This window comes from Peromyscus maniculatus, chromosome 1 (genome assembly GCF_049852395.1).
Source record: "Peromyscus maniculatus bairdii isolate BWxNUB_F1_BW_parent chromosome 1, HU_Pman_BW_mat_3.1, whole genome shotgun sequence".
NCBI classification, from domain to species: Eukaryota; Metazoa; Chordata; class Mammalia; order Rodentia; family Cricetidae; genus Peromyscus; species Peromyscus maniculatus.
This window is the reverse complement of record NC_134852.1, coordinates 110,395,687-110,467,775: the sequence shown is the minus strand read 5'-3', so window position 1 is coordinate 110,467,775 and position 72,089 is coordinate 110,395,687. Positions and strand designations below refer to the sequence as shown.

The 72,089-nt window shown below is 44.7% G+C and overlaps 2 protein-coding genes and 1 long non-coding RNA gene across 3 annotated transcripts in view; 1 reads left to right on the top strand and 2 right to left on the bottom strand.

Annotated features, from left to right (window-relative positions):
- LOC143267861 (uncharacterized) overlaps positions 1 to 10,007 on the top strand; it is a 20,627-nt gene extending 10,620 nt beyond the window's left edge. The window contains exon 4 of the long non-coding RNA XR_013043491.1: positions 9,489 to 10,007. This is a non-coding gene — a long non-coding RNA (uncharacterized LOC143267861). The remainder of the gene's footprint in view (positions 1 to 9,488) is intronic.
- A 1,710-nt stretch (positions 10,008 to 11,717) lies between these two features.
- Positions 11,718 to 12,710, bottom strand: LOC102927331 (olfactory receptor 2AT4-like). Its single transcript, XM_016000674.2, is given in 2 exon segments — positions 11,718 to 12,578; positions 12,581 to 12,710. Coding segments are annotated over 2 exon segments (963 nt in total). The 3' UTR covers positions 11,718 to 11,745.
- Positions 12,711 to 42,203: 29,493 nt separating this feature from the next.
- On the bottom strand, positions 42,204 to 52,270 carry Or2at4 (olfactory receptor family 2 subfamily AT member 4). The gene is made up of 2 exons (XM_016000675.3): positions 51,324 to 52,270; positions 42,204 to 42,228 (listed from the first exon to the last, which is right to left on the bottom strand). The coding sequence occupies exons 1-2, from the start codon at positions 52,268 to 52,270 to the stop codon at positions 42,204 to 42,206; spliced, it is 972 nt and encodes a 323-aa protein (XP_015856161.3).
- Between the last annotated feature and the right edge of the window lie 19,819 nt (positions 52,271 to 72,089).

The window sequence follows — 72,089 nt, the reverse complement described above, 5'->3', positions numbered from 1 at the left end:
GCAATTTGCATTATAGCTACACTATTTATAATAGCCAGGAACTGAACTAGGTGGATGTCCACCAGTGGATGAATGGGTAGAGAAAAGGAAGTGCATATACATGATGAAATTGTATGCAGCTGTAAGAGAAACAAAGTCATAACATGTTTCAGGAATGTGGTTGCAACTGGAAAATCAGTGTGCTAAGTGAAACAAGCCAGGCTTGGAAAGACACATGGTCTGTTTTCTGTCACGGGCAGAAATCTCTCTCTCTCTCTCTCTCTCTCTCTCTCTCTCTCTCTCTCTCTCTCCTCTCTCTCTCTCTCTCTCTCTCTCTCTCTCTCTCTCTCTCTCTCTTCCCTCCGTGTGTGTGTGTGTGTGTGTGTGTGTGTGTGTGTTTATATGTGCATTCTTTAGGTCATGAAACTGCAAAAGGGAACAGAAGGTAGGAAGAGAGAGCCTAAGGGTCCATGTGATGGGAAAGCAGAAGTGGGAGCTACTAACTAGGAGAAGAACAGGAACCTGCTGAAAGGGGGCGGGAGGGGGATGGCTGTGGGGGAGGGGACACATGAGAACAAAGCACGCAGGTTTTATCATTACTTTGTCTGCCAACCTAAAAAACAATAAAGATAAATGTGTCTTCCGCTCGAGAGATGTTAACTACTAAATGAAGCCAAGAGATAATAAAGGAAGAAAGACTATGGAAAACATTAATAGATAGGAACCACTATTTTTTAATTTCTCGTTTTCATTTTAAAGGATATTAACTTTGTGTACTTGTTCTTGCTATCCTTTGATCCTGAACAATATTAGTTGTATCATTAATTTTACTTTGTCAAAGTTTAGAACATTAATTTCTATTCCGTGACTATAATTCCCAGAGTGCTTCAGTCTTGGTTCTATATTTAAATGCTACTCATCATTGTCACTTTTATCACCGTTTCTTAATGCTAGCCATTCTTTATTTTGAGTCATCTACCTGCTGTCTGCATTTCTTTATGTAACAGGCTTCCAGAGTGGAGCCCACAGGTGCTGGGCTCCCCCATTTCTGTGTGCCTGGAAGTATTCGCCTGTTGCCTAATTTAGGCTTGAGTGAGCACCGTGCTTCATGTTCTGACACGGGTGTGCAAAGTGCAAACTGGTTTCTCTTTAAAGTTTGTTTACATCATCGAGGTATGCACAGGTAACCCACCTCCCGGTCTCATTTTTGCTTGAAATCTGCTGTATCATTTAATGCTGTAGAATTAGTTCTTTATCTCATGGACCTTTCTTGCTATGTATTTTGAAATACTTTCTCTGTTACATCCACTGATGCCTTCACTTCAAAGACATCAAACACCTTTATGAGAAATGTTTTCCTATTGCTCATCTTCCCACCATTTAGGCTCTGGGAAGGATAGTCTCTCTCTCTCTCTCTCTCTCTCTCTCTCTCTCTCTCTCTCTCTCTCTCTCTCTCTCTCTCTTTCTCTCTCTCTTTCTCTCTCTCTCTCTCTCTCTCTCTCTCTTTCTCCGTCCCTCCCTCCCTTTCCTCCCTACAACATCTACTATCTACCACAATACTTCTTGTTTTCATACTTTTTGTTTATTACATAATATTCCACTTACCTCTCATCAGTGATATTAAAAGTGAAAATTTGAAGATAGTCTTAATTTGTTAGCACACTCTTACACATCTTCAGTAATAGTTACAAGAATTTATAAATTTAAATAAAACATGCATTTCAGAATTGCTTCCACAATTTCATCAGAACATTGCCATTTATTTTCACGTTAGCTGTAGTAAAATATGATAAACATAAAAACTGAATTTCTTCATCACTTTTTGAACATACAGTTCGTTCAGTGGCAGTGAGCACAGCCCCATCGTTATGTCAGGCAATCATTATTGATCCACAGAATTCCTATGTTGGTTTTTTTAATATTTTTTGTATATACACCCCAACTGTGGTTTCCCCTCCCTCCTCTATCCCAGTCTCTCTTCCCCCCTTCTCCCCTCTATCCACTCCTCTTCCTCTGTTTCTCTTCAGCAAAGGACAGGCCTCCCGTGGATACCAGCCAGCCATGGCGTATCAGTTGCAGCACCACACCATTTCTTAACTCACAAGCCCTTGGCCAGGGAGTGGTATGTATAGAGATGTACACCCCAAACCCCAGCACTCAGGAGGCTGAGGCAGGAGGATTTTGAAGTCAGTCTTGCTGCATAGTAAGACCCTATCTCAAAAACAACAAAGAAGAATCCCACATAAAAAAAGCAAAATCCTTTAGAGTTTCCTGGCTTTGGCTGAGCTCTGGGAACTAAGACGGCTCCTAGCTGGTCTCTACCTTCCGTCAGGCATTGCTAGATGACAGGCGGGCACAGACAGACAGCTGGAGTGTAGTGGAAAGCAAGCAGGCTCGGAGACACAAGGACATCAAATGGGAACAGAGGAGGAATTTGTGTCTTCGGGATCCAAGGACCAGACCTGAAGAGAAAGGATTGAGAAGGTGGCTGTGAATGAGGTGATGGTGGCAGCTGTGACCGTGGACCAGATAGGCCACTATCTATATCTCTGAACTCCCGAGTCCTCCATCTTGTTCTCTGTGCACACCCCCTCAGGCTATACATTTCCTAGTCCCAAGCTTCTCTCCTCCATCAGCTGCTCGGCCTGGCATCTTTTCCTGCCCTAGTGTTCACCAACGCAGACAGCCTCTGAGGCAGTTCTCTCATTCTTCTCTGAGGGAGCTCATTGGAGCTGCTGTGCTGTTTGTGGAGGGAAACAGGAACAGACAGAATCATATTCCTGCGTCCCAATTCCTAAAGGTGGTGTCAGAAGGGGAGGATCTTGGGTAAAGAAGAGGAGAGGGCACCCAGGAGTCTTGAGACCACATCGACTATTTGATGTCTGCTACCGGTGGCATTCAGCCCGACCTTCCTCTCTCCAGAGACAAAGATGTGGGCGTGTCAGAAAGCTATTCCAGTGACTGGCTCTGAGTGTGACGTGGAGGCCAGTACGGTGTCAGAGGGCTCTGATGTGAACGAACCAAAACACTTTTCATTGCAAGGGACAGAAGCCACCAGTAACTCCCAGGGTCTTTGAAAAGAACGGAGAACACCTTCTGTTGATTTACCCAACCAACAATTTTACTAAAGGAACACTTTCAGAAGTAACAAATTCTCTGAATACTGGCCCACTGGCAACTGAAATGGAGGGGATCCCAGCCTGGGAGGGGGTCTCCAGTAAGACAGAAATACCAGGGCACCTCACTGGGCAGGTATCAGCTCTCGGCTTTTCCTAGACCCTGATACGTTTTGTTCCCCTGCCCTACTTTTATTTCTGTTGCTGTGAGGAGATAACTGGCAAAAAGGAAATTAAGGGGGGAAGAAGGGTTTATTCCACTTACAATTCTAAGTTACAGTCGATCGCCGAGAGGGAAGTCAAGGCAGGAACTCAAGAAGCAAGTCACATCACACCCACTGTCAAGAGCAGAGATAAATGAACGTGTGTAGGCTTGCTTGCTTACTCTCAACTACCTATCTCCTTTCTTACACTGATCAGGACCTCCCAGCCTAGGGAATGGTACTGCCCACAGTAGGCTGGGTTAAAAGTCAGGAAAATCCCATGCAGACATGGCCACAGGCCAACCTGATGTAGATAATTCTTCATTTAGACTCTCTTCCCAGGTGGCTCTTGTTTGTGCCAAGTTGACGGTTAAAATTAACAAGGACACACCCTGATACTTCCTTAATGCTATTCAGGTCTGATAGCCACCTCTCCAGAAAGAACATTAATTAAACACTTCATGGATGGAAAAGTTCCTCCAAACTTACCCAAGAAATTACCCAAGACAATCTACTGAAAAGAAAAAGTAACACAAAATAATAGCTATAAATTTTTCAAGTGCTCATTGTTTTGTTTGAAGTATATACCTTTGTAATCATGTCAATGAATATTATATATTTACTTGTATTCTATGTATAAGAAAGATTTGAGACTTCTGTAGAAAAGAATGTAAAATGGGGCAAAACATAACAAAAAATTATTTAGAGGGAAGAAGAGCCGTGGCTATTTTTGGGCTCTTGAAAAAGAAATGTGCAAAAGCTGAGAAACAGGATCGAGTTCCTGTCAGCCAAGGTGGAAAAGAATCTGGTGGAGTACAAAGCGTGTCATTCACCGGCAAGAGAAAGGTCCCTCAGTTTACTGTCAGAAAAAACAGTTTCTTCCATCAGGAGAAAGTTCCAGGGCAATGCTAGGTGATATTAGGGGCCCTGGTACTCAAGGCACCGTTCTGTAGGGTACTATCAAAAGCGAGTGCACACCTAGAACTCACTATTTGTGTTAGAATGCAAATCCTCAGGCTTCACTCAGTATCTGCTAGATCAAAACATGCAGGTAGGGGCCAGCATCCTGTGTTTTTATAAACCATCAGCATGATTTCCCTAGACACTGAAGTTTACACACTGCACACCGTGGTGGTGAGGCCTGGAGAATGAAGGGAAGCTTGGTGTTTGACGTCACCGCTAACCACCCCGGGGTCCTTGAGCCTTGTGAACAAAGTTGACCCTTGACCTGTTCTTGAGTACAAATCCATCATCTGTTCTTCCTGTGATAATAAGGGAGGGGCACTAAGGACAGGGATGGCGTGAAATAAAATGAGCCTCAAATAGAGGACTTGACGGTAGCTGTGGGTTTTTTCATTTCCTCCAAGATTTCAGAAGTGCATATTCTCTATCCTTGAGCCTATGCAATGAAGAGCCTGATGAGATGATTGTGTGTGTGTGTGTGTGTGTGTGTGTGTGTGTGTGTGTGTGTGTATGTTGTGTAAGGCACCAGATTAGGTGATTACTTATACTGTTCTATTATTAAATAAAACTCGGAAGTCAGATATTGGGGTAAAAACCTGATAGATCTGAAGAGCAACGGAGGAACAATCAGCTGACCCTGCTTCTCCATACTTCCAGATCGAAAAAGCCCTTGAGTCTTCCTAAGCTCATCCCTATTCCCAATCTGGGTCCACCAAAAACCCTATGGTTAATTCTGGCCAGCTAAATCTTGACTCCGCCCTCTGAGTCAAGATTTAACTTTGTTGGCAGTCTCGGGAGTGTCTGAGTGCAATCAAAATACCCCACAACAGATGTGCATGTGTGCAGGCATGGACATAAATGCTGAATGACACATTTCTTCTTAAATTGTATATTATTATTATTATTTTATTATTATTACATGTATGTGTATGCGAATGTGAATACATGCATGCCAAAGCATGTGGAGGACAAAGGACTTTTAGGAGCCAATTCTCTACTCCCACTATGGATTCTGGGAATGGGACTCAGGTCCTCAATCTCATTAGCTCTGAGATGTAGGGGAGACATAGACATGAAAAAATAGGCCCAGTCTCTGTCTTCACACGAATTTTCTAGTGAGGAATATCTGGAAGCAGAAACAAGGTAACCATCATTCATGGCAGGAGGGCTTAGTTTAGAAATAGGATACTAGCTAGAAATGTTTTTGTTTTCTTTACAGCACTAACTAGAAAAGATACTTTTAAGTGATTTAAACACAAACAAGGATAAGCAAATAGCTAAGTGAACTTTGAAATGTGTGGTAAGTGCAAAGGGCCATCCTTGTATCCAATAGGAAAACCCCACACACTTGAAAGCTGTAATAAAATGATTTGGTCTTTGAACCGCAACAGACCGTTGATAATAAAACAAAATAGGTAACCCAGAACAGGCATTCTATATGAGAATTTTATAGAACAACAAAGAACAGATTTTTATGAAAGATTTATTTTTACTTTTAATGATTATCTGTTTAGTCTGTGTGTGTGCCATGTGTATGCATTATCCACAGAGGCTAGAAGAAGACATCAGATTCCCTGAAGTTGGAGCTCCAGACAGGTGTGAGCTGCCTGAGGTAGGTGCTGGGAACTGAACTCGGGTCCTCTCGAAGAGCAGCAAGCACTCTTAACCAGTGAGCTATCTCTCTAGCTCCCAGGACAGACTGTTTTGTTTTTGAGACAGGGTCTCACAGTGTATCCCTGGCTGTTCTGGAACTCACTCTGTAGACCAGGCTGGCCTTGATCTCACAGAGATCACCTGCCTCTCCCTCCCAAGTCCTGGGATTAAGGGTGTCCTTCACCTTGCCTGGTCTCAGGACAGACTTCTTAAAGAGATGAATTTGAGAAAAAAAATAATGACTTTCAATATGGAGAGAAAGATTCCTTTCTTATGCCTTATATAGAAAGAAACCCCATGTGTACTCAAGCTATAAATGTAAGAACTAAAATGAAGATGCTCGTGAGAGCTGGGAATTCCTTTGTGGTACTGATGGCTGGACACCCTGAAAATACATGGATCATAAATGTGATAGATTAAACTCCATCAAACCAAGCATTTCTCCTTAACAGAGAACAAATCACAAAGTGGTCTGGCAGTGTGATACTTAAAATCCGTAATGAACAGACAGGCATCAGTCCCCCAACAAGGCAAAAGAAGAGGAAATATGAAAAGAAGGACTAAATTTCCCAATACGCAATTGCACAGAGAGATTTGCCAGCTGCTGAGAGCAAACAGAGATGTCCACATCCATTAGTAAGCAGGGAGATGTAAATCAACAGATCCGGGTGGCACATTAGCTTGGTGATGATGGCAAAGCTTCACACCAGGGGGATGACTCTACTCAGTCATCTTGCTGTGCAAACTTGAGGGTCTGATCACCACACCCATCTAGAAAGCCAGGAGCAATGTGTGCACCCCTGTAATCCTAGCATGGGAGAGGTAGAGATGGGTGGCTCCTCAGAGCTTGCTCTCCCAGCCAGGGTAGCCAATCAGTGAGCACCAGATTCAGTGAGAGACACTGCCTCGTGAAATAAGGTGAAGTGATTGAAGAAAACATTCATCATTAACATCTGGACTCCACATGCACCCAGACACATGTGTATATATGCAAACACACATGAGCACGTGTGTGCGCGCACACACACACACACACACACACACACACACACACACGGTGGGGGGGGATGGCAAAAACTTCAAGATGGGAACCATATGGTCAGTTACTTCCGGGAGTGTAGCTATGACGATTCTGCGAAGACATGATCTCAAAGCACACTCAATTTTATGTTGGCAAGAATTATGTTCTACAATGTTACACTGAGTTAGTGGACATGAATCATTGTGTAGGGAAATAGAGGGTTAAATTCCCACAAGTTTATAGTTAACGTTTTTGTCAGCCGAATAGCACACAGCCTTACTTCACACGGGTTTGTGTTCCGAGACACTTTATTCAGTGCAGACTGGACGTTCATAGGACTTGTGGCCAATGACACTTCTATTCAAGCCCACACGGAGCTTATGTAACACACACCCTGCCTCCGTAGGCACATCCCAGTCTTCTTGCACTTGGACACACTCAACAGGACAGCTACACTTGACTTGGGGGACATTTAAATCATCAAAAATTAGCATAAAACGTGGGGGGGGGAGAAGAATGGTTTTAAATACACCACACCAGCGCACTTTGCTTTTTAGTCATCTGTCGGTGGACAGTTGGGTACTTTCTACCTCTTGAGTATGGCAAACAGCGGCGCTATGGATACAGATAAACAAGTTCCACTGTGGGCTCTTGGGTTCCTTTGGTGATTTATCCAGAAGTAACGTTGCTAGAACCTGCAGTAAGTCGGTTTCACTTTTGGTTTGTTTGAGACAGGGTCTTACTACCTAGCCCTGGCTGGCCTGGAACTCCATATGTGAGCCAGGTTGGTCTCAGACTCACAGAGATCCACCTGCCTCAGCCTCCCGAGTGCTGGGATTAAAGGCATGTGCTTGGTTTAAATAGTTGAGGCACGTCATGGCATCTTCCAGAGCAGCTGTATCAAGTTACATTTCCTCCACCAGCACTCAGGCGTTCTGTCTTTCCACATCCCGTCACAGCGCACACGTGGAGGTCAGAGGACAACTTCAGGGGTCGGTTCTTTTCTTCCACCACGTGGGTCCTGAGGATGGAACCTGGTGGCAAGTATGTTTACTCACTGAGTCACTTTACTAGCCTCCAAGATGTATTCTTTTTTTCCTTTGAGACAAGTCTTTTAATATAGCCCTGGCTGTCCTGGGACTTGCTCTGTAGACCAGGCTGGCTCAAACTCAGAGATCCACCTGCCTCTGCTTCCTGGGTGCTGAGATTAAAGGTGTAGGCCATCATCCTGAGCTGTCAGATCTGACACCTTAAATTCTAAGGGGTCTTGAGGAGTCTCACTGACACTCAGGTTACGGCACTGAGAGGAGGAACAGAGAGGGTGGGGTGCTGAGATCCTCCCGGCACTAGACACCCTTCAGAAAATACTGGGGTTCTGATCTCCTAGAAAGCAGCTCCTCACAGCCTGTTTTGCCTCTGCCCCCACCAGGCTGGGCTAAGCTCACGTCCTTACCAGACTTCTCCCTACCTTCCTGAAGATGTACTTGTCCCTCCTCTTTTATTTTAAAGTAGCCATCTTGATGGATGTTTGGTGATGGCTCGAGATGGTTCTGATCTGCATTTTCCCAGGGGTGAGAGATGCTGATCTCTTCTTGTGCTTATTGGCTCCTTGGATGTCTTCTTCAAAGGATTGTCTGTTCGTCCTTCCCCTCTCCCTAAATTTCAAAGTCAGGATTAGGCATGCTGCAGAGTGAATAAGGTTTAAATGGAAGAATGTGAAATTATATGTGTAAATATGATAGTCATAGATGTGTGTGTATGTGTAAATATGATAGTCATAGATGTGTGTGTATGTGTAAACAGATTCATAGATAGATGGTGTGTGTGTAATAATGATAATCATAAGTGTGTGTGTATGTGTAAGTATGATAGATTCATAGGAAGAGGGTGCATTGCATTCGTGCGTGCGTGTGCACGTGCGTGCTTCTGGATATTAGACTTGGGACCTCGGGCATCACTGAACTACATCCACGACCCTCCTCACATTTTTATTGAGCAGTTTGCATTTTTGTTGCTGAGCAAGAATTCTTTATATATATTATTGATAGTAATTCCTTAATTTGTTATCAGATATGAACTTGACAAATATTTCCTCCCATTCTGTGAGAGTCTTTACTGATAGTATTCTTTAGTATAAAAGTTGAAAAACCATTTTTTAAATGTGAAATATGCCAATCAGCAGTTGTGGCTATGGTGAAAAGTATTGTTGCTGTTTTTGTGGTTACTGTTTCACCTCTACTTGTGATAAATATTTAAAAAGAAGCCCCACGAAGGTAGTAAGTGGAGGTAAAGCTATCCTGAACTCCATTACCACACCAATCCACTTTCCATGTGAATGGTTCTTTGTCTTGTCCTGAAGGAGGTTTGAAGACGCAAATATGTCCAGGGGCAGTACAGGCAAAAGCTTTCACTAAAAACTGACAGTGATACCCAAAGAGACGTTCTGAACACAGAGTTCCAAAACGGAATGCAAGCTAACAAGGGGTGTAGTTAGAATTGTTCGCTGGTTGGTAATGGAGCAGAGAGAGCGAAACTTGCCCTCCCCCTCCGTAGGTTAAATTTGGAACTCAGGGGCTAGGCTCCAAATTAACCTGTCCCTTTTGAACTTGAAGACTGTGGTCCCAACCAAGTCTAGACATCAGTGCCGCAGAGTGAAGACTAGGCATGCCGAGGCAGAAGGGGTGAGTCCCGATGCCTGTTTTCCGGAGTCAGTAAACAAGGACACTCTGAGTCTATTTCCCTGGCTCAGCTCCAAGGGGCTTTTTGTTGTTGTTAACTCTCCCACAGTGATTCTCAGCCTTCCTAATGCTACGACCCTTTAATATTACAGTTCCTCATTTGTGGTGACCCCCAACCATAAAATTACTTTTGCTACTATTTCATAACTGTAATTTTGCTACTTTTTTTTTTTTTTTTTTTTTTTTGGTTTTTTTCGAGACAGGGTTTCTCTGTGTAGCTTTGCGCCTTTCCTGGGACTCACTTGGTAGCCCAGGCTGGCCTCGAACTCACAGAGATCCGCCTGGCTCTGCCTCCCGAGTGCTGGGATTAAAGGCGTGCGCCACCACCGCCCGGCCTAATTTTGCTACTTTTATGAAGTATTATGTAAGTATTTTTCATGACAGAGGTTTGATGAGGGGGTTGCGACCCACAGGTTGAGAACAAACCAGAGTCCGGCAGGCTCTGGGATGGCTGAAGGTGGAGTCCCAGGACTAACCATACCCTCTGCTGAGCTGCAGCGTTATTTGAGCTCTGTCCTAGTTACTTTTGTTGTTGTGATAAAACTCCACAACCAAAAGCAACGTGCGGAGGAGAGGGTTTATTTGGCTTACGGTTTACAGTCCACCTTTGAGAGAAGCCAAGGCAGGGACTTGAGGAAGGGACGCAGAGGCAGGAACTGAAGCAGAGGTCATAAGGGAATGAGGATTACTGGCTCGCTTCTCCTGCCTCGCTGAGCCACTTTTACAGCCTAGGTCCACCTGCCCAGGAGTGGTATTCCTCACAGAGGGCTGGGCTCTCCCACTCCAATCAGCAATTAAGAAAATGCCCTACAGACACGCCTGCAAGCAGTCGAATGGAGGCAAGTCCGCAATTGAGATTCCCTCCTCACAGGTGTGCTGGGGTTTGTGTCAAGCTATAATGAGCTCCCATCCATACTGAGTCTTCCCTGCTGGAAAAATGTTTAGAGATGCGATGGGCAGAAACCCCGGATAGTGGAATGAGACTGTATGTGAAAAGCCAGAAAAGAATATCTAGCACCTAGCTTCCCCCACCTCTTACCGCCCAAATACTTGTACACTTCTTTTGGTCCCTAGATAAACAGAACTGGCAGATACTTAGAATGAAACTTCCAGGGGTTGGAGAGATGGCTCAGTGGTTGAGAACACTGGCTGCTCTTCCGTGGGATTAATTCCAAGCACCCACATGGCAGCTCACAATGGTCTGTAGCTCCATTTCCAGAGGATCTGGCACCTTCACAGACATATATGCAGGCAAAACACATTCAAAAAAGAAAGAAGGAAACTTCCCATAAGGGCATAGAGAGCCTGAATTGGCCTCTAAGTGCAGAGAGAGAAATAACTCAGACTATAATTTGAAGAAGAATGTTAGCTGTGGAAACTGTAGACTGCTTTGAGAAGCATCTCTCCCTAGCCACCAAAGGTCATGGGTGAGGAAACTGCAGTATAGTGAGAATTCAGACATGCAGTGTTTCTTGCCGGAGCAGGTGTGGGGAGGCTCCTTCACTGAGCCTCCATGGACTGGGGATGTGCTCTGCTCCTACGACTCCACAAGGTCTAACAAGCAGAGGCGTGTCTCCTATGGGACTGGCATTAGAATACTGGAGGTGATGGTAATGCTAGGTCAGCTAAAATAGTTAGCGGTTTCCATTGTTCCCTCAAGAGGTGTTTTCAAGTGGTTAGTTCTGCAAAGAGGGCAAGTGTGAGTCACAGCTACGTATCAGAAACACCGGGGATTTTCAGAGAATCTCAGAGTGGGTCCCAGAGAAAAGAATGAACTACTTGGCAGCCAAATATTGAAATTGTCTCTGAAATCAACACTTTTGGAATTCGTGGAACTGTAGCCCCCCAAGTTACATTCACTGTCTTGTAAAACTTAAGAATGTGGCAACTTAAAAACCCAACAAGAATCCTATCCATTTAGTCTCTAGAGTAAGAAAAAAATGACAACAGAGGAAACATATTTTGAGAATTAGTGTTCTGATTATTTAGCTGAGTGAATTTCCCTGCATTTTCCTCTCTACAGTTGTTGGTGCTTATGAGAAAAAGTCCAGTTTGTGCCATGAGGTGTAGATTTAGGGTTTTCCATCATTCTTTGGATCCTGGTGACATGCCATTTTAGTGATGGCTGCCTTGACATCCTTGTTCCTCAGGGTGTAGATGAGAGGGTTGAGAACAGGGGTCAGAATAGCATACACCACATTGCCCATGATGTGGAAGTCCAGGGGCAGGTCAGCCCTGTAGGCCACATAGGCTACAGCAATGGATGAGTAGTAGGTGCCCACCACCAGGAGGTGGGAGCTGCAGGTGGAGAAGGCTTTGGAACGCCCTTCCCTGGAGTTGATATGGAGCACTGAGGCCAGGATGTGGACATAGGAGAGAAGCACCAGGAGGAGAGGGAGAAAGGACACCACCATGGCAATGCAGAAGCCCATGAGGGTCTGGGGAGTGGTGTCTGAGCAGGAGGCCTGGACCACAGCCAGGTGGTCACAGAAGCAGTGGTAGATATAGGTGATGCTGTTAAATGCCATCTGGGAGGTCTGTACCACTGCTGGGATGGGCAGGAGGAGGGCGGTGATCCAGGCACTGGCTGCCAGTGCAGTGTTCATCTGTGGGGTCATGTGGACGGGGTAGTGCAGAGGGCGGCAGATAGCCACATAGCGGTCATAGGCCATGACCACCAGGATAAAGGCTTCTGAGCAGGAGAAGCTGTGGAAGAGGTACATCTGCAGGAAGCAGGCAGGGAAACTGAGGAATCTGTCCTCAAGCAGGAACAGCGACAGCATCTTAGGGACAGTGGTTGTGGTGAAAAGGATGTCCAGGGCTGAGAGGTTGACTAGGAAGAAGTACATGGGCTTGTGGAGGCTGGGCTCTGTCACCACGGCCACCAGGATCAGGGTGTTCCCACCATGATGAGCAGGTAGAAGAGGAGGAAGAGGAAGAAGACAGGGAGGAAGAGGGATTTTTGCAGAGAGGGGATGCCTGTAAGGTAGAAGATGGTCTGAGAGTCCCCTGACCCATTACAGGCTACGTTCTCCATGGCGAGTTAAAGCTGGATGCTCAGGAGGTTCCCACGCCCATCTGTAAACAGAAGAACCCAAGGTTCTGGGATGAGAATTACATAATGGTCATTGTCTAATCCAGATAACCAATTCATTTACTGTCAATTCTAGAGGAAGTACAGCAGGTTCTGTCTTGTACCAGAGTCTTCAACCTAGACCAGGTCTCCCTCTTCCTTAAATCAAGGGTGGTTGAAGCATTTGCAGTATAAACATCATAGAAAAACCACAGTGCACCACAGAAGGACCCTGGGATATAAAACACTAAGTGTCATGTACAGGGTAGACGCAGATTTGTTGATTCGGATAGAGGTTTAAGCCTCGAAGGAGTGAAAGTCTCATGGTAAAGAAAGGCATGAAGCAAACAATGACAGGATTACATAACTATAGTTGTGTTAAGTGCTTTGTATGAACGTGGCTTCTCTTTTCCATGTCCAATATCATCTTTTTGGGAATCTCTTCAGTCAATTAACTCATTTACTTTTTTTTTCAAGATTTGTCTCAAGGTTTTGGTTTTGGTCCTTGGTACCTCTGTGGGCCTGCAGTGTGTGTGGGGGTGTCTCAAGCTTTCTGGAAACACACTGCCTTCCCACTGTAACTGTTACCCCACTACTGCCTCCCTGCTTGTTTGCTTGGCCCTGCTATCTCCTTCTAAGTTGAGACATTTGTCCCCTTTCTGTGTGTGAGGGGTCTCTGTCATTTTAAGGAAAAGGGGGTCACCCTGAGAATGCTTTAAGTGCTCTGTCAAGTCAGGGATCCTGAGGATGATTTCTCGTCAATTCTGCTACAAGACAGAATCCACGACAGTCTCTGCAGGCCCATTGACTGCCTCTCCCTAGTGAATGCAGCAGCCCAGGAGGTGCCCTAATTGATCCCTGGATGGCCATCACCCAGAAGGCCTCTTTGATCTCTGCTCAGAAGGTGTCATGATGTCCTGGGATGGGTGGGGAGTGATTTGTACAGAACTTGAGCTATGCTTGCAGTATTGGTTCCCACAGAAAGAACTCTCAGAAGAATCAAAATGGAACGCTCAACCCACAGATGTAGGAACTAAAGCTACAGGACACTAGTGATTTATTCCCAGCCTTAGGCTTGTCCCTTGGACGTTGGAGGCAAGTGTCTGCGGACATTGGTAATACTGTATCTTTAATCTCAATGACCCCATGACTTCTGTTTTCCCATTTTCTAACAAAGCATTTCTCATGACAAACCATTATGTAATAGTGAGTTCTTTTGCAGCCACCCAGCTCTCCCAAGACCAGAGACTTTGCACAGGAGGATGGGGCTTTCCCAGGAGCCACACCAGCTGACTGAAATGACAGGAAGGCTGTGCTGGGTCTCTCTAATTCCTGGGGCATGGCTCTTTCTCCTTTCCATCTTTCCTGAGGAATCCAGATATCAAGTATCCAAGCCAAAAATATTTGGGCAGAGGTTTCTATTTCCTGTGCTTTTTCAGTTGATAACAATCTGAAAAGACTAAATTTCAAATATTTCTCTGAGGCTCTATATGGTAGAACTTAAATTGGTGTCTGGCGATCAAATCTTTCCTTGACAATATGTCCTTGACTAGACAAAAAGAGTGAGCCAACTTTGTTCCAAACTGAGGCTCCTTGAAGCAGACCCCCACATGCCCATAGATGGAGCAGTTGGGTCATTTCACACCCTCAGGGACACCAACTGCCCTACCTGGACATTGCTGCACTCAGTCAGTCATGGGCTGTCTGTCCTTCCAGGATCAGACTGAGCTGGGGGGAGGGGGATGTAGGAGGAACTAAAGCCAAGAGGATACAGCCAGAGGGGTCCCAGCTTCCCCTGCAGCTCCCTGCTCTGCCCACTGCAGCTCCCTGCTCTGCCACTCTGCTGACAGAGATGTGATGCTGAGCTCCTGGTGCAGAGATCGCCTGTAGATTTTGACTGCTATGTGGTGCTGGGTTGTCTAATAGGCAGTCCAGGCTTGGGCCACCATCAAAGCAGGGCACCAAAGCTCCTCAGTTTCTTAAAGAGTGTGATATCTGGCACCAACCAGTTCATCATAGGAAATGCCAACATCTCCTTAGGCCTTACTCCACCTTCTAAGTTGGGATTGTTTTATCCTGAATTATAGACTGTGTCTAAGTAATGCAGTCCCGTGCTGAGGACCGAAAGGCCCAGCCCCAGGGGATCTTCTAGCACCAGTTCTGCTGTTGGGAGGGAGAGGACAGATGCATGAGTCACCTGAATGTCCAACCTGCCCTTGATGTTCCTCATCCCCCATCACAGAGCCCTCCCTGCTGGTTAGGCTTCTTAAAAGTGAGAAAACTGGGCTAACCCGACGGAGTAAGGCAGTGGTTCTCAACCTTCCTAACCCCCAGGACCCCTTAATACAGTTTTTCATGGTGTGTGCCCCCCAACCATGAAATTATTTGGGTTGCTACTTCATAACTGTAATTTTTTGCTACTGTTACAAATTATAATGTAGATATCTGATATACACGATATCTGATATGTGACCCACAGGTCGAGAACCGCTGCTGTAGAGGGTGAAAGCTCTTGCCACACAAGCCTGGGAACCTGAATTTGATCCCCAGAATCCACAGTGGAAGCAAAGAACTATGTCTCAAAAGTTGTCCTCTCATGTTTACACTTGTGCTGGGCACAGGTGCACATGAATCATAAGTTCAGCTCTCACCTCTCTCTCTCTCTCTCTCTCTCTCTCTCTCTCTCTCTCTCTCTCTCACACACACACACACACACACACACACACACACACACATCAAATAAAAATAGGAGCATAGAAACAAAAGAGGAAATGAAATAATTAAAGTTAAGAGAAGGACAGGCTCTCGTCCAAGGCCACAGGGTGCGGAGTGAGAGGAGAGGGTGCTCCTGGAGCCAGCCTACCTGAAAGGTCTAAACCCTACCTGTCAATCAAGAACTCGGCTGCTGAACCAGCCTTTACACTTTCTTGCTGTGACCTTCATCGTTGTTTATTTCATCTGTACAGCGAAGGCTTTGATGCGTAGATCGCTGAAGGATTTACAGTTCAATGAACTACCTTCTGAGTGTCCCCATTGTGTTTGGCAGAGTGGGGGGATGAAAAGACATATGTCACGTGATCCATGCTCTAAGGGAGACAGAGACTCTTCACAACAAAGCCAGACTCTGTGTCTTCGCTGTGCCACCCCCACGGTGGCAGACAAGTATGTGGTCTTGGGAGTTAGGACAAGATACAAATGCCTGTTCACGACTAGCTCTGTGACCTTCAGTGAGTCTCTTCTCTGGAGCCCCATTTCCCCATCTGTGACCTTGTAAGCTTTCCTTTATGTAGACGGTGCTTACCCAGTGCTCACAAAGGCTGGACCTCATAAGAACCCAGTTTGCTGGTGTTTCCAATGGCTCCTGCTTTCTTCCACCTTGTCTTTCTGTGGGAAGACCCAGGCCCAGATGGTCTGAATTCCACTCCTGACACACCTCCTTGCCCTCACGGAGTAGTTGTATCTAACCCAAGGTCTAAGAGCTACTGTGTGCCCAGTCATTCTAGAGCCCGAGGCCCTGCCTCTGTTTACATCCAACAGGTCTATAACCCGAGAGCCCCGGCCTTCTCTTCACCTTAGCCATCTCTGCCTCTGTCTGGCTCCTCCACCCCAGCAACACTCACCTGTTGGGGCTGCTTCACACTGGTGTCTTCAGTGGTTCTCCACACCAGGCTTTGGTGGAGACAGCAGGCTGGGCCGAGCTGTGGCCCATTAAACCCTCAGCCCTCTCCTTCCAAACAGGTATCTTGGGTACTCTTCTTTAAGACGCGTCTCCCCTAGTTCCACCCAGCATCCTCAGGGATCACTTCCTGGTGTCTCCTGCAGCATGTATATGATGGAGGTAGGATTTATCCCTAGACTTTGTTGCTAATGAGAAGATCATCATTAACAGCACCCAAGGGACCAGAATTTTACATTAATGGTGTAATGTTTGTTCTTGTTATCCCATCTCATCTTCACAACAGAGGAGACAGGAAGGAATAGTAGGGGACAATAGGAAGTCCAGAAGAAGGACTAGCTTACCTGTGTTAACAGAGTGGCTGGAGGCAGTTAGTTTCCTGACTCAGATCTATATTCTGCCAAGGGCCTAGACCACGATAGCAGAATTGCATACTGCTAGAGGAAGGCCTGGGGTGTTAAATATTAAAGAACCTCCTGTCTTGGTTTGCTGGCTTTCCGCTAACTTTCACTGTTGCTCACAGGAATACTGCTATGCCTTCCTGAGATGGCCCTGGTACCAGGAATAGTTCTTGCTCTCACCACATAGTCACAACTGCATTTCCTGTTCATGATCAAATACATTAGCAGTACCCTTCTTTGCTTACTGAATCAGTGGCATAAGGATCCCCAAAATTTCAGGTGGCAATCTCAGCTTCCAGGCCAGTGAATCATCCAAGTCTGGGTAGAAGTAGTCTATTCTAAAGAATGAAAAAGATCAGCCAGCAGAACCCAAAGTTGAGGAGAAGGAATCAAATGTTTTGGAACCAGGTTCTCAGGGTTAGTGAGAAGAGATGCCCCTACTTCCTTCCTTCCAGGCCTTTGTGCTCTGTCTATATATTCTGGTCATATACTCTGGCCATGCAGACTGCCTGACATAGTGGCTGCTGGTTAAGGGTGCATATTTGAACTTGTCAGGTAGCACGCTGTTGTTATTTAGTCTATACCTAAACCAAACCTTCAGTTTTTCCTTCATTCACCCAGACTACCCACTTCTGAGTGATGGCAAACATTCTAAGATCTGTGATTACTATGGGTGCAAGACCATTTTATTTCTTTGCCCATTGAGTTCCTATGTCAAAAGCAAAGAAGAATTTCAAATGGCTGAAAGACATTTAAGGAATTGCTCGGCATCCTTAATTATCAGGGAGATGCAAATCAAAACAACTCTGAGATACCATCTTATACCTGTCAGAATGGCTAAGATCAAAAGCACTGCAGGCAGCTTATGTTGGAGAGGATGTGGAACAAGGGGAACACTCCTCCACTGTTGATGGGAGTGCAAACTGGTACAGCCACTTTGGAAATCAGTATGGTGGTTTTTCAGAAAATTGGGAATTAATCTACCTCAAGACCAAGCTATACCACTCTTGGGCATATACCCAAGGAATACTCAATCATATCACAAGGGCACATGCTCAACTATGTTCATAGCAGCATTATTCATAATACCCAGAACCTGGAAACAACCTAGATGCCCCTCAACTGAAGAATGGATTAAGAAAATATGGTACATATGCACAATGGAGTACTACTCAGCAGAGAAAAACAATGACATCATGAAATTTGCAGGCAAATGGATGGAACTAGAAAATATCATCCTAAGTGACGTAACCTAGACTCAGAAAGACAAACATGGTATGTACCCACTCATAAGTGGATACTAGATATAAAGCAAAGGGTAATCAGGAAACAACCCACAACCAGAGAAGCTAACTAACAGGGAAGACCCAAAAGGGACCCATGGATCATCCTGGGAAGGGGAAATAGATGATATCTCCATGAGTAAACTGGGGATGAGGGGTGGGCAATGGAGGGGAGGGGGGAGGGGGAGGGAATGAGAACATAAGGGAATGGGATGGTTGAGCTGGAACAGGGAGGGAGGGAGGGGGGATGCAATGAAAGAGTGTATCAGGAAGCTTAAAAGTTCTTATTAATAAAATCAAACCCGAGGCCAGTTATTGAGGTCCATGCTGGTAGATCAGAGAGAGAGTACAAGCCACAACTATCTCACCTTGCCGGATCCTCAGCTGGTCTTGTCTCCTCAGACTGGAGGCCTCTGAGTCCTCATCCAGAATGTATCTCAGCTGAACTGTGTTGCTCCATAGCCTGAAAGCTTAACCAGCCAAATGCCTCTAGTTTCTGGTCCTCACGCCTTATATATCTTTCTACTTTCTACCACCACTCCCTGGGATTAAAGCCTGGCTTTCTGTGCTTGGCTGTTTCCAATGTGGCCTTGAACTCACAGAGATCCAGAGGGATTTCTATCTCTGGAATGCTAGGATTAAAGGTGTGAGTGCCACCATTTTCTAGCCTTTGTATCTAGTGGCTGTCTGTTCTCTGACCCCAGATAAATTTATTAAGGTACACAATATTTTGGGGAACACAATACCACCACAAAAGAGTTATCATGGGGATGGAGAGAAACCCAGTGCTAGGGAAGTTGCCAGGAATCCCCAAGAATGACCCCAGCCTGGGCTACTAGCAATAGTGGAGAGGGTGCCTGAACTGAACTTTTCTCCAATGACTGATGGAAGCAGATCCAGAGATCCACAGCCAATCACTAGACAGAGCTCCAGGAGTCCAGTCAAAGTGAGAGAAGAGGGATTCTATGAGCAAGTGCATCAGGATCATGATGGGGAAACCTGCAGGGAGACCAAACCAAACTAGAGGGAACTCCTGAAAGTTGGACCAATGGCTGCGGAGCCTGCATGGGACTGGGCTAGGCCCTTTGCATGGCCAGACAGCTATGTAGCTTTATCTGCTTGGGAAGGCCCCTGGCGGTAGGATCAGAATCCATCTCTGGTGCATGAGCAGGCTTTGTGGAGCCCACTACCTATGATGGGACACCTTGTGCAGCCTTGAGGTGGGGGAGAAGGGCTTGGACTTGCCTCTATTGAATGTGCCTCCCCATGGGAGGCTTTGCCTTCTTGTGGGTGGGAGTGGGAGGCTGGGGAGTGGGTGGGAGGAAGGAAGAGGGGGATCTTTGATTGGTGTGTAAAATGAATGAAAAAAATTTCTTAATAATAATAATAAAAATAAAGCAAGACCTTTTGGGATATTATTATGATGAACAAGGTGTTGTGACTTGAATCTAAAATGTCTCCTGAGGAGTTACATGTTGAAGGCATGGCTCCAGCAGATAGCTCTGGAGTCAATTGGACTGTGAGGGCTCTCATTTCATTAGAGGATTAATCACTGATAGGGTCACAATTTGGTGGCCTTGATGGGAGGTTATGGAAACTGGGAGGCAGTACCTAGCTACAGGAAGAAAGTCACTGATACAAAACTCAAGTTCAAATGGATCAAAGACCTGAACATAAATCCAATTACACTAAACTTAATAGAAAAGAAAGCAGGAAGCACTCTTGAACGCATTGGCACTGGAGACCATTTCCTAAATAAAACACCAACAGCACAGACCCTGAGCACAACAATTAATAAATGGGACCTCTCAAAACTGAGAAGCTTTTGCAGGGCAAAAGACACAGTCAATAAGACAAAAAGACAGCCAACAGAATGGGAAAAGATCTTCACCAACCCCACATCTGACAGAGGATTATCTCCACAGTATATAAAGAACTCAAGAAACTAGACATCAAAATACTTAACAGTCCAATTAAAAAATGGGCTAAAGAGCTAAACAGAGAATTCACAAAACAAGAACTACAAATGGCTGAAAGACATTTAAAGAAATGCTCAACATCCTTAATCATCAGAGAAATGCAAATCAAAACTACTCTGAGATACCACCTTACACCTGTCAGAATGTCTACGATCAAGAACACCAATGACAGTCAATGTTGGAGAGGATGTGGAGCAAAGGGAACACTCCTCCACTGTTGGTGGAAATGTAAACTTATACAACCACTGTGGAAGTCAGTATGGCGGTTTCTCAGAAAATTAGGAATGGAACTACCCCAAGACCCAGCCATCCCACTCTTGGGCATATACCCAAGGAATGCTGATTCATACCATAAAGATACATGCTCAGCTATGTTCATAGCAGCACTATTTGTAATAACCAGAACCTGGAAACAACCTAGATGCCCGTCAAGGGAAGAATGAATGAAAAAAATGTGGTACATATACACAATGGAGTACTACTCAGCAGAGAAAAACAATGAAAGCATGAAATTTGCAGGCAAATGGATGGAACTAGAAAAAATAATCCTGAGTGAGGTAACCCAAACCCAGAAAGACAGTCATGGTATGTACTCACTCATAAGTGGATTCTAGATATAAAATAAAGAACAATCAGACCACAACCCATAGAACCATGAAGGCTCTATATAGCATGGAGGTCCCTAGGACGACTGTGGCTTATAATAAATTTCAATTTTACTCAATTATTGAAAAAAAAATAGCCAAATGAATGGAAACACATGAACTATGAACCAAAGGCTGAGGGGCCCCCAGCTGGATCAGGCCCTCTGAATAGGTGAGACAGTTGATTGGCTTGATCAGTTTGGGAGGCAACTAGGCAGTGTGACCAAGTCCTATGCTCATTGCATGAGTTGGCTGTTTGAAACCTGGAGCTTATGCAGGGACACTTGGCTCAGCCTGGGAGGAAGGGACTGGACCTGCCTGGACTGAGTCTACCAGGTTGATCTCAGTCCTCGGGGGAGGATTTACCCTGGAGGAGGTGGGAATGGGGGGTAGGCTGGGGGTAAGGGGAGGGGGTGGGAGGGCGGAGAATAGGGGAACCCGTGGCTGATATGTAGAACTGAATGGTTTTGTAAAATAAAATAAATAAAATTTAAAAATAATAATAATAAAAAAAAGAAAGTCACTGATAGCATGCCCTTGAAGGACCTTTCTTGATCCTACTTCCCTCTCCCCCTGCTTCCTGGGCTGCCATGACGTGAACAGTTATCACATGTCCCTCCTCTGGTGTTGTGTCTTAGTGAAAGCCCAGAGAGGTGGGGCCACCTAATGCCGGGCTGGAATCCCAGCACTGTGGGCCACAACCAACCTTTCCTCCTTACCCCATGCAGTGCCGGTGATTTTGCCAGGGTGATGAACAGTGACTAACGTTGTATTATTTGATCTTTCTTTACTGCGATAAAATAACATGACCCAAACAACAGAAGGGTCTATTCTGACTTACAGCTCCAGAGAGCTAGGTGTGTATAACAGCAGGGAAGACGTGGCAACAGGAACAGGAAGCCAAGAGCACTTCTCAACCCCACATGGGCAACAAAGAAAGCAAGCAGGAAGTGGGGTGAGGCTAAAGCCCTCACACCCCCAGGTGACACTTCCTCCACCAAGGTTCCTTATCCTAAAAGTTGCATAACCTCCCCAAACAGCATCACCAACAGGAGACCAAGTGTTTAAATAGATGATCCTATGAAGGACACTTCTAACTCAAACCACACATATAATGCATTTATTAAATGCATAGACAGTGACAGTGGCAAATGCCTTGTGAGTAAGAGGAGCAGCTTCATATTCAGAATAGATTTCTATTCTGCTAAAGACAAAACATTGTCCCTGCCCTCCCTCCCTCCTTCCTCTCCCTTATGGCAGGTGAGGAAGCTGACCTTCCCCATTACCAGCTGCAGCACTTAGGAAAGCAGGCCCTGCACCTCACCTTACCTGGGCAGCACAGTAGAGCTGGCCCTGTTGATGAGTATGGCTGGGGTGGGGGTGGGGAAGATAGGTGAGCAAGGAGCTGACTAACTCTGCTACCACCCAGGCTCTATGAGTTAGCCCACCCCCAAATCCACCACATCTATAATCTGACTGAGCAAGTGAAGGGGCTGGCCCTGTAGATCCAAAGCTGCAGGATCTCCATGACACAGGGCAACAACAGGATATCCAAGAGTCCCGGTGGGACCAATATTGATAGTGTAGCAGAAACCAGGCCAATGACTCCTTGCAATGAACACTTGCAAGTAAAGATATATTTATACTGGGTGACTCACTGTGTCATACTATAGCTTCCATGATGAGATTTTTCTTTTCTTTCTTTTTTTTTAAATTTTCTTTTAAATCTTATTTTATTTTGGGGGGTGGGTTACAAGGGCAGAGGGTGGACATGAAGGGATGGGATGATGAATGGGATTGAGATGCTTGATGTGTAAGCCACAGAGAATAAATAAAAAGTTTTTAAAAAACCAACAACATTGTCCCACGATGATAAAAGTTATTCAGTGTCATCCATTGCTGATTTCCTTTCCTCCACATCAGGGCTCAGTGTTGGTCCTTGTTGCTGGCATCTTGGGTTCTTAGCTGAAGATGAAACTCATCAGCCTCTATGAAATCATATTCAGCCTCTATTGATGCCATTGTAGCACACCCCTCCCCCTTTTCATGACTCTTTGAAGCAACTGGGGGGTTCACAGACTCTGAATGACCATGTGACTTTGCTGGCTCTTGCTCTTTTTGGAGGCCTTTTTATCATGGATATACTTTGGTGAATAATCACATGGGAGCAGATGTCTTCACAGTGTGTGTCCATTTTAGAGACCTACCACCTTAACTGCTGTCTAGACCTCCTCTTTACCAGCTCCTAGACTGGCATGGACCCATAGCTCTTAGGATTTTACTTTCTAGGTGAGACGAACTTGTGTGAAAAGCCAGAGCATTGCTGTAGGCTCTGCCCATTGATAACACTCATTTAGCTTATGGATCTCCTTGAGGGTGCTTAGCAGTAGGCCAGTCTTGGCTGGTCCTAGCATATTTTAAAGAAACATTTGTTGTTTAGGCTTGAACTTCTTTATTTCTGAGGGAATTAAGTATAAGGAATACAGGGTTTCTCATGAGATCACAGTTAAGAGTTGATGGAAAGATGTGAATGCAGTGGGATACTGGATTTGAACTGTCTGTTTATGAAAGTTGTTCATGTCTACAAGATCTATTTAAATCCGACATGACACCTATTACTTCCACTTGATGATGGGACATTTTTTCATAGATCCAAATTTACCTTTAGTGTGTTCAAATAATGCTGAAATTATATATATATATATATATATATATATATATATATATATATATATATATATATATGTGTGTGTGTGTGTATATATATCCAGTTTTTATATATTGTGTGTTCAGTTTAACAGCCAGTTCATAAAGAAGAACCAGGGACCCATATTCATAGTGTTCCTCAGTCAGGCATTCATTCTGATCAGGGCCAGGGACTATTACTCATAACAAGAATAGTTATCTGCAGGGAAAATGTGTCATCTCTAAAATCCTAGGGGGCTCTGACTCTTCTATTAATAACGCATGCCACCTCAAGAGAATTTGAAAGTTTGAGCTATGAGAGAGTAGCTTGTTTGAGATTAAATTTTCATTAAGATTTGCCAAAAAGATCTTTAAAAACTGAATATAATGTATAAAAGTGGATACAATGTATAATGTACAATTGTTCAAATTCTCTGGAGTGCAGACCATGACAGGCCTTGAAGGAAAAGAGAGACAGCCAAGGTTGAATTGACACTAGCCTTTTACTTAAAACTGTTTTCCAAGTTGCAAGGTGGAAGAAGAAAGCTCACCTAGAAAACAGAAATTCTTAGCTGAAGAGACATAGATTGGAGTCTGGATGCTTGAAGTGATTAGAAATTAAGAGACAAATTCCCGGAAATGATATGACAGAGACCCCCAAAATTGAGATATAAAGTCCATTCAGATTGTTGGTCAATCTCAGGCGTGTAAACACAGGGGACAACTGAGGAACCCAGGAGAAGGTAGCGACTAGAATTCTTAAGAGCTATAGATAGATCTGAACAGCTATGTGATGTTTGTGGGTGTAGGTGTGGGTGATCAGTGGTTAGAGCTCAGCTTCTGAGTAGAGAGGATTGCAGTTGAGACCTTGGAAGTACCAGATTCTAGGAGCAGTGGCTAAATCCTAAAAATCAAACCTAAACAAATGAGCCAGGCTAATCCAAAGCTCCATGACCATAAAGATAGTCTATCGCTAAAGCTCACTGGAAGAATTCAACCCTTCTGGATGTAAACACTCAGATTTTCAATTCTCAGTACCCAATCAGAAAGGATGAGGCATGCAAGCAGGCAAGCAGACAAGCAGATAGAAAAACAAACCAAATGAGCAAAGATGTGAAGAGAAACAGAATAAAAATTGACACACACACACACACCCTTTTTTTTTTTTTTTTTTTGGTTTTTTGAGACAGGGTTTCTCTGTGTAGCTTTGTGCCTTTCATGGAACTCACTCAGTAGCCCAGGCTGGCCTCGAACTCACAGAGATCCACCTGCCTCTGCTTCCTGAGTGCTGGGGTTAAAGGCGTGTGCCACCACCTCCTGGCCTGAATCTTTTTTTTTAAAGTAAATATAGTTCCCATAACTTAAAAATGTAGTATCTGACTTTGAGAATGCTTTGGATAGTTATAAATTAAAAAAAAATGGTGAGTGAATTTGGAGACATATTTATAGCCCATATCCCAATGAAATCACATAAAAAATAAAAAAAAATTGTACAATTTGGTCAAAAGTTACAATTTACATATAATTTACATACACCTCTAGTCTCTGTGATGGAAGAGAAGGGGGTGGGAGGGTGGGGGGTGGGGGGTAGGGGGCAGAAAAACTTGTAGAGATTGTATCTGAGAAATTTCCAAAGATGTTAAAAAAATCAACTCATACATTTAAGAAGCTCAAAAGACTCCATGTTAAGATTAAGAAGAAAAATGCAAAGGAGTCCCACTGAATGAAGGTCGAATTACTGAAAACCCAAGAGTAAGGGACCAACTCTTCAGAGAGTAAGGTGCATCCCTTTAATGTGGCAACAGGGGAATTGACAGCAGTCCTTCCAACAGGAACTATGAAGACTGGCAGACCAGGAGGGGACATCTGAGCAGCGCTAACCTCGATTTCCAGACTCCCTGACAACAGTCTATAAAAATAGAGTGCACGACAAAGTCTCACAGAGAAGTCTGGCATGGAAAAGAGCAGCCTCACCTGACAAAGGGCAGCTATGAAATCCCACAGCCTGTGTCACAGTTGATGGTGAGATGCTGGGTGCCTTTTACCAGAGGGTCAAAAGCGAGGCATGTCTTGTCTTACTGTTTTATTCATTGTTGTGTTTGAGTTCTAGACCAGTGCAAAGATATGGGAAAAATAATAAATGGCATATATATTAGAAAGGAACAAGTAAATGTCATTAAAAATTATGTTATGGGAGACTTTGAAATTTCAGAGCAATAGAAAATAGCTACCAAAACTAATATATCAATTTAGCAAAGTATATTTTATTTGTATATATAAGCTAACATATTCAAAATGCAAATAAAAATTTATTATTATTATTATATCACAATTAAAAGTGGAAAAGTATTTACAATGACATTCAAAAGCATGAACAGCTGAGTTCAGTCTTCCTACGTGATCGAAGGAGAGAACTGACGCCTGTAAGCTGTCCTCTGACCTCTACATGTGATCTGTGGTATGTGCCCGTGCACACATGCAGGTGCATGCACACACATAACAAGCCAATGGTCACCAAGCAAAGAACACAAAAGGACTATTTTTTAAATGATCAAAAAAAAAGAGCAATAAATTTCAAGAGGACACAAACAGCTAAAGAAATGGAGGAGGACAATGGAGCACACAGGAAAACAATCTGACCAAGATTCTGAGAAAGAATCAAATAGAAGTCTTACAAATGAAAAGCTCAGTGGATCAATAAAAGATTCAGTAGAAAGCCTCATCATAGACTAGACAAGAAGAAGAAAATATTAGGGCTTAAAAAGAGGTTGGAAAAGCATTACAGAGAGACAAGAAAAATGTAAGGCAGAATGACCAGAACACAGAAGACTGATGGAACACCATTAAAACAGCAAATGTATATATAACCAGGATATAGAAAGAAGTAGAGAGACACAATTAAAGAAAACCTGTGCAATGAAATAGTCACAGAACCTTCTCTAAATCTTCGAAAAATATAGGCACCCAGGTGTAGAGGCATTAGAACTCTAAATAGGTACGACCAGAAAATACTCTTTTGATGACACTTCATGGTTAAGCTTCCTAGCCAAAGAAGAAAGAAAGACTGTTGAAAGGTACAAGAGAGAAACGCCAACTCTCACACCAGGCAGCCCTAATGGAGTATCAGCAGATTTCTCGATGCTCTAAAGGCTGGAAAGCACAGCGTGATGAATTTTAAGCCCTCAAAGTAAATAACTTCCACATAGATCACCATCTCTATCAAAGGTGTCCCTAAAAACCAAAAGCTAATGAACTGCCAAGAAAGGCAACAGCTGAAGGAATTCGTGGCCATGAAAACAGCACTGCAAAAAATACTTAAAGGAATCCTGCTTTCAGAAGAAAAAGCAAGGTCAACATAATACAAATTATAATAGCATGAGAAATTTTAAAATTCACACTGAAGGAGCAGAAAATCAAATGAGAAGGAGAGAATCAACCACTATTAATTCAGTAAACACCAAACCTCTAAGATGAATAATGGAGGAAGAAATGAACATGGATTCTTCAAAACAGCCAGATCAAAACTGACAAGACTTCAGGAACTTGTCCATTCATTCAATAACAACTTTGACTGCCAATGGCCTTAATTATCCAATTAAAAGAATAGACTGATTGAATTAGCAAACAAGATTTAACAACTTGCTTCCTGCAGGAAACTTATCTCCCCAGCCAACATGTGGCTATTATCATGCCTAAGGGGGAAAAAAAAGCAAACAAGATTTCAAGCCAGAATCATAGGAGTTTAAGGTCACTGCATATTGATGAAGAACAATCCACTAAGAAGAATACTGAATACCAGACAACCTAACTTTATAAAACAGATAGTACCGGATTTAAGGTAGAAATAGGCTTCCAATATAATACTAGAAGGTAGTTTTAACTCCCTACTCTCATCATAAGGATCAACAAAGAAACATTAGAGTTAAATTACACTATAGATCAAATTTAACAGGCATCTTCAGAAAATTTCATCCCAAAGTGGAAAAATATACATTCTTCACATGAGTGCATGCAACTTTTCTAAAATGGGTCATATTTTAATCCATAAAATAAGTCAAAAATACAATAAGCAAATTAATGTCTTGCTTTTTATCAGACACAAATAGCATAAAACATAAAGTTAACAGTGAGAGAAAGTGCAGAAACTGCACAAACACATGGAGACTAAATTGTGAACCTTTGAGTAAGGAGCGTGTGGCTGGAGAAATTAAGTGTTCATAGACTCAAATGAATTCAAACGCTGCATAACAGAATGTGTGGGCTAAAGCAAATACAATGGGTGTCTACATATAAAACAAACAGAGAGGTCTCAAATAATTTAATGATGCACTTCATACTCTTCAGTGAAACAAGAGCAAACTGATCTCAAAATTAGAGATAGGGAAGAAATAATAAAGGACAAAGAAAAAGAACTGAAAGACTAAAAGTATAATACAAAAGAACAATGAAACAAAGGGTCCATTCTTTCAAACTGTAAACAAAATTAACAAGCCTTTGCCCAAATTAGCTAGAAGAAACATAGAAGACTCACGTGAATGTAAGTAGAGACGAGAGGAGGCAATATAACAGATACTACAGAAATCCAGATGATCATCAGGAAATACTTTCTAATTATAGTACAATGAACTGTAAAACTTGAAAGAAATGAACAAATTTCTAAATACATCATTGACCAAAATTGAACTAAGAATATAAGAAACCTAAACATATCAGTAACAAGCAATGAGACTGAAGTAGTAATTTCTAAAAATATTCACTTGACAAAGGATGGGGTAGGACTGGATAGATTCACTATTGAATATTACCAATGTTCCTCAAACTATTCCACAAACTAGAAAGTGAAGGAACCTTCCAAATGCATTCTATGAACCCAGAATTACTCTGCTACTAAACCCCGATATACAAAAAGGACATGTGTTCTAAAGAGATACCTGTATATCCATGTTCACTGCTGCTCTATTCACAATAGCTTGTGAATGGAATCAGTCCACATGTCCGTCAGCTGATGAAAGATAATGAAAATGTAGTACAAATACAAAATGAATTTTTTTTTTTGGTTTTTCAAGACAGGGTTTCTCTGCATAGCTTTGTGCCTTTCCTGGAACTCACTCTGTAGCCAGGCTGGTCTTGAAATCACAGAGATTTGCCTGCCTCTGCCTCCTGAGTGCTGGGATTAAAGGCGTGAGCCACCACCACCCGGCCACAATGAAATTTTATTTAACTATGAAGAAAAATTAAATTTGCAAGAAATGGGTGGAACTTGGAAATACACTGAGTGAGGTAACCCAGGTCCCTAAAGACAAACCTACATGTCCTAACAGATCCTAACACTAAATCTCTAGATTTGTGTGTTGAATTTGAAGTGTCTGTAAAGGTCATAAAGCTAGAAAAGACCCATGATGGAGGGATCCCTTAAGTAGAGGAAGGGACTATTAGAACACATGTAATATTAAAATAGAATGGGAGAATATTGGGGGTGGGAGAAAGCAGGGGATTGGAAGAATAGTTAACTCAAACCAAGAATATATGAAAAATGGTTATATTAATTTTACTATATAAAAGGCCATATGGAAACCCACTACTTTGTAAGTTAGTTCAGACATACAATTTAAAAAGTAGTTTCAATGGCAATACCTTGCATGGATGGATAATAGATCTTCCAGAAGCTATAGATTATTAAAGAACCAAACAAAAACCCAGTGCCATATTTGGAATACCTCCCTATGAGTTGTTGATCAGGGAGGTAACTGAGACCGCAAAATAATACAGGCTATTGCTATTGCCTTTGGAGTGCTCACTAAACTATATAGTAATTCCCTATTGCTGAAGAAATCATATGCTTTGGTTGCAGGGCATATATAAATCAAGCTGGGACCTATATGGATACATCCTCACTGCTGGTTAAGCTTTCAAGTGCTGGAGGTACTATGTAGGCTGCTAGAAGAGAAAAGTTATCAATGGTCTTACCCAGTGGTCCCTCACATGCTGCAATTTCAACCTGTCAGGAGAGATGTGCCTACTAGTATAACAGTGGCACAATTGTTATGGGAATAACCACTTCAGCTTGAATTTAAAGCCTGATCCACAGGAGAGAATTCATGCTTGGTATTGTGAACCTGGTCAAAAGCTCATGGCTGGGGACGTCTTAGGTACTAGGAGGAACCTACTACTTTTGTTCTGCTAAATGGACAAGTTTTCAAATATTTAAAATATTTATCAAAGGTATTTCAAATACCTTCTAAATATTTATGTTTACACCCATGTATTGCTGTTTCTCTAAACCATGGTCAGTGGGTCATAGTGCTGAGAACAAAGGATTGTTGAGTCCTTAGCTTAAAACAGGGATTTTATACCACTACCATTCCCTCAGAGGTCAGGAAGTTCAGGAAATATTGTGGAAGAGCTGATTGAAAGACTATTAAGAGCCAGAGGATGGGGAGAAGTGCTACATAATGCTGTTTTCTGGTCATGACATGTCCATTTCACTCATGGATTCACATCAGCTATAGTTACCTGTACAAGACCTAGACAAGATCAAGCCAGTCAACATTTCAGCATGAATGGGGAAAGTGCTATGAGGCTCCCCACTAGCTGAGGACATACTAGCAATTAATGACCACTTACGGGAGAGGAATTTCCTTTTCATCAGTGATGCAGCCACTGTTAAGAAACTTACACATCTGCAAATAACCCTAATTCATACACATGTAAGCAACCCTAATTTAATTCAGTAGGTCATTAAAAAATATGACATGAAGGTAGGAGTAGATTTTATTTGGAAAGAGTATATTCTTTTTAAATAGACAAAACACTTGAACACACACTATAAAAATAAGCTATGGCGATGGCCAATGGGCACATGAGAAGATATTCAACGCTACCACTAATCACAGAAGTTCAAAATTAAACCACAGTGAAGCCAGGCACAGCGGCTCAAGCCTGTAATTCCAGGACTCAGGAGGCAGAAGCAAGAGAACCCCAAGTTCTACACAGCTCATCTCAAAAGTCAAAGCCAAACCAAATGAAGCCAATACAAAACTACCATGAGCTGTCACTCTGCAGTCCTTGGAATGGCTACAGTTCTTAGATGACACCAAGTACTGGGGAAATATGAAGCAAACGGAGTACTGTATTGTTTCTGAGAATGGGACACATTGGGAAACAGTTTTAGTTTAACAATGTCAGTTTTAGATTAGGCAGACGTTTACTACATGACCCAGAAATTGCACTCCTAACTTACTCCCTAAAAGAAATGAAGACATCTCTCCACACACGTGTGAAACCATCATTCAAAGCTTTATTTCTGAAGCCAATGACACCAAATGATCATAAACTTTGGCATGAACAACTTCCCAGACAAGCCTGTGTATACAGTGCACTGTGGAGTCACTCTCCACACAAGAGCAAACCTTGCGGGTGAGTTTATTCTTTCAAACCCTCAAAACTGCAGTTGGTAGAGTCTGTCCATTTTTCAAGATGAACTCACTGCATCTTTTCTACTGTTCTGATAGGGCTCAATGTAGTCTAGCCTGGCCTACAACTTCCCACGAAGCTCAGGACAGCTTTAAACTTACATTCTTCCCCTCCACCTCTGTCTGAGGAATGAGATTTCTCTTAATGGTGGTTAAGTTCCTTAGAAACCATGCCTCCATTAACACATTTTAAGAGACTTTTCTGACCAAATTACAAGCTTATCGAGCCTTTCTGCTGACCTCCCCACCCCACCCCCTGATTTCACTGCAAACCTAACTAAAACCAGCTGGTAATAACCATACCACAGCCTGAATCCTGAACTGACTTGAAATTTCCTATTGCAGATAAATTCATCCACCATCTCTTAACCTCACAAAAACCTCAAAACCTGGACAAAATTAAGAGAAAGTCTTTGCCAGCCTATAACATGAGTAGTGTGTAGAGTTAGACCAACTGCCAATAGAGATACCCACTTGCAACCTCCTGAACACAGACTGTGGCGTCCTCCAAACGCCCTTCAGATCCCCCACTAAGCTCCGTGGCAGCATCTGAGCCTCTTCCCAGTGTGCTTCTCCTTTTTTTTCCAGTTCTCTCCAGGGGAACAGTTCATAAGAACACTGTCCTTTGACACCAGCCCCTGTGTTAGAGTTTTTTGTTGCTGTGATAAAATATTTGACATAGATAACTGAAGGACAGAAAGAACACATGAGGTAGCAGTCTAGATGTTTTTCTTCAACATGGTGGAGCGGGTGAAGCAGAGCAGGGCAGTTCACATCATGGCTGCCAGGAAACAGAACACATGACCTCCTTTTTCTCCTTTCCCTCCTCTATTCCATCTGGGCTCCCAGCTTATGGGGCATGCTAATCACATCTATGATAAGCTTTCCCCTTTCAGTTAATCCTCTCTGGAAAAGCCTTCACAGATATACCCAGGAGTTTACTCTACTAAAATCTTACATACCTCTCAGAGCAATCAACTTGACAATTATTACTAACCATCAAAAATAGCCAAAAAAAAAAAAAGATACATTTAAAAAAAATCTGGGAACTGGAGAGGTGGGTTAGTGGCTAAGAACACTGGCTGTTCTTCCAGTGGACCTGGGTTTGATTTCCAGTGCCCACATGGCAGCTTACAAACTTCTGTAATTCTACTCCCAGGGAATCTGGCGCCCTCTTTTTGTCTCCAGAGGCACTGCATGCACATGGCACACAGACATACATGCAGGGAAAACATACCCATAAAATAAAAAAATACATGCACATAAAATTAAAAGACTAGTAATACAAAAGAAGATAAAAAATAAGAAGTAAAAACAGATTGACTAAAAGAAAAACCAGGTAGCAAGATGACATGCTATAATCTAATCATATCAATAATCAGTTATCAACACACCAGTTAGTTAAAAGGGATAAAGAAGCAGAACACAACTGCATTCTGTGTGTAAGAAATCCTTTTAGTAGCCAGGTAAAGTAGCATGCACCTTTAATCCCAGCACTTAGGAGAAAGAGGCAGGCAGATCTCTGTGAGTTCAAGCCCAGCCTGGTCTACATAGTGACCAGGACAGCCAAGGTTGCAGAGTGAGACCCCATCTCAAAAACTACAACAAAAATACTTTCAATGGTTAAGATAACATCAGATGCAAAGGTGTAAAAATATGCATCATACAAACACTAACCAGAAGAAAACAGCAATAATTTTATAGAAAAACAATAAGTTTATAACCAAAGGAACTACCAGTGTTGTGTGATATTTTGATTGCATTCTGACAATAAAAATTGTTTTGAATCAGAGGGCAGAGCTAGCCACTAGCAAACCAAAATTAACCATAGAGGTTTTGGAGGACTAAGAACAGATAGAGAGACAGGAAATGGTAAGGTGGGCCTTAGAGAGGATCTTGGTCTTTTTGGATGGAAGAACAGAAGAGCTAGGAGGTCACTGGTTGCTTCTCTGCACTTCTCTGACTATTCAAGTTTTTACCCTGATATCTGACTCCCTAATTTTTATTGATAAAGAATAATTAGATAAATGCAACATCTGGCATCCAACTCGGGGCATGAAATCGAAAGTTAGCCACTTGCCCCGGCCCTGCCACTGCTGGAGCCTCACCCATGGCAGCTGCCATGCTGCAACACTGTTGGCTGGATTTTCCTTTCTTGCCAAGCCTTCTGGGCGAGTCTGGGATTTTCCTGTTGCAGTCTCTTTATAACAGCCTCCAGCTGCTGCTCAGACTCCACAGGCTTCAAACTCCACAGATGCCGGGGCTTCAGAGTTACCTGTCCACAACCAGCTGGCTCCACCTTCAGGCAGCTTCTGCCACATGTGCTTCTTCTGCATGTTCCCCTGTTTCCACTTTTCAGACAGCTGGCTTCTTGGCTCCTTCTCCCTGTGGGTTGTGGGCTTCCCCTGGACCCCCTCATCAGGCTACTGCCACAGTGGGTTAGCTGCCTTGACACCCGATAGGGCTTTCTATTGTTGTTGATGCAGCCACCACACACTCTCAGCTCACAGCTACACACAAGCAGCTGCAGCTGCCCTCAGCCAGGCTGTGCACCACCTGTGTCCTCTGCCCAGCTGTGCTGCACAGTGACAGCCAGCCTCACACTTCACTGTCGTCATCAGCAGATCTGGTGAGACAACTGGGAATTCTTAATGGGGGGAATTAGTTTTAAAAAAAGTTTCCCCCCCCATGTTAAAAATGGGAAATATTACAATATAGGGTATTAGGTCACTGTATGATTCCATAATGGATGGTTTGAAAATGGAACAATTAAATGAAAGGATAATTAACTTAGCTGGGATTTACACAATGTCAATCATAATCATTATCAGTTTGATAATTCATGTTTTATCCTTAAAAAGTTGTTTGATACCGGTGCCAAATATGAAATATGACTGATAAGATAAAATCCTTAGAAAGACATACTAATGAAACTAAGAAAAATATTCACACATAGACGAAGGAGTTTAGAGCAGAAGTTACTACACTATTACATTATGAAACTGAAGAGGAGTGACCCCAAACTTATTAGGAAACCAACCTTAGTTTATCCAGTTACCATAAAAGAATGACCACCAGTTATGGTCATCATGGGGATACCTGTACAAATTAAGACTGACAATGCTTCAGCATATGTCTTTAGTAAAATGAAACAGTTTTTTGCATATTGCAACCTAAAGCATATTACATGTAGACCACTCATCCTACAGAGCAAGCAGCTATAGAAAGATCTAATTGCACTTTAAAAGATACACTTATTAAAAAGAAAGGGGTAATATGGCCGGGCGGTGGTGGCGCACGCCTTTAATCCCAGCACTTGGGAGGCAGAGCCAGGTGGATCTCTGTGAGTTCGAGGCCAGCCTGGGCTACCAAGTGAGCTCCAGGAAAGGCGCAAAGCTACGCAGAGAAACCCTGTCTCGAAAAACCAAAAAAAAAAGGAAAGGGGTAATAAAGACCTCCAGAGATAGATTGCACAATGATTTATTAACTTGAAAATTTTAAATGCTAATGAGAAAGGAATGACAGCTGCAAAGAGACATTGCATAATAGAAAAAGCTGCTGAATTAAACCAGCCTGCATACTTTAAAGATGTGTTGACCTCAGGATGGAAATCAGGATATGTGCTACGTTGGGGAAGGTTTTGATTTTATTTTCACAGAAGAAAAAAATATGGATATCATCAAAATTGATAAAGATTAGATTCAAACTAAACTAACATGTAAGACTAACAAATGCTTTTCATTTGATTGGCTATCCCCTGCTAAAAGAGAAACTCCCCAAAGTTAGGTTGGGGAAGGGTTTTGGTTTTGTCTTTCCAGGAGAATGAAGGCATCCAGCTAAGGAATCTGAAAAATGCTGGTCAAACGAAACATCTGAAGGAAAAGGACAAATTACTCAGAGAAAATGTTCTATGAAAAAGAGTAAATTGGCCTATTAGTATATCACATCTCCAACAGGATAAAATTTCATAAATCTTCCCAAATGTTTGTGTCTGCTGTTCTTTACACACATATAAGGCAAATGATCTTTTTGTAGTCCCAGTTTAATTAAAAATTAAAGCTGGCTTTGAAGTTGGAACATGGCTTTCTCCATCTCTAAACCCTAGCATGCTTATTAAAGGAAAATCTAAAATCTCTGTTTCATGTCAAAAGAGCCATCTGGTATGGGACAGAAGAAAAACCAAAATTAAGGGACTAGTCTATTGCCAATAATCTCATAATTCTTTGGTTTTATTTTGACTCTTTAAATTTTTTTCTTAAGGTATAAGTATTATCTCTAAATTTATAACATATATATATGACACTAATGATCATATAGAATACTAACTAATTCTAGAAAAAGGCTTCATCTAGCTTCCTGTACATGATTTTAGGTTTGAGTCTCTATCAGGTAACTAGAAATTAAGTTTATGTACTCTGGATGTACTTAACAAACTGTAGTCCTTTAACCTCTTGGAGATCTGCTGCATATGACATTTAAAATGTTTGCGTTTTCTATAGTGAACCATGACCATTCATAACAGCAACCTTTAAAATCTCCAAAAGGGCCGGGCAGTGGTGGGGCACACCTTTAATCCCAGCACTCAGGAGGCAGAGCCAACCTGGTTTACAGAGCAAGATCAGGACAGGAACCAAAACTACACAGAGAAACCCTCAAAAAACCAAAACAAAATGTAAAAGTCTTGAAAGGATGACAGGGCCCCAAAACAATGATTCCACCTGGATTTTGGTAATGCCACTAAACTGACAAAGACCACCCAAGGATCACTTTTGGACTACAAACTGCTCAGGGCAATTTCAAAGCAGCTAGCTGAGATAGTCCAACCTCATGCACTACTCCAGCCAGGATTTCAGAAAGCCCCACACTTTTCTATTATACAGAGACTGGCAACAAATGGTACAGCTAGCTTTCCCAGGACTTCATTATTTCAATTTTATCAGGGTCCCTAAAGATGCCTTCGCCCCCAGACAGCAGGAAGCAATCTAGAGAACACAACACAAACATTCCCAAGAGTTAGGATGGGTGGTTTTTGGTCATGCAGTGGGCTATAGATATTTGTCATCATTTAGGGGGATTGGTTACAAGTTGTTATTGGTAATGGTCAGGAAAAAAGCTGAACAAAGGAGATTAGATTCGAGGATCTCGTTCTGAAAAGAAAAAGGGAGGATATAGAATGATAAGATAAGAAGGCAGATTATTGAATCTACTTTTAAACTAAAAGACCAACTGCTAGTCTTAAATACATTACATTGGTATGGATTTTTGTATATTGATACAAATTTAATGTTATTTTTGTTAGAACATACTGTACATATGTCTCTACTCTTGTTTAAGGTATTATATCTATGCAGCTCATTTAACAATGCAATGTAAATTTCTAGTCCTTGAAGATTATTATTACAAACTATTTAGGATAATAAAGAAATGCAGGTTAGTAGTTAGTCACCTATTACAATCAAACTTATAGTCATGTTAGGTATGTTTTCAAGGTCAAACAGAGATATATTTTAGATAGACAGGTGTTCTTCAAACACTTCAGAAATCTACAGAATATGGCATTTAAGATGTTTTAGTAATATAAGGCTTTTTATGGAAATCAGACATGTCTGCTCCTGGCAGCACCAATCTACTTCAGTGAAGATGATGGACATCAAAGAAACTCCATGTGGAGTTTGCTTTCTTTATGGCAAAAGTTAACCACTGGGCAAGAATCTGCCCTTGCTGCCACGGTTCATGGCATATTATAACAGAGGGCAATTAATAATTCAGGTGTCAACCTACCAGATGAATAATTCCCTGATGGAGGAACCCCATGTCAAGCAAGGCTTATGAGGCCACAGACTCTGAAAACTGGTTGCTTCTGTCTGTAATTTCACATGTGCAAAGCAGCTGTGGAATTTCCCCATTACCGTGCATTTTCATGCAATGTGTACATGTAATTTCATGATTACATCTCAGTCTACTAGGCACATTTATCTGTGAATTGTCAGGAAGATGGTTTCTCCTTCAGCTGTATAATTTCAATGAATAGAAATAATACTAGATATTTTGCATAGGTAGGCCCTTGTTCCACACACGAGTCATCTGAATGTCAACCTAAACTTATCATCATTTCCTCTCACCACATAACACTGCCAGAGAGAAGCCATCCCTCTTCAAAGCTAAGGACCTGAGTGTGAGAGAAGGGCGGGCCATGTCCAAGGCCATGTGTGGTGATGAGTGAGAGCAGGGGTCTTTTTGAAGCCAGCCTCAAAGGGCTAAGCCGTACCTGCCAATCAAGAGAGCTCTGCTACTCAGGCTGAGACTTGAAGCCTTGAGCCATGCTGTGCTCAGCTGTACAGTGATGACTTTGAGGTAAAGCTCTCTGAAGGATTTCGAGTTCAATGAGCCACCTTCTAAGAGCCCCCTATAAGTTTGGCAGAGGAGAGGCTACAGAGAGATGTCACACAATATGTGCTCTAAGGGAGAGAGCACCCTTCCCTTCACAGAGCTCTGGCTCTTTAAAAGTCAAGTATGTGGACTTGGGAGGCAGAGGACTGCTTATAAATCCCTCTTGCACCTTCCATGTGTGTGGCCTTCAGTCAAGTCACTTCAGTTCTGAACCTTATTTTTCTCATCTGGGACCGTGAAGGTTTTGATTTGATTTTATTTTTGTCGAGAGACTGCTTAGACAGGCAATGCTTCCTGAGGCCAAACCATTTGCTGGAGTTCCCCCTGACTCCTGCTGTTACCTGCCTTGTCTCGCTGTGGGAGGGCCCAGGTTCGGATGGTCGGGGGGGGGGGGGGGGGGGGGGAGGGTACCTGCGGGTACACCTCCTTGCCTTCATCTGGCAGCATATCCAGTCCAGGATCCTACAGCTCGTGTGTCTTCAGTGATCCTGGATCCTGTGGGTGTCCTTCTTTATATACTCAGTCTTTCTGGCCCAAGTCTACAGCCCCTGGGCTCCAGTCCCTGTCTCTCTACGTGACTGCTCTCTGCGTGTCTCCATCCCTAGCAATGATTACCTGTTGGATCTGGTCCACGGTGATGTCTGCTGTGGTTCTCCACGACAGGCCTCGGGAGAAGTAGCAGGCAGGGCTGAGCTTGATCTCATTAAACCCTCAGCCCTCTCTTTCCAGCCTGGTCTCCAGGGTACTTTTCTTCCAGGTGCCTCTTCCCTTGTACCAAACCCTGTGCTCCCAGGAAATCACTTGCTGACATCTCCTACAACATCCATCCCAGGGAGGCAAGATTTGTCCCCGGGCTTCGCCGATAATGAGAAGATTGTCACTAACAACCCTCAAGGGCCCAGAGTTTTACACTAATGATACAGCCTTTGTTCTCATGATCTCATCTGGTCCTCACAACAGAAGAGACAGGAAGTTACCACAGGACATGACAGGAAGTTCAAAGGAAGGACAATGGGACCTAGGAAGTGAAATGACTTGTTCATTTTAACAGTGATGACTGAAGGCCGAGTTAGTTCTCTGACCCAAAGCTTTATGTCTTGCCTGGGGCCTTGACCACAGTAGCAGGATTGCAAGCTGCCCAAGAGTGAGTGATCTGGGGCCATTAAATACGAAATCCCTCCTGCCTTGGCTTGCTGGCCCTCCGTTAACTTTCATCATGGCCGTAGGAATAGAAATCTGCCTTTGCAGAAGCCTCTGGGTGCAGAAATAGTTGCCCTTCCTCTTTCTTTCCTCTTCAGGGTAAGCTGTATTAGTTGTATTTTTCTTAGCTTATTGATTCAGTAGTCTGAGCTCTCCCAATTGCTCATGACAATCTCAGCTTCCAGGCCAGTGACATTATTATGCTAACCTTGGTAGAGGTGAGCATTCTTAGAACTCATGGTGTTTAGAGAAACAGAATCTAAAACTGAGGAGAAGGGAGAAAATATTTTGGTTCTCAGGGCTAGTGAGCGCCCTCCTATTTCCCACTTCACATCCTAGACCTGTACATTCTGTACAAACCAGAAACTGCCGTGCTTACTGGCTGTTTGTTAAGAGCATGGGTTTAGCTTATCAGGCAGTACCTGTACACCTTCCAGCTGTTGCCAGTTAGCCAAGCTGAGTCTTCACTCTGGTATCGGTCCCTTCAATACAGCCGCTCCCTTCTGATGGATGGGCTGTATTGTAAGATCTGGGACTCTTACATGCACAGGACTTGCTGCCGGCCTCACTTTTCTTGCTATGAATTGTGCGCCTTTGTCAAAAGCAAGGTCACACAGGAAGTCCTCGTGATGAGTAAGTTATTATGGTTTGCGTAGGAACTATTTCCAGAAGGCTCATGTGTTAAAGGCTTGACTGCCAGTCAATGTGATTTGGGGAAGTGATTGGATCTGACAGCTCTCACCTCCTGGGTGGATTTATTCATCAGTGGAGTCATAATTTGATGATGCTGTTGGAAAGTGATATAAACGAGGAAGTGGAGGCACATCCTGTACATCCTGTTCATGTCCACCATGAGGTGAACAGCTTTACTGTGCCTTGACATAAGCCTGTAGAAACCAAACCAAACAACCACGGCATGAAGCCTCTAAAGTGGTGAACCCAAATCAACCCTTAGATTGACTTTGTTGGTCATTTTGTCATGGTTACGAGAAGTGACTCACACTTAAGGCACTTATTAAATACATAGGCGATGGTGGTAGACACACTGTGAGCAAGAAGGGAAACCCATGTTCAGAATGGCTTTGCATTCTGTAGAGATAAATAGTGCCCCTTCATGATGAAAGGGATCCGGCATCATTCACAGCTGACTGGCTCCCTTGAGTGCTGGTCATTCATCATCCTGTGTGCAGTGTCAGCCTTTGTTGTTGGCATTTTGGGTTCTTAGCAGAAGATGAACCGGATCAGCCTTGATGGACCCATGTTCAGCTTCTCTCCATACCACTGGGGCCTTTTATTCACCACTCTTTAAAAATTCTGTTTCTTTATTCTTTCACAATTTCATACACACATTTCATAAAATGCATTTTGGTCATTTTCATCTCCCATTACCCCCTTTCACTCCCTCCCCACTCACACTGTACCTCTTCTTTCTCCCAAAAGGTCCCCTCTTATTTTCGTGCCTTTTTTGTTTGTTCTTGTTTTCTGTTTTGTTTTTGTGTTTATTTACAGTTGTTTGCATGAACATGGGTGCCAACATCCCCTGTATAAACATTGAGATGTTGTTGCTGAACATTTTTCTCCCATGGGTACCCTTTAGAAGTCACAGAGGGTGGAGCAGGTGCCAGCATTGGTGGCACCAGATAGCTGGCTCCTGCTGTGGAATCACCTGATGCTGGAGGAGGAGAAGCCAGCCAGGGGCCATGGGCAATGCCTGCTCTGTGGTCATGAGGAAGACTGTAGATGTAACCAGCAGTCTTATTAAATAAGAAACACAGAACCAATGTAAAAGAGAAAGCCGGTTACATCTACAGAAGACAATGAAGACAGCTGTGGGGGCTATGGGTCCAACTCTGTGGACACGTGGAGGACTCTGAAGGGGAGAATGAAGCAAAAGATCCTTTTACTCTTAGAAGAAGCTCTTTGGGTGGATACAGATGAAGATAAGGAAATCATTGATATGACGAGTAGCCAGCTGTTGCTTCCAAAAGAAACAATGGAAATGCCGGTGGAAACAAGTTCTGGAAAGATAAACATCTAAACCGAGTGCTGTGGTGCAAAGCCTGTAATCCCAGCGCTTGGGAGGTGGAGGCCAGAGGATCAGGAGTTCCAGACCAGTCTGGGCTACCTCATGAGACCCTGGATTTTAAAACGACAAAACAAAAGAAACATTAGAAGAGAGTTGAATTCCAGCATGCCAAGGGCCGGGAGTGGAAGGTTATCTGCATAATCAGAGACTGGTAAACAGCAAATATCGCCTGAGGAACGTGAGGAGGAGGGAGATGAGCTGCTGTAAAAGGCTGGGAAGTTCATATCCCCCGCAACTTCTTTTCTGAGAGACATCCTGAAGACCTTCCAGCATGCCGATGCCAAAGTGCCAGGCGCTGTTGGCACTCTGTGAGGCAGTTCCACCCGCATGCACCAATGGTGATCGTCACCGGATTAGATCATGCTGTTCCACTGTTTGGGGTTGATGTCAAAACAAATCCTAGAAGCCAGAGCTTCTGTTTAGGGAACTTTCCCATCTTTAAGGTTTGTTTTAGTGCTGATATAGATGAGGTTTTAGCCGTGAGTACCCACAGAAAGGTCCTTTGTATCTGTGAGATTCGGGCTAGAAAGTTAATTCCTGTGTATTAGTAAGATGTTTGAAAAAGAAAGTAGGGGATTTGAAGTCTCCCCAGATGGCCCTTTCTTACCCACCAATAGCATCATTAAATAGTCTCACTTGCTATCAATCAAGACCAAAGAACTGATTGGTAGCATGAAGATAACCGACAGGGTGGAGGTATCTACCTCTCTTCTAGGGTAGGAAAGTTCGTGCTTGGGATGTGCATTGACAGACTTGCTCACGAAGGCAGTTTATATGGCTTAAACATCACCTTGTTGAGGAATGAACAGTCTGCACCTTGTGGTTCTATTTGTTGAATGGTGAATACACAGAATCAAGATGCTTAAACCAAAGCCAATAGCAGCCAACACAGGTATTATTTCTCTGACCTCAGTCCTGCCTCAGAGCTGACTATGAAAGAGGCAGCCAATGGTTCACGTTCCCTCTGGTATAGTTTTCTAGCTTGCAAATCATATTTTTAAAAAAAAAAGGTCACGGCTTTTTCTTACAGAAGTTTCGCCGTGGAGAACAAGAAAGGCAAGGCCCTGATGGATGGCTGCCCAGGTCCTCAGACTTCTGAAGAGATTATTTGAACTCCAGTTCTTCCACAGATGAAGCATGCCCTGACACATCTCAGAAACTTCCCCGATGTGCAACAGGACACAGATGATGATTGGTGGAATGCTGAAGTTAAAGGAACTGTCTTAATAAATATATGGAAACTTTTGGTTGAAAACAACAGTCACATGGGACACAAATACATTCACAATTATTTGCTGTCATTGCTGGTGCATCTCCAGACAAGACAGCAATGCCTGTGGGCCAGTAAAGGGCAAAGAGATAAACCACTCTAGAGATGGTGTCAGGGAACAGCATCTGCTTTACTGTACGTGAGCATCCACTTATATAGTGGAAGCCTGGTGACCGTGATTGATCAGCACACTCCCTCGGACTGGATAGGAGCGCTCATACCACCAATGTCTATGCAGAAGAGGCACACAGAAGGAGCCATGGGGAGTGCAGACTCATTCGCAGGCCCGCTACCAGCTACTCACACTACTTCAGACTTCAGGGTTCTGACTTCTGGAAATACTCAGGAGCGTAGTGTGCCATGCTTCTTATTTAGAAGCTCAGTATGCCAAGTAGGCTGGCCACCAGGGCATGCCTGCATTTTCTCCTACAGTTCCCCCTTCTATCATTTTGCTTTCCTGAGAGCAGAGCCTCCTAATCAACAAGCAGAGTATGCCAACCAGTATATTACAACTAAAGAGATAACAGCATAAGTAACTAGATTATAAGAGTTATGAAGGCAAAGAGGGTGTCTGGGCATGGGAACGGTGTCATTCTGAATTTTAGAATTTTCCCTTATAGGATGCATATCAGGAAATAGGTTGGCGTCATTAGCAAACAGCTGAGGACAAGGTCCTCTGACATCCACCCGATGACAAGGGAAGGTTGGGTACTAGTGTCCAGTACTGTTCAGTGCTGACATTAGAGTAAATGCAGGAGGGTTGGGTACCAGTGCCCAGTACTGTTCAGTGCTGTCAACAGAGTCAATGCAGCAAGCAGACATATGCGCAGGATGGTTGCTTGCCCCCATCTCTTGGAGCTGCTCAATTTCATGCTTCATTGCTGGTGTCAACTGTCCAGGGTCCGGTGAGCCAGACCAGGATCCAGATGGGCTGTGGTCCATTTCTGGGAAGACACAAGGGAAACCTCTCCCAGTGGTAAGTAATGGGGCTGGTGATTGCCATTTGCCTGTTCTTACATTTTTCCAGGTCACCAGAGGTAGCCTCGTAGGCCCTGACAAAGAGGCCCAATGTTTATGAGCTACAGTCTTTTCCTTGTCATCTCTTCTCAAAAACTTTAAAGTAACTAATGCCATATTAATAAGATGTTGAGGGTGAGCCTTATTCAGACCTATAGCCCCCCTTTGTATTTATCATTTTGTTCTTTGAGTTGTCTGCTCTCTCCACTACAGCTTCACCTGGGGGATTATTAAGAAATTAAATAATATGTTGAGTTTTCCATTGGAGACGAAATTGTTTAGAGGCAGAGGAGAGATACACAGGACCATAATCTGTTCTTGCAGTATACATGAGAGGCCTTCTCCCCTGTCAATGGTGTGGCCATAAGAAGGTGAGAATAAGTGTCTACTGTGACTTGAATTTTGCCTACAAAATGAAGCAATATGCATTACATCCATTTGCCATAATGCCAGTGACTTTAGCCCCCAGGGATTGACCCCTGGCTGCAGAGGTCCTGAAGGGAGAAAGGGAGCACAGGCATTACACCCTCAATCTGTTTCGATGTTTTTGATGATGAGTTAAAGCCGGGAAGGGGGTTCTTAAGGGCCTTACAGACTGATGAAAGTGATTGTGCATAGTCACCGAGTCCTGCCAGAGGGAGGCCACTAGAGGCCGTGATGCCTCATCAGCAGGAGCATTTCCTTTATTTGGCATCCCCAGAAGAGGAATATGGGCTCTGATATGTGATACAAAGATAGGATGGTGTTGCCGTTGTAATAAAGCTGGCAAAGCTAAAATACAGAAGTCATGGGAAGATGTAATTTTAGTCTTTATGAATGCAGCAGGTAATCCAGGAGTAAGCTGAGCAAGGAAAACACTGTCAATGTGCAGGGTAATAGCCGAGGATTGTGTTTCATGGCTATGAGTGCACAGTAAATACTGTCAGTATACAGGTTAATAGCCGAGGATTGTGTTTCATGGCTATGAGCACAATTTTTAACTCTAAATGTTGTGAGGAAGCTCTCCCTGGTACAGCCTTCCAAATTTTAAACTCTTGAGAAGCAGTATTGAGTATCACACAAGTCATTCCTCCATGGGAATAGCATAGTGAATATTATATCCAATATAGGTACAGGGTTTGAACCGACAGGAGAAAAGCTCTTTTCAGTGGTTTATCTTGAAACGTGTATGGGCTTCCATGGAGGATAGTGATTATCCAATCTTCCTGGGAAACCAAAAATATTAGCTTGGAACGAAGAGTGACTACTATAAAGAGAATGATTTATCAGTTATATGTTTATTGAAAGGTCCAATTACAATATCCAGCTCCACAGTAGTTACATAAACCGCCCTGTGTCTCATCTGTCTTAACAAGATACACAACACATCCAACTGTGTCATAATCTTTGAAGGGAAATTTGAGGACAAATGGACCCATTCAATAGTATGGTTTGGGTTTTGAAACAGTAGTCCAGTGGGAACAGGATAAGTATCTGTCAAATGGGCAATCAGTTCCTTGGTGGGATCTCATCAGAATAGTTTTAGTGCATCTAGTGACTCCTTAACCTTGCTTGGAGACAATAGAGCTCTGCAATCTATGAATGTCACTGAGAAAGGGTCTGGGTCCCCTTCTAGTGTCTGAAGGAGGGCAAGCAAATCACCAGTAGTGACCTATAGAAACGGCCTGATTCAATTAATGTCTCCCAATGGCTTTTGAAGAGCACCTAGCGTGATTTGATTAGAAATTAGAAATTGAGGAGGGTTTACAGATACCATGTGTAAATTCATAAGGGATCCCAGAAGATTAAAAGGCAAAATTTGCTGTATTTTTGTCAGAGGCAACTCTGAGACCTCTATTGTTTAAACTGGTCAGAGCTAGTTGAAAAACTTCCTCTAATTTGTTAGAATCATAATGAGCAAGCAAAATATCATCCGTATAATGAATAAATGTGACAGAGGGGTCATTTAACAAAGGATGTAAAGCCTGAAATACATAATGTTGACACATAGTAGGACTATTTTTTCATTCCTGAGGCAATACTCTCCATTGCCATCTCTGAGCGGGATGTGCATTGCTTGGCACAGGTACAGAAAGAGCAAACCTTTCCCTATCCTCTTGTTGTAGTGGGATAGAGTGAAAGCAACCTTTGATATCTAAGACTATAATATATTTATTAATATGGATGGCAGTACCTTGTGGGAGACAAGGCTTTAAAGACTTCATCTTTTCATTTGTAAATTAATAACTCTTAAGTCATATATATATTAGCCGAGCAGTGGTGGTGCACGCCTTTAATCCCAGCACTTGGGAGGCAGAGCCAGGCGGATCTCTGTGAGTTCGAGGCCAGCCTGGGCTACCAAGTGAGTTCCAGGAAAAGGCGCAAAGCTACACAGAGAAACCCTGTCTCGAAAAACCAAAAAAAGAAAAAAAAAGTCATATAATAATCTCCATTTTTGCCGGGCGGTGGTGGCGCACACCTTTAATCCCAGTGCTTGGGAGGCAGAGGCAGGCAGATCTCTGAGTTCAAGGCCAGCCTGATCTACAGAATAAGTTCTAGGACAGCCAGGGATACACAGAGAAACCCTCCTTGGAAAAAAACAAAAAACAAAAAACGAACGAACAAACAAACAAAAAGACCATCATTATGGGTGGGGCTGAGGGCTTCTAGGTGGGGGGGTATAGGAACCAGGAGCTGTCTATCTTACCATGTTTAGAGTACAATCTTTTACCCAGTGCTTGCCCTTTGGACATCTGGGACATTTAGTAGGTGACTTTGGAAGTACCCTTTTTCTGCATTGGGCAGTTGCTCTTAAAATGTCCAGTTTGTTCACAGGACCAACAGGGGCCATTAGACGTTAGGGCTGCCCCAAGAGCTGTAACACAAATTGCTAAATGGTCTTATTAGTAAAAAACTTGGAGCCAGATATTGGGGTGAAAGCTGAAAGATCAGAGGAATACAACAAGCCAGCCACAAGTTCTTATCACTTAGGAAGTCCTCAGCCCAAGAGAGCTACTTCCAGTGTACCCATGCCTCTATACCTTTCTGTGCCCTGCCATCTTACCTCTTCTCTCTGCCCAGCTACATCACTTCCTCCTCCCACCCAGCTCTATTACTTCCTGTCTATCTGTACAGACCTCTCTGATTAACTAGTGCTGTAGTTAATGGCGTGTGCTACCACGCCTGGCTTTGTTCCCAGTGTGGCCTTGAACTCACAGAGATCCGGATGAATCTCTGCCTCCTGCATGCTAGGATTAAAAGTGTGCGCTACCACTGCCTGACCTCTATGTTTAATATAGTGGCTGGCTTTTTCCTCTGATCCCCAGGCAAGCTTTATTTGTTAGAACACAAAATATCACCACAAAGAGCCTCTACAAAGACAGTGGCAGTATACATCTGAGTCCCTATTTCTTGAGATGCCAGGATCCAATCACCCACAGGGGCATTCTTTATTGGACCCTCTGTAGCTCTGCTGTGGTCCCATCATAAGCAAGTGGGTGCACCAGCATGCCAACCTCCTCAATATGCTGTACTTTCCATTCCACAGAACTTTAGTTTCACCAGAAAGGCTCAGTAGGTTCCTGTCTTAAGTCTTTGAAATTTGCTGTGTCCCCTGAAGAGGGCACAACCTTCCAAGCTCTTAGGGCACACAGACAGACTCGGTTAAAACACTGAAGAGATCCAGAAGCCTGCTCAGCAGGTGGTGAGAATGTGACTTCCCTCTGTAACATCTCCACATTCAATGCTACACCTGAGTTTCCATTTCTCTCAGCCTGAAGTTCACATTGATTGAAATAATGTGCCTTCCAAATCAAAAAATCCTGAGGGCTCATACAACCTCCGACCAGCTGTTTATAATCCTCCGGTGTGTTTTAATTCATGCTTTTGGATTCTAATAATTGCATTACATGTGGAGACTGACATCTGTCATCTTGGCACACAGTCCCCAACTGCTGGATGGTTTTAAGGTCATGCGAATGCCATGTTAAAGGTCTCTGTGGGGCAGAATTTAATTTCACTGGAAAAGCCGAGACTTTGGGTTGCACATTTGGCCGGCAATCATCACTACTAGCACAAAGCCATGAAAAAGGATCTAAATGTAGCAGCAGCCGGGATTCCTCACGGCTAAGTGAGTGCAGTGTTCAAGCAATGTAGTCAAGCAAGGGTATAAAGAAGAAGGTGTTGCCGGGCGGACCTCACCTGGACCACTCTTCCCATGCCTTACTGACTTCCTCCTTCTTGTCTGAAGTGTCCTTTCAGATGCAGCAAGAATTTCTGTCAGCGCCATCTTGATTTCCTCCCTGTTCTTCTTCACTGACCTTATCTCTGTCTGCTACTAGAAAAGCTGCTCCCTTAACTACTCCCCCGCCCCCACCCATAGCCCCCACCCCACCCCACGACATCCAGTTATAGTCATAATAATGGGATAGAAAGATCCGGACAAGGAACGTCCAATCCTAACTTCCTGTCTCCGTGTATTACTCAAAGCTCTCTGCCACAGCTCTAGATCAAAAAGCTCATCTTTAGAAAACCAAGGATTTATCTGCAGAACTCAGACCAAAACTTTTCTAACTCCTCTTTTAGCAGGCACTTTACAACCTGAATTTGAGCTCCTCCTTGACCAGGTGACAAATTACCCATTCTGCACCCCTCCCCCGCCCGCCCGTTTCTTCTACCAGGGGCTGCCTTTACCCTAGGTACTCACATGCCCTACATTTGGGCACCAAATCGCTATGGTTACTGGGGTGTCCCCCCAAAAGACAGCAGTGCCCGTGGGTTGGTAAAGGGTGCAGCTATAAACCACTCCTGAGACGGTTTCATGGGAACGGCAATTGCTTTAGCGCACGTGAGCAACTGCTTATACAGTGAAAGTCTAGCGACTGAGATTGCTTAGCATAACCTTGGACTGGATAGTAAGCACTTATACTGTACGGGTTACAGCTCTGAGGGGAAAGGTTTCCTCAATACAAGTGTTGCAGCTTGAGGGGGAGAGGTATCCTGGTAGTCAGGAGCCAAGGAATACCACAAAGTCACACAGCACAACAAACTTCACATAAGATTCACTGGGAAAGACACAAGAGGGTGGTCGCCTCTGCTTGGGCAAGAAGCTGCAAAGAGCTGAGCGGGAGGCAGGCTTTATACAGGTTTCTTGGGGGGTGGAGCTTTCCAGGATGGAAATTTCCAGGATTGGGATTGGTGGGATTTCAAGTCCTAAGCTTGGGCAGACTCAGGGATTGGTGGGTTTTCAAACTCAGCTGTGAGCTTGGGTCTTTTACCCTGCACAGACCACCAGGGTCTCTGCATGGAAGAAGCACATTAAAGCAGATGTGGAGAGTGCAGACTGGTCGGCAGGCCAGCTGCTGGTTACTGTGCTACCTCAGACTTCAGTGTTGCGGCTTCTGGGAATACTCAGGAGCATGGTGTACCCTGCTTCTTATTTAGAAGCGCGGTATGCCAAGTAGGCTGGCCGCCAGGTCATGCCTGCATTTTCTCCTACAGGTACTGTCCATTCTGAGAGGTTACCAATGTGACTCTTGTCTAGACCTTGTGTTGCTCACCGATCCTTTCTCCCTGTCCTTCCCAATGTCCTAAATATCTTAATGAAGCCACTAGCCATTGCTGGCAGACAGACATGCACCCCTATCTCTTTGGATTTCACTTTTCAGGAGGCTAAACTTAGATGAAAAATCAGAGACCCTCTAATAGACTGTGCCGACTGACAGCACTCATTTCTTTTGTGGGTGCCCCTCAGGACCCTCCTGCATGGGTTGTAATGGGGTCCTTGTTCATTTTTTAAAAGCCTCAGCATATTTTTAAAGAAAGACTTGTAATTCCTTTCCTGAGGTCCACCCCCACCAAAGGATTTGATTCTAGAGATTTTTCCCATGAGGTGATAGAGTTAGTTGAAAAATATGAATGCCACGAGACTGGATATCACTGAAGTCTGAACTGCCTGCTCATGCACCTTATGCCTTCTGGGTCTGTTTGAGCCTAATTATGACATCTATTCTACTTGATCATGTGGTGCTTTTGTACAGGTCCAATTTCCCATTGTATGTTCAAATTAATAACGAATTCATGGGCAGTAACTGGAGGCCTATTAGATCTGAATCTGAAATGTGCCCCACAGCTCATGTGTGAATTCTTGGCTCCTAGTTAATGTTGGTTTGGGGAAGTTCTAGAAACTTCCTGTTTGGAGGAGGTAGGTCACTGGAGGCGTGTCTTTGAAGGTCATGTCTTGTCTTGGTTCTTTCATGCTTCTCCTGCGTGGCTTCCTGTCTGTTAAGAGTTGAACAGCCTTGTTCTCCACATGTTCCCACTGCTGTCTGTTCTGACTATGTGCATGGAGCCAAATCAACACGGAGTGAGTCTTTGAAACCCCGAGGAAGAGAATCTGCCCTTCACGCTCTTCTGTCGGGTATTTTGATCACAGTTATAAGAAAAGTGACTAGTACAAATGTAGAGCTTTTGCTGTACCTAAACATGACCATTGTGTATCAGAAGCTAAGCGTAATGGGTGATTCTTGCCTTTCTGCTGAGCTACATCCCCAGGGCAGTAGTATGTCTTTTCTTTTATATTTTTTCTGATAGGATGTCTTTTGCCATGCAGATTTGTAAAAACTCTGTGTGTATTTGATCTGTGTGCGTCTTTGCGTTTCTGGGTATGGTGTTAGGCACAGAGATGCCCATGGCATTCGCCTGTGGAGGTCAGAGGACAATGTCACATGTCAGTCCTCCCCTCTTGTCCACTGTGTGTGGCATGTTCTAGGCTAGCTGCTCTGTGGGATTCTGGGAATTCTCTTTTTTCCACTTCCCATCTTGCTGTAGGGGTGCTGAGAGTCCAGATGGTGCTACCACATCTGGATTTATGTGGATTCTGGTGACCCGAACTCAGGTCCTCATGATTGAACGGCAAGTGTTTTACACACTGAGCCATTGCTCTACCTCCAAGTTATTTTATTTTGTGTTCTCTAGGTGAATTTCTTGTTTAAAATTTTTTATTAATCCATTTTTTTTGCATTTATGCAAACATCCTGACCACAGTTTCCCTTCCCCCCTCTCCTGCTCCCTCCCCTCCTCTCTCTTCCAGCCCCTTCTCCCATCCACTCCTCTTTTGGCTCCCTTCAGAAAGGGAGTCAACAAAGCATGGCGTATCAAGTTGAGGCAGGACGGAGCTTCTCCCCCTGCATCAAGGCTGGACAATGTAACCCAGCATGGGGAATAGGTTCCCCAAAGCCAGCTCAAGTGCCAGGTCCTGCTCCCACTGCAAGGAGCCCCACAAACAGACCAAACTACACAACTGTCGCACACACACAGCGGGGCCTAGGTTGGTCCCATGCAGGCTCCCTAGCTGTTGGTCTAGAGTCCGTGAGCTCCCACAAGCTCGGGTCAGCTGTCTCTGTGGGTTTCCCCATCGTGATCTTGACACACACACCCCACACCCCACACCCACCCCTGCTCTACAATCCCTCCTTCCTCTCTTCACAGGACCCCTGGAAGTTGGCCCAGTGCTTGGCTGTGGATCTCCGCATCTGCTTCCATCAGTCACTGGATGAAGGTTCTATGGTGACAAGTAGGGTGTTCACCAATCTGATTAAAGAGATGCCAGTTCAGGCACCCTCTCTGTTATTGCTAGAGCTTTAGCTGGGGTCATCCTTGTGGATTCCTGGGAGTTTCCCTGGCACCCCGAATGAAGATATCTCTTTCATTACTCCCCCTCTCCATCCAGCCCCCAGCCTGCCCAACTCTATCCCCCCACCCCTGCCCCCAGTTTACCCAGGAGATCTCTTTTATTTCTCCTTCCCAGAGAAATCCATGCAACCCCCTTTGGGTGCTCCTTGTTACCTAGCCTCCTTGGGACTGTGGATTGTAGCCTGGTTATCCTTTACTTTACACCTAATATCCACTTATGAGTGATTTTTCATACCATGATTGTTTTTCTAGGGCTGCATTACCTCACCTAGGATGATTTTTTTCCCCTAGTTCCATCCATTTGCCTGAAAATTACATGATGTCATTGTTTTTTACAGCTGAGTAATACTCCTTTGTGTAAATGTACCACATTTTCTTTATCCATTCTTTGATTGAGGGGCATCTAGGTTGTTTCTAGATTCTTAGCCTCGAATTTTTAAAATATACTTTGCTTATATAGAATTTTTCTTGCCATGCATTTTTTTTGCTTTAGTAAATGTTTTTGAATTATCCAGTAGTGAAATTTTTATGCAACCTCAGATTCTTATAAAAATAAAGGTTAACATGATTTCATTGCACAAAGGAAAGAAACCTGAACCAAGCTATAAAGACAGAAGTTAGGGCTATTTGCTTGAGTGAATTTTTATTGTACAACATTACACTCATTAATTTGGCCATTCTGTAGTATTTATTGAGTTTCTTCTCTGAGCACTGAACCACTTAGAGTCTTCTTCTCTGAGCTAAACATGGCTGGTTAGAGTCCTAGGGGTAGAGTTAGCTGCATTAAGAGGCCGAACAGTCACGCCACACTTTTGAGATAAACAATTTTGGTAATGGCTGCTTTGACATCCTTGTTCCTCAGGGTGTAGATGAGAGGGTTGAGGATTGGTGTGAGAATAGCATAGGCCACATTGCCCATGATGTGGAAGTCCAGGGGCAGGTCAGCCCTGTAGGCCACATAGGCTACAGCAATGGATGAGTAGTAGGTGCCCACCACCAGGAGGTGGGAGCTGCAGGTGGAGAAGGCTTTGGAACGCCCTTCCCTGGAGTTGATACGGAGCACTGAGGCCAGGATGCAGGCATAGGAGAGAAGCACCAGGAGGAGAGGGAGGAAGGACACCACCATGGCAATGCAGAAGCCCATGAGGGTCTGGGGGGTGGTGTCTGAGCAGGAGGACTGGACCAGAGCCAGGTGGTCACAGAAGCAGTGGTAGATGTAGGCGATGTTATTATATACCATCTGAGAGGTCTTTACCACTGCTGGGACAGGCAGGAGGAGGGCAGTGATCCAGGCACTGGCTGCCAGTGCAGTGTTCGTCTGTGGGGTCATGTGGACAGGGTAGTGCAGAGGGCGGCAGATAGCCACATAGCGGTCATAGGCCATGACCACCAGGATAAAGGCTTCTGAGCATGTGAAGCTTTGGAAGAGGTACATCTGCAGTAAGCAGGAAGGGAAGGTGAGGAAGTGGTCTCCCAGCAGGAACAGCGACAGCATCTTAGGGACAGTGGTTGTGGTGAAAAGGATGTCCAGGGCTGAGAGGTTGACTAGGAAGAAGTACATGGGCTTGTGGAGGCTGGGCTCTGTCACCACGGCCACCAGGATCAGGGTGTTCCCCATCAGGATGAGCAGGTAGAAGAGGAGGAAGAGGAAGAACACAGGAAGGTAGAAGGGCTCTGGCAGAGAGGGGATGCCCACCAGGTAGAAGACAGTAGAACCATCTACCGATCCATTGCAGGTTGTAGCCTCCATAGTGGAACAAAACTGGAGGTCTGGGTCATGGGCGACTGGAACATCTGAAAACCAGAAAAAGAAAGAATTCTGTTGTAATAATTCCATAATGTTTATCCTTAATTAATCTGTCTTCATATATTTATTTATATAAATAATATATGTAAACAGTTATTTCTAACCAACTCCAGAGGACTGGTGGTGGCCTGTGAGATTGGCTTCTACCATCTGAGCCCCAAATCTGTCAAATACTAATCAACAGTCTACCAAACAGAAGTTGTCATACATTGTTCAGGTGACAAAGCAAGAGAAGAAGCCAGGCCCAAGTGCCCGGCTTTCCTGTGGGAAAATCAGTTGGTTGGTCATTGGATCACTGTCGTGAATGTGCTTTGGAATGACTCCCTCTGGGGCTTATCTCAGACTCCACACTATGCGGGTTAGGTTGGTGAATCTCTGACACCAAGTTTTTCAACACACACTCTGCTTTTGCACTCACTCAAAAGTTCCAGCATGTGGCTTTGGAGGGACAGCTTTGTCCAGGGTTCTCGGTAGCACACTGCAGCTCACACATTCATCAGGACTCCTCCTCGCTTGTGCTCCTCCACCTGGGACTCTTTGGACTGCATGGGAACTGGGTATCCAAGCCTCTGCTTCCTATCAAGGTGTGGTAGGCCATGGCAGCCCAGCACCCCACTGTAACAACTAGGAAAACCTGGATAAACAACATAAGTCATCATTTTGTTGAGATAGGGCCTCACATAGCCTAGCCTGGCTTTGCATTCACCATGTATCTGAGGTTGATTTTGAACTCCTGATCCTCCTGCCTCAGTCTGTCAAGTGCTGAGATTACAGGTTCGTACCACCACGTTCTAAAAATCAAACTGAAGAAACACAGATTCAGTAAGGATGGGATGAGTTGGACTTCCACAGGCTGGCGGACCTTCCAGAGTGAAGTACAATGAATATACTTGCAGAGTGAATCGTATTTTTCCCTCAGAGAGTATTTGATTTGGTGACTATCATGGGGCTGGCTGGAACTAGGGAGGGGAACTTGGGTAGAAGAGAAACCAGCAAGCTTTTGTCACTCAAAGGAGGCTTCCAAAGTGGATTCGACAGTTAAAGTACTCTGAATGTAGGACTAGTCTTTCCCATAAGCCATCTGAATTCTGGGGCTGTGCAGAGGGGGCTGGAGGGCTAGGCCTTACTGTTCTTCTAGAAGACTAAGATCTCCCCAGGAGCCACGATACTTAAAAGGCCAGAGGGGAGGGCTCGCCCCTCACATATACACTGCTCTTCTCTCAACATTTTCCAAAGATTTGAAACTGTGTGTGTGTGTGGGGGGGGAGGCAGGGCGTGGAGGCAGGTGGAGGGACAGCTAAGGGCCTTACTGGTAGCCTCCAAAATGAAGCACATCTCCCACAGGCATCACTGAGGAGACAGAGCCATACCCCAGGAGAGGTTAGACTCTGGGACTGAAGCAACCAGAAACCTAAAACAGGCACCAGTTACCCCAACTGCCTGCCTAAGAGAGAAATGGGAAGTGTGACAGGTGAGGCCTGACTGTCATCCAAAGCGTCCAGTGAATCTGCTGTTAATAATGTTCAGCCCACAATAATATTATTAGATATGCAAAGTCAGGAAAATATGACCAAGTGGGAAAATACACTCTTAATGACATACAAATGATCTAAGGCTGAGGGTATACAAGTCCCATGGTAGGTAGCACATTTACCTAGCACGTACAAGGCCCTGGGTTCAGTTCTCACTATTGCATAGTAAAATTAAGTAAAATGTAAAAATGAATTAATTTTAGAAGTCTAACTACCTAAATGAGTAAACAAAGACATTAGTATGAATGCTTATATTTTATGGAGGAAAATTTTGTAAAAATGACAAAGAAATGGAGAATTTCCACAGGAACTTGGAATCTCTTAAGAAATATCCCAGAACTAAAGTGTCCAATATTTGAAATTAAGAACTTGATGAATAGGTCCAGGTCGGATTCAACACCGACTGTTGGCTCCAGTGCTAGGACTGAGCCTGGAGCTCTCCCTATAGATCCTGTGTTTTGTCTTGCTCTCTTAGGGGGGTCTGGATGGATTCCCTTACTTCCTCTATTCCTGTGGCCAACAATGCCATTTCATTGGTGAATCACCGTGTTTCAGAGGACATCTGTCTGTCTCTTTACGTGTGGAGTGAAGCCTGTATCTCCATTAACAATGAAGGCTGGTGACATGTTTTTCTGACCCTTTACCATACAGGACACTATTGGAAGTGTCTGGGAGTCACCTCCACGGTCTGAGCAGGAAAGCAAAATAGCAGAGAATTAACTCACAATGACCTAGACCCAGCCTGCCTGGGCCTGTCACCTGATCCCCTAACGCTGAAGAGATGCAAACTGCATTTTCCTGAATGCCTTGAAAACTCAGAGAAGTCAACTATGCATCAAATGTCATGGTCTTGGGTCAAGTTGGGTCTCAAGGGACAGGAGTTCAAAGCCATTGAATCCAACTGCATCCTCTTCCCTCCTCTGCTCCGTCTACTAAACAGTGAGAGAGGTTGGTGCCAAAGCTCAAGGCCGGAAATGGAGAAGCCAGCAAACTCCTTGCAGAGACAGGACTTGAACCTCAAATGTCCCAGCTTGATATTTTGGCCACCCACAAGCCCTTCCTCTTGCCCCGTACTTCTGTGACACCATCTCAGATGTCACCTCCTTCAAAAGCTGTCCCCAGTTCTGTTTGGCTCAGGGGCTCACAAAGTCCCTGTGCTTCCCTTCATCACCATCAAATTACTACTGTGGCTCTAGCTGCACCAGCCAGGAGCACTTTCAGGGTAGTAATGGAGTCTGAGTGTTTCTACTGACCAAGGCACCCCCGCCCTTCCCGGGAGCTGTTACTGCAGGCAGGAACCATGTGGCTCACTTTGCTGGTGCTCATGAACCAGTGATGAAGGAGCCATTAGTGATGAGATTGGTTTAACCAATCCTTTCGTTATATGGAAGGGGACACAGAACAGGGCTTGGAAATGGGCTGTGATTGTCCCAAGATCTCAGGGGAAATGGATTATCAGTATCAGAAATGGACTATCAGCAGGTCTCAGTGATCAGCCCCCGCCTCTCGGGCCAAGGATAAGTCTGCAGTGAGCCTGGCTGCCCTATGGATCTGGACCACTGAGCAGCCTAATAAGTTGAGGTTTTTCTGCAAGTTGACACTTTTGTGCTCACCCCAAAAGCACTGGAAGTATTTGTTCCCCTAAACTGCTGTTCTGGTGGAGTGTGCTGAAGCTCACAAGGTCTGGGAGCTCTAGCCAAGAGGAGCCCAGAAAAGGCTTCTGAAAGAATTTGGCATTTGATACCATATTTCAGAAAGCAGCGGCATAGAGCTATATCATTAGATCCCTTCCTCCCTTTATTCTGTAACTCAGAGTAAGCTATTTTATTCTGAATTACACATTCCCAAGGTGTTTTGGGCACTTCAGGCTACTACAGCTGTGAAGGGGCCCTCTCTCTGATAGGGATTTCCCTGCTGGAATTCTCTAATAGTCCATTAGTGAACCAGAGAGGAAGAGAGGACACAGTCATCCAAATGCCCAGGCTGATGCTGCACTCCGCAGACAGCATCCCGACCACACAGTCCTTCTGGGGAGTGGTTATGCTTCCCCAGCAAATGAAGGAACAGAGGTCAGAAGAGGTCAGACCCTCATCTGAGGCCACAGCCAGAGAGGTTGTTTCTTGAGCCAGCCAGCCGCAAAGATCTGAACCTACCTGGCAACCGAGAGTCCTGCCTGCTGGGCCAGCATTCCACCTTGATTGCTGTCTTTGGGCCTCTGAGCCCAGTCTTCACATCTGTCAAATGAGCATTTAGAAAAGATGACCTCCTCCAAGTCAATAAACCTTTTTGAGGTCCTCTGTGCAGCTGGCTGAAGAGGAGTTTAGAGGTGGCTATTTTATAGCCCAAGCCCCTAAAGATGTACACCAAGAACCGCGCCCCCCCCCAGTTATTGTGTGTGTGTGTGTGTGTGTATTCAGTGTGTGTATTCAGTGTGTGTGTGTGTGTGTGTGTATTCAGTGTGTGTGTGTGTGTGTGTGTGTGTGTGTGTGTATTCAGTGTGTGTGCGTATTCAGTGTGTGTGCGCTTGTGGAGGCCAGAGGTCAATGTTGAGTGCTGTCCTCAGCCTCTCTTCTTGCTTTTCTGAGGAAGATTCTCACTGAATCTGGAGCTCACTGATGCAGCTGCACTGGCTGGCCGGAAGCTCTGAGGAGCCTCCTGTCTCTGTCCTGCCCTTCCCCTAGCACTGGGGTCATAGCTGGGGGTACCATGCTGTTTTGATGTGGCTGCTGGGGATCCGAACTCAGGTCCTCTTGCTTGTACTGCAAGCACTTTCCTGACAGAACCAGCTCCCCAGGCCGGGCTCCGTTCTTAAGCCCCATTTGCAAGCTTGATTCTTCAGTCACTGGGGCATTGCACTTCACTATAATCTGGAATCCACACATGCTCACACAGGCTCACAGAAAAGATGCGTGAAGCCCAGAATGTAAGTCTATTGGCTTCTGACTTAGACCTGGTTTCCATCCTGGCTCCCCCGCTTCCCTCCTTCCCTCTCCGACCTGAAGTTCCTCCACCGTGACTCTGAGTTGAACATGCTTCCATTAAGTACCTCCAGGTCTCCACAGTCATGGGCTTTGCCTCCTGGCAAGTCCCTCCTCCCAGACCTTTAGTTATCTACAGATGCACGTCTCTGATTGGCCTGCCAGTGTCTGATCCAGGGTCACATAGACCAGATACACAGCTGATGTGCCTTCGGGGACCAGGATATCCACACATTAGGCGGGTGTCTCCAGATTGCACTCTGGCCCCGCAAGTTCCCAGTGTCCTTGACTTTCTCCTCCACCCTAGCCTCTGTCTGTTTCTGGGTCCTCCATCCCCAGCCAGCTCACCTGACAAGTCTGGTCTACCCAGTGATCTTCTGTGGAGTTGTCACACCTGGACTTGATGGAAAGAGGTAGAGAGGAGCTGAGCCTTGACTCATTAAACCCTCATCTCCTCCCTTGATCAGACCTGCTGGGACTCTTCCTCCAAGCTGGCTCTCCTACGGGACCACAGAGCTGGCAGATAGCCAACAACTTCACGGGGTACCGCAGGAGCGCTGGCTCTGGGGTTTGCTGATGATGAAAATGGCATCATTAACAAGCCTCGTGGGTCCAGAATCCATCACCGGAAACAGTGCTGTTCTTAATTTCTCATCTCAATTTCATAACCACCAGGGAACATGGCAAGACTGCCCGCCCCTTCCTTTTAAGTTTGAGGCCAAGGGAAGGCGTTGAGGGTGGCTGTCTCACGGCCCAGCCCCCTAAAGATGGACAGCAGAACTAGAGAAATGGAGCAATGTGTGCAAACTCACAGGAGCGCAGAGTGCCAGAGCCAGAGCCAGGGTTTGCACCAAGACTTGGAATCTTTTTTCAAAAACACATTTTCCTAAGCTCTTATTAGTTTTTTAACTATCGTACAAAACAATGAGCTCCATTATGAAATTTCACATGTGTATGTCATTATTCTTTGCTCCCAGTCGCCCCTGAGTCCCTCTGTTGTGCCCCATCTCACTAGTCATTCTCCTCCAAACTCTGGGCCAGCCATTCAGCAGTGTGTCATCTATTGCCTGGGACCTGAGTCTCACTGAGCCTCCAATTCCATAGATGCACAAAGGGCTTAGTGATTGCATGATGTTTCACATTGGATCCCCTGGAACTAGAGTTACGTACAGCTGTGAGCCACCATGTGAGTGCTGGGAACAGAACCCAGGTCCTCTGGAAGAACAGCTGGTGCTCTTAATTAATGAGTCATCTCTCCAGCCTGCCCCCATTGTAGAATATTGAATCAGTGTGGAGCTTTGTTAAATACCACCCCCACACACACACTTTTCACAGCCCCTTTCCTGTCCTTCCTTTCCTGAGGTCATCACCCCTTACCTTGGAATGTTTTTTTCTAGACCTTTCTCAGCATTTTTGTGTATGTTGCTTTTCTTTTATCATAAATGAAAACGATTTGTAGCTCCTCACTGCTGACATGAGCAGCCAGCTAAATCTCTCTCCCAATCTGTAACCTCTCTGCTCCATTAACAGTTTCCTTCCCTGTGTCGATGCTCCGTTAACAGTTTCCTTCCCTGTGTCGTTTCGTGCAGGCTCACTTGCCAGTGCTTGCTATTACTTCTGGGCATTAGAATCCTTTCCGCAAGTCTGTTTATTCTTGCACCTCGAAGCTTCCCCCTGTGTTTTCCTCTATCTGGTTCAGGATCTCAAGTCTTCCAAAGAAATCTTTGCTTCATTTTGAGTGAGTCTTGTATAAAGTGAGAGGTAGGGATCTAGTGTCATTCTTTTGTGGTGAACACCAGATTTTCCCACCACCATTTGCTAGGCAGGCCATCTTTTCTCCAACGATGCTTCCGGCCCTCTTGTAGAAAACCAGATAGCTTCCTTTTTTTTTTTTTTTTTTTTTTTTTTTTTTGTTCTGTTGGCATCTCTCCTTTCCCTCTCTCTGTGTGCCTTTGCTAGTGAGGGATGTTTCTTCTAGACAATAAACAGGTCTTTTCTTTTAAATCCAGTCTCCCAGTCTACATTTTTGGACCACAGCTTTAAGATTTTTTTTTTGCATTTAATGTTATTGTTGAGAGGGATTTGCTGATTCCTGTAATCCTGTTGATCATTTCATTTCCTGCATGATTAGAATATTGTTTGTTCTTTTCTTCTCTGCTTGTCTTAAACCTGCACTCTATTGATTTAAACTCTTCCACCTCTGCCATACTTTAAAAATTATTATTTATTTTAAAAGACATTTATGTTTATCTTATGCACATGAGAGTTTTGTCTTCATGTATGCATGTGTACCACGTGCATGCCTGGTGTCCGTATAGACCAGAAAAGGTCATTGGCTCCTCTATATGTGCATGCACAAGCAAACACAACTGTGCACTTGCATATATCACACACATCGCCCTATTCTGTCCATAGCTACTCACTCTTTCATGAATAGACACTCTGGGGTTTGAGATAAATTTGTCCTTGTGGATCTTTGTTTTGGTGTCACAAAGGTAAGGATTGAGCTTATTTCAAGAGAGTTCTACTTACCCTTAAGTTAAAAATAATTCGATAGATTTACCAGACTGATGATTTTCTTGCTTTGTTTCTTGTTCCTCAGACACTACTACAGGGATCCTTAATCAGCGGTAGAAAGCTACCATTTGGTAGCACAAGACTATCTGGTGGCTTTTTAGTATGTGTCACTGAGACTAGGAAAATGACATAGGCTAGAGGAGCCCACAGGGAGGCAGCAGTTGGCAGAATTGTAGTAAGCAGGAAACAAATAGACAAAAACAAAGCTTTAGATTTCCTTTTAAAATGTTTCTTATTTTATTGTTTTCCATAAGATAGAAAAACGTATTGGCAACAATTTCTTTGTGAAAAGACAACATTCTAAGACTGACAGTTGCTGGATTTCTGAAGCATCTTAAAGAGACGGAAGGCAGAATGGTCTAGAGACTGACACCAGCAGACTGTGCTGTTTGTTTCAGACATCGAGGGGCAGACACAGTGGGACACAGTGGGAGAGGGATGTTCGCCAAAGGGCAGGGGATACACTTGGGCTTTCTATAGGAATAGGAAGTTAATGCAGCTTCAGGGAGCTATGTACCAGCCCACAGTTTCCCTCTCCTGGAGTTGTTTGTCCAGACAAGGCTGTTTTATCCTTAGAAACTGTCTTGCCCTAGCTATCTGGACGCAGGTCATAGTGGGTGACTGAATTTGGCAATTGTGGAGTTGGGGAAGGTGCTGGAGTTTCAACATAGGGCCTTGGTCAAGGTCTGGAAGAGTTTGTTCACAGTTTATTCCAAATACTATTAAAACTCTTATATCTTATGAGTTGAGATAGGATTTGTTCTATTTCTTCTAAGAATAATACTGCTCTCATTTTCCATGAAACGACTGACTACAGTCATAGCAACAATCACCAGAACTTGTTTGAAACTTTTTGAATTGTTCACTGATGGCTTCAGGCAGGTATACATACTCTGAAAGCTGGTCTCACAAACCATTTTACCCCAGTAAGCACTTCTGCAGCCAGAGGTGAGCCGGCCCCCAAAGACTCCTACCTGGAAGGCCAACTCCTGGTCTAAATATGAAACTTTGAACATAGCCTCGTGGACTGTGAGCCTGGTTGCCAGCTGGTGGAGCTTGGGGAAGTAACTGGATTCTTAGGATCTTGACCTAATCAATGGATTAGTTCCTTTTGAGAGATGGCAATGAATAAGAAGTGGGGTCTAGCTGAAGAAAATAGTCTGTGAGAGCTGTCTTGTGGCTTACCTTGGCCACGTCATCTAATTCTCTTCTCGCTCCCATCTCCTATCCTCCTCTTGGCTTCTCTTTCTCTCTCTGCCTCTCCCTCTGTCTCTGCTGCTCTCTGCCTCTGTCTCTGTATCTCTTGTTTCTGTCTCTCTCCCCTTCCTATCTACATTCTCCCATGATGCTCTGTTCAAGCACATACAGCTGATCAACCATGAACCAAACCCTCTGAAACTGTGAACCAAAGTAAATCATCTGTCCCTTGTTTCTGCCAGATACTTCTCTACCACCATGGGAAAGGTAAATACACCCTATTTCCACAGCCCTGTGCAGTAGTAGCCGGTGGGGCCCAGAAGCAGACTGTGCCATACAGTACAGCATCCCCATGTGTAAGCTACTGTCCATAATCCATTTCCTGTTTCTGTGACAAAATACCCTGACAAAGCAACTTAGGGGAAAAAGGGTTTGTTTTAGTTCACAGATCCAAGTTTCAGTACATTGTTTCTGGGGAAAAGTATCAGGAACTTAAAGCAGCTATTCATGTCCAGTCAAGATCAGAGAGAGCATAAGTGTGCATGCATGCATACTACTCAGCTCACTTTCTCCACCCTTACACAGTCCAGGACCCAAACTCAGGGAATGGTACCACCGCAGTGGGCTGAGTCTTCCTACATCAACTAATATGATAAAGACGATCCCCGCAGATATGCCCACATGACAAACTGATCTATACGATCTCTCACTGCTGAGCTTTTCCTGGGAGAGTCTAGATGGTAGCAGGTTGACCTTAAAACTAACCATCCCAGACAGTGATAAATCCAGCCTTATTTTAGACACTGAACAATGGTACGCATTTTCTGTTTATTTCCCCATACTCAATAGTAATGTCCCTTTGTTTCACGTTTTATTGTAATAGAGTCTTCTTTCCTCTTGGTTAGTCCAACTAAATGTTGATGTATCCAAATAGCCACCCTAGGCTTTGTTTTCTGTTTTAATTGTTTCATGTATTCCTGCTCTCATGTTTATGATGTCTTGATTAGTGTATATTTGAGCTTTTGTTTGCTTTGCCTTCCTAGTTTCTTACAGTTCAAAGTCAAGTCATTTGAGTTTTCCTCTTCAGTGTCAGCAGTCTTTCACTGTATCCCAAAGTTTCACAGACTGTTCTCATTTTCATCCCTCTTAAAATATTCTCGAATTTTCCTTGTGGTTTCTTCTGTGATCCACCCATTGTTCAGGCCTGTGTTGTCCAACACCCATATTTGTGGGTGCACCATCGAATAACTGAGCTTTTTATGGCTTTACCGATAACAGACAAGCCCAAGCCCAATGGCACATACCTGTAGTCACAGCTATTTATGAGCTGAGCCAGGAAGACCGTGAGTTCAATGTCAACCAGAAAGTCCTCATCTCAAATAAAAAAAAAAATCAGAAATAGTGAACAAGTTATTTAAAACATGTTTCTTAAATAAAGCAAAACATGTTTGAAGTAATGGAGTTTTCAAAAGAGAAGCCAGAGTTTAGTGGATATAAATCCGGGGGTGTATTTTGGAGAAAACAAAGGAGAGAATGAAAATTAAAGTGAACCATACTATTTGAAACACAAAGAGAAAACACAAAATAAGAATTTTATAGTAGTATTTTATTTGCTAACAAGAACATACACTGTAGAAATGATATCACTATAAACATCATTCTTGTAATCCAGTCATAGCTTCATGACTTCAAAACGACTGCATGAGAACATTAGCCAGATTTCTATTACTGTGGCAAAAACCTCAAGCTAATCAATTTACAAAAGGAAAAAGTCTATTCTTGGCTAACAATTTCAGAGGCATTACTGGGATGTCATGGAAACCAGCAGGTGGGAACTGGCCGGAGTCAGTGGTTCAGAGGGCATGACTTTAAAGGGCATACCCATCTGTCCTTCTCGGTCACCCTCTGATTCCCAGCTTCCATAGGGTGAGCAGCTTTGCTCCAGTAAGTCTGCTTACCACCACAATGTTCCACCTCACCATAGTCTCCTTAGAACAGAGCCAGCTGACTGTAAATGTCTGAAATCGTGCGTCAAAAAGATCTCCCCTCATTTCAACTGTTTCCCTGGGGCACTTATCACAGAGATGGAATGTATGACATAGACTAAATGTAGTCACATGCCCCACAGGGATGTGAGATAGCCATTGTTGGACTATCTGAACCATAGCTTTTAAGCCAGTTTAACTACACACACACACACACACACACACACACACACACACACACAGAGTGCATGTATGTCATTTTCATTCTGTCAGTCCTGTTTCTTTAGAACCCTGACTAATACACAGTATTTTGCTGTTGTTTAGATCTGGAATGGTCCCTGAAGCCTGTATATTTTAGGCTTGTTCCTCTAGTTAGAACAAATTAGAAAGTGCTGCAAACCTTTAACAAATAAGAACCTTAATAAGAGGTTTTAGAGATGTGCCCTGGAGGTGACTATGAGTCCTTGGTCTCTTCCTCTTCCTCCTCCTCCTCCTCCATCCTCCTTCCTCTTTCTTCTTCCTGAGATGGGGCTTCACATAGCCCAGGCTATCCTAGAACTTACTATATAGCTGAGGATGACCTTGAATTTCTGATCCTCTAGCCACCCCCTCCCAAATTCTGTGATTATAGGAATGTATTGTCACACTTGGCTCCTGTCTTAGTCAATGTTTTATTGCTGTGAAGAGACACTGTGACCACAGCAACTCTTACAAAGGAAAACATTTAATTGGGGCTGGCTTACAGTTTCAGAGGTTTAGTCCATTATCGGCAGCATGCAGGCAGACATGGTGCTGGAGAAGGAGCTGAGAGTTCTACATCTGGATCTGCAGGCAGCAGGAAGAGTAGACTCTGGGCTTGGAATGGGCTTTTTGAACCTCACAACCCCAATGACACACTTCCTCCAACAAGGCCACACCTCCTAATCCTTTCAAGTAGTGCCAACTCCCTGGTGACCAAGCATTCAAATCTATGAGCCTATGGGGGCCACTCTCATTCAAACCAGCACAGCTCCTCTTTTTCTTTTCAGATCCTGGCCACAAGGTGAACAATTTCCTCTGTCCTGTGTGTTGTCTCAGGCCCAGAGCAATTGGGTTAGCACACAATGGAATCAACTTTCAAATACTGTGGAGCGAAAACAAGACCTTCCTCTCCCTGAGTTGATTTATCTGGTGTTTATTATAGTAACATAAAGCTAACTAGCATACATCATTTTGAGTCTTTATCCTTTTGTGTTTCACTGCAAGATCTACCCATGTTGTTGCACACGTATGGAATTGCTTCATCTAAAACTACTGTGATTGTGTTTATGTCCATGAGAGTGCAGGTGTGCGTGGAGGCCAGAGGTGTCAGCTGCCCTGGAGCTGGAGTTACATTACAGGCGGTTATGAGCGCCCAACATGGGTAGTAAGAACCAAACCCGAGTCCTCCGGAAGAGCAGCAAGTGCTCATACCTGCAGAGCCGTCTCGCCAGCCCCAGTTCTTTAGTTGGTGTGTTTTCTGAGCATTTCATAAGCTGAAGACATGCTATTACGCTGGATCAGACAGTACCTGACTTCAACATGATAAAATCATGTTTCCTGAAGTAATTGTACAGCTCTCAGCAGCATTACCTTGAAGACCAAGTCTTTACTACATGGGCTTTTCAGGGACATTTACCATCTAAACTATAAAAAATTGTTCGCCGGGCGGTGGTGGCACACACCTTTAATCCCAGCACTCGGGAGGCAGAGGCAGGCAGATCTCTGTGAGTTCGAGGCCAGCCTGGGCTACCAAGTGAGTTCCAGGAAAGGCACAAAGCTACACGGAGAAAACCTGTCTTGAAAAACCAAAAAAAAAAAAAAAAATTGTTCACTACTGGAAGGTAGGAGGTACAGGTGGAGGAGGGTTTTGAATACTCTGGGCTGGAAATTATGTGAGCACCAAGGCTGGGATTTAGACACAGGAGAGCAACACCAGGAGGATAAGGAGGAAGGACATCACCATGGTGATACAGAACCCATGAGGGTCTGGAAAGTTCCTAAGCAAGCGGCTTGGGCCAGGGGTAAGTGGTCACAGAAGTAGTGGTAGATATAGGCAGCGATGTCTATACTACCTGGGAAGTCTATACCAGTTCCAGAATGGGCAAGAGGAGGGCAGTGATCCAGACGTGGCTTCCAGTGCGGTGTTAGTCTGTGGGGTCCTGTGGATATCAAAGAATCACAAAGCAGTCACGGGTCATTGCCACCAAGAGAAAGGCAGGAGAACTGTGGAATGAATACATCTGCAGGTGTGCAAGCAGAGAAAGAGAACCCCAAGCATGGCCTGGGGTCTTTAGAGAGCAATTTTAGCAGAGAGAATGCCTAACTCTGAGAAGCTGATGATAAAGAATTATGTGGATGTCTTAGTTAGGGTTTCTATTCCTGAGACAAAAGAACATGACAAAAAAAAAAAAAAAAAAAAAAAAAGCAAGTTGGAGAGGAAAAGGTTTATTGGGCTTACATTTCCATATCACTGTTGATTATGGAAGGAAGTCAGGACAGGAACTCAAACAGAGCAGAATCCTGGAGGCAGGAACTGAAGCAAAAGCCATGGAGGGGTGTGGCTTAGTGGCTTGCTCCTCGTGGCTTGCTCAGCCTGCTTCCTTATAGAACCCAGGACCACCAGCCCAGAGATTGCCCCACCCACAATGGGCTGGGCCCTCCCACATCAATCACTAATTAAGAAAATGCCTACGGAGGCATCTTCTCCACTGAGGTTCTCCCCTTTCACACAACTCTAGCTTGTGTGTCAAGTGGACATAAGAATAGCCAGCACCATGGGTTTACGGACCAGTCTCTGCCAGCGAGATCAAGCATTCCCCACCAGGAAGAATGGGTGGATTAAGAGCAAAGTCAAGGTTGGATGGTGGTACATGCCTGTCATTGCAGTGCTTGGGAGGCTGAGGCAGGAGGATAGCAGGTGGGGTGGGTGAGGAGTCCTCTGGTCCATTACAGTTCTGCCATGAGTTCTTTTTGTACCTGTGACCAAAGAATAGCTCAAAGGAGGGTTTGTTAGAGCCAAAGTCTCAGGGGTGTCAGCCCCTCACTGCTGGGACCTTTGTGCTTGAACAGAGCAGCATGGTGGTGGGATCATAGGGCTTGAGCTTGAACCAGGCTTTTTCTTTTGGGGGACCATGACCCAGCTCCCAAATAAGGACACAGAGACTTCTTATTCTTTGTTATAAATGTCTGGCCTCAGCTTAGGCCTGTTTCTGGTTAGCTCTTTTAACTTAAATTAACCTGTTTCTCTTTATCTACCCTTTGCCTCGGGGCTGTTTACTTTCCTTTGTTTCCTCACATCTTACTTTCACTGCTTCTTGTGTCTGCAGCCTGGTGGCTGCCTGACTTCTTGCTCCCAGCATGTCTCTCATTCTCTCCTCTCTTTTTCTGTTGTTCCTCTCTTCTCACCCCAGCCTAGAGTTCTCCTCCTATTTATTCTCTCTGTCTGCCAGCCCCGCCTATCCTTTCTCTTGCCTAGCAACTGGCCATTCAGCTCTTTATTAGACCAATCAGGTGCCTTAGGCAGGCAAGGTGAAACAAATGCTTCACATCGTTACATGATTAAACAAACGTAGCATAAGCAGAAGTAACACACATTTACACAGTTAAAGTAATATTCCACAGCATAAACAAATGTAACACATCTTTGCCCAGTTAAAATACTGAGCACACAACATGAGCACTTACCTCAAGGAGAACAAGCACAGGAGACATGGACTGAGAACCATGGGTAACCCCAAAGGCACCCTCCTAATCACCTACTCTCTCCAGCTAGGCCCAGCTCCTCAAGTTTCTACACCTCCCAACGTAGCACCACCAGCCTGTGACCCAGCATCCCGGAAGTGACCCTTTGGTCATAGTCAACCCGTAAGAGCCTTCTATAGTGTTTCAGAGATGGGGGTCAGCAGGTAGAACTAGGGAATGAGGACAAATCTGGGAACCAGAATAATCAGGGGATGCTTGAAGGCTTTGAGTAGACACCACATCATCTTCTTTCCAGCCATCATTGTTATCTAACATTTTCTGTGGGTGTGTTGGAGTGATGTGTGTGAACAAGGACAACAAGGACAAGGAAAGCAAGGATGAGGACAAGAACATCAAGGACAAGAATAACAAGGACAAGAACAACAAGGACAAGAAGCGCCTGTTCAATCACGCAGCTGCCAATCAGAAAATCAAGTCACTTCTTTAAGGACATGGCCAAGGCTAGTTCCTGCTGCCATGGAGGAAGGGCCATTCTGGTGTGGACATGTGGACCTGTCTCCTTTGATACAAACCCGTCCAATGTACACCCCTGCATAGTTGCTGGTGAGGAATCTTCAAACGGAGGCCCTCTGGAGGTAACAGACTCGCCGGGTAAGGGTGAGTGAAGTTAAGTCCTGGGCGTGTGGGGTGTAGGGGGGTGATGCAGCTTACTCTGTGGTTCTCTTAACTGTACCTGTGAGCCCGGAGGAGGAGTGGCACTGGCCTCAGTGAGGACTCAGCTCAGGAGGTGTGAGGCATGGCCGACATGCTCCCCTCGGCTCTGCTATGGATTCCGTTTCTCTTCTGACCTAACTTTCCTCCCTGTCCGTGTGGGTGGGCAGATGCTGACCCAGCCCTGACTTGGCTTGGTTCCTTTGGCAGCTGTCCAGGGCAGGTCATGCCGACATCTGGATCACTGCTGCTTCCTCTCCTGGGATGGCTGAGCTCGGGTGTTCCAGCGCCGACTGCAGCTTTCTCCCTTCTAGTGGAGACTTTCTTTCCAGTGGGAGCGTGGAAATGGCCCCGCAGAGAACTGTGCCTGTGCCCTTTCTCATGACTGCACCAATCAGGCTGTGACAGGGTAGCAGAGATGTGTCACCTCCCGGTCAGAGTAGGGTCAATGTCAGATCTTGCCTAGTCACCAGACTTCCCGGCCATGGCATTCGCTCCTTCCCCAGCAAACCAGTCTGTCTGGGCAGCTTAGACAGTCTCTCTGGTGTCTACCCGGAGAGGAACGAGGCCAGCAGTTTTATTTTCTCCTCGGTTTCTCAGGCTGGGATCTGAGACAGGTATAAATTGCAGCTTTGCTCTGAGAGAATTTACAACAGGTTCAGATGGCCTGGGTGATAAAGAGGCACTCTAAATAGTTAGGGGGGAAAATGTTCTCAAATGTGACTTCAGGAAGAGAGAGACTAGTCACATCTTCCTGAAGAGAAGTCCTGGAAGACACTTCACATCTGGAGGGTAAGTGCTTGGCACCTGCAGCTCGGGTCACCATGAACCCGTGGCGATCTTTTTTTATTGGTGAATTCATTGATAAAATACCTAAGCTTCCCCCATAGATCAGTCAGCAGACCTGTTGCATCTTTTTTTTTATTTTCTTTGCTTTTCTCATCCCAGTAAACACAAACCAGTACCTTCTCCAAAAGCGACAATTCTGAGAAGTAATTCCCGCCGACTGGGACCATGTGCCAAGTTTTCTGGGAGATTCTGGAACCCCAGAACCAGGGTTTTTGTTTTGTGTTTTTAAGCAAGCAGTTTTGTACAATATACAACTGGCATTTTCCCCTCCATCCAAATAAAAATAGCTCAGAGAAGGGAGTGACGTGGTTGAGGTAATGTGAGTTGGTGGCACTAATGTGCACCAGAACCTGCACACCTTCGGCCTGCCCAGCCCCCCTGGGGCCCACTGTGGAAGAGACACTAAAGCTCACATGTCTAAGGATTGCCTGCCAGGTGGGCATCCATTTTCTCACCATCCTTGGAGGGCCTGGACCACTCCCTATAAAGCCAGCCTGCCAGTAGTACTCAGGTCCTCGGCTTCCCAGAGGCAGAGATTGGGCACCACTGTCTTGATGGCTTTAGGGCTGTGTAGGAAGTTCTGCTGTAGAACTGGTGGCCAGGAAACTGCAGAGAGACTCTGGTCCAGCTCCCTTGCTGCTGCCAACGGGTCAGGGAGGCCCGGAAAGGGCTATGGCATAGTCTAAGACACATGACGGGCAACACAGAGCAGAGCCAGGCACCCAAAATAAATCAGGGGAGGAGGAAGCAGCCATCTCGCTCAACTGAGAGTCCCCAAGTTCCTCACTGTCTGCCTCCCAGACATGCTCTCCCAGAGCTGGGCACCTCCTTGGGCTCTACCCAGTTCTGGACATGTTATTTTATTTTATGTGTATGTCTTTTGCCTACATGTGTGTATGTGCACCACATGGATGCCTGGACCCAGGGAGACTAGAAGAAGCCATCAGATTCCCGGGAAATGGAGCTGTGGGTGGTCATAAGCTATCACATGGTGCTGTGTGACTGGGTCTGGGTTCTCTGCAAGAGCAGCAAGTGCTACTGACTGAGACATCTCTTCAGCCCCAGAGCATTTGAACGGTAGCTTTCCTGTCTGGGACCTCTGTAGCTTGTCCCATGCCAGTCCCAACCCAAGATGCCGTCGTGGATCCTTTCTCTCCCATCCAGCGCCTCATCACAAATGACCAGCTTGGGATGAAGCCCGACGCCACGGGTCTCCTAAGCACTTGCCCTTACTGGCTGCCGCCATCTTGGCCTTCAAGGATCTCTTACTGGGGCTTTGATTTACGTTTTAGGGGCGCTCTCGGGTGCTTGTTAGCAGCTACTACTGGGCTTCGTGAGTAGAACAACAAGATTAATCATCCTCGCTGGGACACAGAACTTTGTGTCCTCTGGGGCTCCCCCACCCATGGGGCAATGGCTGGTATCATAGATCTGAAGCCCCACATTCACTAATTCCCCAGGTAGCTTCCATGCCACATGGGGAGGTAATGAGAAAAGGTGTGAGGATTCACCCTGGGAGTGTAAAGTGCGGATGCTCCTGGGCTGCGAGGACCCTCGAGTGTTCTGAAGCTACAGGAACAGGTGTGACAGAATGGAGAACCGCTCCACTCCCAGGCTTCACTTTCTTTCACTCTCCTGCCTGTTCTCTCTTGTTCACTCCCACTCTTTCTCAGCGACCTTATGAGTAGTCGAAGTGCAGCCTCCACCAGGCAGCCCTCCATGACTTCATCTTCCTCCAGCTGCCGGTGTGCTCCCTCTTCTCTGGAATAACCAGGCCGAGCTGTGAATGCTGCTATTTTAAATCGTAGAGAACTCCAGTTCATCAACCATGATGTCTTGAGTGAAGCTGGCTTGATCATGGAGAACTAACAATGGAGTGGAGTGGCCAGTGTCCACCCTGGCATCCTCACTATTATGATCTGTGCACTGGGGGGCGCAGAGGAGGGAACAAAGCCAGCCCGCGAGGAAGAGATCAGTCAAGCCACGGAGGGTGGGAAGCTTGGGAGGAGTGTTAAACAGATAGGTAGAAGGGCTTTTTTTGGAATGAAATATATGTGTCTTGTGTTTCCACACATGGCCTCATGTAATCCAGGCTGGCCTCAGACTGACTATGTAGCTAAAGAGGACCTTGAACCCCTGATCTTCCTGCCTCTAACTCCCAAGTGCTGGTTTTATAGGTGTGTTTCCCTCCTTCCTCCCTCTCTCTTGACAGGGTGTCCCCCATATAGCTCAGGCTTGCCTGATCCTCATTACTGTACCCTGGGCTGGCCTCTGTCTCTGGATCCCCCTGCCTCAACCTCCCCAGTGCTGAGGTTAGAGGCCTGCACCACCACACTGGACCTGCTATCTGTGATGCAGCTGAAGGCTGGGGGAGAATCTGAAAAGGTGAGACTAAAGTGGACAACAAGCCGCCAAGAGAGAAGGGTTTCTAATTCCAAGGATGAGAACTCACGTGAGGATGTTGGGAACCTGCACTGGCTGGGTTTGTGCGTCAACTTGACACCAGCATCCAAGAGGAAATGCCTGAATGAGACCCAGCTGTAAGGCATTTTCTCCATAGTGACCAATGGGGGAGGGCCCAGCCCCATTGTGGGTGGGACCATTCCTGGTTGGTGGTCCTGGGTTCTACAAGAAAGCAGGATGAGCAATCTATGAAGAGCAAGTCAGTAAGCAGCATCCTTCTGTGGTTGATGAAACAGCTCCTGCCTCCAGGTTCCTGCCCTGATGAATAGCAATGTGGAAATGTAAGCCAAAGAAACCTTCCTCCCCAACTTGCTTTTGGTCATGGTGTTTTGTCTCGGCAATAGAAACCCTACCTAAAATAGAGCCAGACCCATCCTAAGCGAGACTAACACAGCCAGCTACAGGTATCGAAAGCTCATGGCTTTTGTGGCAAGGAGAGTGAATTAGAGCAGGAGAGGCTCCATGCAGGAAGACTGGCAGGATGCATGGGGGGGGGGAGGATGGGACAGGGACACAACTGGCCTCAGGCAGTGCTGACTTGTGCCAACAACTGTGCCCTAGTACTCACACACTTAATTTAACATGAGCAGTATTAATTTTGCTCTATAATATAATTTCTGGGGCTAGGAAGGTGGCTTCATTGGTGAAGGGCTTCCTATGCAAGCATGAGGACCTGAGAGTGGGTCCCTAGCACCCACATAAGAGCTGAGCACAGCAGAGCATGTCTGTAACTCCAGCATTGATATGGGGGAGAGCACAGAGACAGGGGGATCCCGTAGTCCACTGGCCAAATTCAGTACTCCAGTTTCAGTGAAAGGCCTCATCTGAAAATAATAGTAGTAATAAAGAGGAGGGTAACCAAGGAAGATACCCAACATCAACCTCTGACCTCTACACACACACATGTGCACGTGCCCAAATAAACACATTTGTACACAGCAAGAGAGACACAGAGAGAATGTTATGTGACATGTTCCACAAAAAGGCTCGTGTATGGTGGGCTTGTGCCTCTATTAGTGACACTCTGAGAAGCCAATGGATCACGAGGGTGCCAGCCTCATCAATAGATGAATCTATTGGCACCCTCATGGCTGAATAGGCGTTTAGGAGGTGACCTCCGGTCAGAGGAAGAAGGTCACCGGGGTAGGTTGGCTTTCCTTTGATGGGGATATCTTATCCTCAGATCACTGGCCCATCTCTCTTGGATACAGTGAAGAGAGCAGCTTTGTTCTGCCACATCCTTCCTCCCATGATGCTCTGCCTTCCCATAGGCCCATGGTGATAAGCCAAATGACGATGCACTAAAGCCTCTAACCCCATGAGCCAAAATAAATGTTTCCCTATTTAAGTTCTTTGATGGGGTATTGTGTTAAGATGATGGAAAGCTGATTATAACACCATGTTTCACCGACAAGAAAGGTCAGAGAGGTAAAGTACCCAAGCCTGCCAGAGTCTTCCTGATGGGCCAATAGTGTGTTGTTGTTCGAGTTCAATCCATTAGGAATGTCTGTGCCCTTTAACCATCAAGGATTAGAGACACCATGAAGAAATAAGAGAGTTGATTGTGGAAGACTTTGATGTGTTTGGGCTTGGATGAAAAGATAGACAGTATCGACACTGAGCGAGACTGAGAACACATAGTAGGGAGCAGGCAGCTGAGTGAGGTGGAAGACTTAAGAAAAAGAGGATGAGTTAAGCTTGGGACACACTGCATTTGGGGAGCCTGGGGGATATCCGTAGGGAGGCT

Coding starts and splice junctions, on each gene's coding strand:
- Or2at4 (XM_016000675.3), bottom strand. CDS start 52,270: ATGGAGGCTACAACCTGCAATGGATCGGTAGATGGTTCTACTGTCTTC. Junction 42,229..51,323: donor GTTTATCTCAAAAGTGTGGC/GTGACTGTTCGG, acceptor CCTGGTGGCCAG/CCTACTTGGCATACTGAGCT.